Genomic DNA, 71,414 nt, shown 5'->3' on the forward strand with positions numbered 1-71,414 from the left:
TCTTTCCATATCATATCACCAGGTTAACCAGGTTAATCCAGGTGACAGCTATGATCCCTTATTGATGTCACTTGTTAAATCCACTTCAAATCTGTGTAGATGAAGGGGAGGAGACAGGGTAAAAGAAGGATTTTACAATTGAGACATGGATTGTGTATGTGTAGTGTATGGGCAAGACAAAAGATTTAAGTGCCTCTGAACGGGGTATGGTAGTAGGTGCAGGGCACACCGGGTTTGAGTGTCAAGAACTGCAACACTGCTGGTTTTTCATCCTCAACAGTTTCCCATGTGTTTCAATAATGGTCCACCGCCCAAAGGAAATCCAGCCAACTTGACACAACTGTGGGAAGCATTGGAGGCAACATGGGCCAGCATCCCTGTGGGATGCTTTCGACACCTTGTAGAATCCATGCCCCAACTAATTGAGGCTGCTCTGAAAGCAAAAGGGGTGCAACTCAATATTAGGAAAGTGGTCCTCATGTTTTCTATAGTCAGTGTATAATATGCCTACCAAAGGAGGTTGGTGACACCTTAATTGGCGGGGGGGGGGGGGGGGGGGGGGGGGGGGAATCAGTGGAATGGTATCAAATAGCTGATGCCATTCCAAACAGCTGATTCCATTCCAAACAGCTGATTCCATTCCAAACAGATGATGCCATTCCAAATAGCTGATGCCATTCTAAATAGCTGATTCCATTCCAAACAGATGATGCCATTCCAAACAGATGACTCCATTCCAAACAGATGATGCCATTCCAAACAGCTGATTCCATTCCAAACAGATGATGCCATTCCAAACAGCTGATTCCATTCCAAACAGATGATGCCATTCCAAACAGCTGATTCCATTCCAAACAGATGATGCCATTCCAAACAGCTGATTCCATTCCAAACAGATGATGCCATTCCAAACAGCTGATTCCATTCCAAACAGATGATGCCATTCCAAATAGCTGATTCCATTCCAAACAGATGATGCCATTCCAAATAGCTGATGCCATTCCAAATAGCTGATTCCATTCCAAACAGATGATGCCATTCCAAACAGATGATTCCATTCCAAACAGATGATTCCATTCCAAACAGATGATGCCATTCCAAATAGCTGATGCCATTCCAAACAGATGATGCCATTCCAAACAGATGATGCCATTCCAAACAGCTGATTCCATTCCAAACAGATGATGCCATTCCAAACAGATGATGCCATTCCAAACAGATGATGCCATTCCAAACAGCTGATTCCATTCCAAACAGATGATGCCATTCCAAATAGCTGATGCCATTCTAAATAGCTGATTCCATTCCAAACAGATGATGCCATTCCAAACAGATGATTCCATTCCAAACAGATGATGCCATTCCAAACAGCTGATTCCATTCCAAACAGATGATGCCATTCCAAACAGCTGATTCCATTCCAAACAGATGATGCCATTCCAAACAGCTGATTCCATTCCAAACAGATGATGCCATTCCAAACAGCTGATTCCATTCCAAACAGATGATGCCATTCCAAATAGCTGATTCCATTCCAAACAGATGATGCCATTCCAAATAGCTGATGCCATTCCAAATAGCTGATGCCATTCCAAACAGATGATGCCATTCCAAATAGCTGATGCCATTCCAAATAGCTGATTCCATTCCAAACAGATGATGCCATTCTAAATAGCTGATTACATTCCAAACAGATGATGCCATTCCAAATAGCTGATGCCATTCCAAACAGATGATGCCATTCCAAACAGATGATGCCATTCCAAACAGCTGATTCCATTCCAAACAGATGATGCCATTCCAAACAGATGATGCCATTCCAAACAGATGATGCCATTCCAAACAGCTGATTCCATTCCAAACAGATGATGCCATTCCAAATAGCTGATGCCATTCTAAATAGCTGATTCCATTCCAAACAGATGATGCCATTCCAAACAGATGATTCCATTCCAAACAGATGATGCCATTCCAAACAGCTGATTCCATTCCAAACAGATGATGCCATTCCAAACAGCTGATTCCATTCCAAACAGATGATGCCATTCCAAACAGCTGATTCCATTCCAAACAGATGATGCCATTCCAAACAGCTGATTCCATTCCAAACAGATGATGCCATTCCAAATAGCTGATTCCATTCCAAACAGATGATGCCATTCCAAATAGCTGATGCCATTCCAAATAGCTGATGCCATTCCAAACAGATGATGCCATTCCAAATAGATGATGCCATTCCAAATAGCTGATTCCATTCCAAACAGATGATGCCATTCCAAATAGCTGATGCCATTCCAAATAGCTGATTCCATTCCAAACAGATGATGCCATTCTAAATAACTGATTCCATTCCAAACAGATGATGCCATTCCAAACAGATGATGCCATTCCAAACAGATGATGTCATTCCAAACAGCTGATGCCATTCCAAACAGCTGATTCCATTCCAAACAGATGATGCCATTCCAAATAGCTGATGCCATTCTAAATAGCTGATTCCATTCCAAACAGATGATGCCATTCCAAACAGCTGATTCCATTCCAAACAGATGATGCCATTCCAAACAGCTGATTCCATTCCAAACAGATGATGCCATTCCAAACAGCTGATGCCATTCCAAACAGATGATGCCATTCCAAATAGATGATGCCATTCCAAATAGCTGATTCCATTCCAAACAGATGATGCCATTCCAAATAGCTGATGCCATTCCAAATAGCTGATTCCATTCCAAACAGATGATGCCATTCTAAATAGCTGATTCCATTCCAAATAGCTGATTCCATTCCAAACTGATGATGCCATTCCAAATAGCTGATGCCATTCCAAACAGCTGATGCCATTCCAAATAGCTGATTCCATTCCAAACAGATGATAGCATTCCAAATAGCTGATGCCATTCCAAATAGCTGATTCCATTCCAAACTGATGATGCCATTCCAAATAGCTGATGCCATTCCAAACAGCTGATGCCATTCCATTCGCTCTGTTCTAGACATTATTATGAGCCATCCTGGTCTCCACCCTCTCCAGGTAGTAGAAGAAGGCCAGCTTGGCTACGTTGTTCTGGCTTTCAGCAAGCTGGCAGACCCCAACTATGGTGGGCCCTCTCTGTCCTCCTCTGCAGAGGGACCTCTGGTGCCTGTCTCTCATGGCTGCTGGGCGTCTTGTCTGAGCTGAAGAGAGGAAATACAGACAGTCAGACATGCATGCAGGCTATGTTACTCCTGGCAAGAGATGTTGATATACATTTGGATAATGGAGAAAATGAGAATTGATTTATTCCATCTGTCACCTGTTCCATTGCATCTTTGTTTGTAAAACTGAAGTGGCTTAATTGATTTATCGACTGTAGCCCAGAAGCCCACTATCTGCAGACCATAAACTACAAATCCCATAATGCTTCAAATAAATTCTGACCCCGTCCTAGGCAGACAGAAATGGTTCACATGCTGCAAGTGAACACAAATCTTAAGTGTTCTTTTTCATTTTTTAAACTGCTATAATAAATGTAAAATATTATATTTTTATAAAGTGTCGGTGTTATGGTCACGTGGTGAGGTCAAGTTTAGCGGGAAAGAAAACATGGCGAGCGAAGTAGAAGGTAGCGTTGCGGAGCCAGTACAATGTCCCGTTTGTTTTAAGGATTTCGCGGCGTCAGAAATCAATGCCCATCTGGACAGATGTTTGTTAAACAATGACAGTTGTCCGACATCAACCAGTAAAGAAATGAACGGACCACCTCTCAAGAAACCTCGCATTTCTAGCGAAGCGTCTAGTCCAACAGTCAATACGACAGAGTCGTCAGAGGCGAGGAAAAGTACCACGCCGCCCTCTCCGATTTTCAGGATGTTTCAGACCAACATAAATAAGGGTCCAGTTCAAAGTGAACGAAATACATTTTTATCGAATAAACCGATTGCCAGCACTGCTGTCAGCAAAGGAACGAAACGTCATTCACCGGACGAGATGGGGACAGGTAAGGCGATGGGACAGTTTTGCATCGAGCCCCCTGCATCGAACACACTGATAAAGACCCCGCGTGATACAACACCTGTGCGCGCACTGCTGAATATCGATAAGCCACTGGCGGATAAACTGCGACCAACAACGCTAGAGGAATATTTCGGCCAAAACAAAGTAGTAGGAGAACACACCCTTCTCAGGTCGCTGTTGGATTCTCAGGAGATACCGTCATTGATCCTATGGGGACCACCTGGATGTGGGAAGGTATGGTGTTCTACTTTGTAAACATATACATATAATCTAGATTGTATTTCCATGTTCTAAACGAAAGTAACACGTGAGTGATGATGAAGTTTGTGACTGACAATCAGAAGTTGTCATATGCTGAGGCAGTGAAGAAAGTAAAGGAAGATGGGTCAAGGGGGAGAGATCCTGAGAGGTGTGGTGTGAGTAGTCGATCTGTACCAGTACGGAGGGATAAACCAAGTGATATGTTTCAAGTAAGACTGTAATTCTGGCATTTATAACAATGGTTATCAACTGTCCTGCAGGGATGGAACATAAATTGCAGAAAATAGAGGTTGTGGTGGCAGCTGCAGAGAGGTATTTGGGTGTGCGAGGTTTGATGTCAGAAGAGGTACAGAGTGTGTTATGTGGTGGTGGCTCATACTTTCAGGCTGTTGGCCTGAAGTAGGACTAAATAGATTTAACCCTTGTGTGGTGTTCATGTTTTTGTTATTCACCCAATGTTCGCGGGTCTGATGGACCCAAAACATTATTCGGTTTTTAAACAATACAGCCATAACAATTTATGTAAAATTACTTAATACTTAGATGTTGACTTGCATCAATTACAAGCAATACACCGTCATTGTAAATTAGAATTTGTTCTTAATTGACTTGCCTAGTTAAAGGTTAAATGTAAAAAATATTGACAGCATAGTTAATATTTGCCATTTACCTCTGCTAGGTAAAATGTATCAATTAAAGCGCTATCATTATTTTAAAAATAAAATGTGATTTTTTTAAAAACAAATTAAGGCTGGTCTACACACCACATGAGGGACAGAGTTTTGCTGTGTGTGTGTGTTGCAAATGTATTTCTTGCACTTGATGCATGTGTACTGTGTCTTCCTGTCCTTGGGTCCACGCACATCACAGCGCTTCTTCATGTTGCTACCGGCTGCAATCTAGAATGATGAAAACACTTTCAATTTTACTAACATCGAATTTTACTAACATCTCACTCACATATATAGTTACAGCAGGCCAAGGTAGAAGAGTCAAATCACATCAAATCAAATTTTATTTGTCACATACACATGGTTAGCAGATGTTAATGCAAATGTAGCAAAATGCTTGTGCTTCTAGTTCTGACCATGCAGGAATATCTAACCTCTAACAATTTCACAACAACTACCTTATACACACACAAGTGTAAAGGAATGTATGAGAATATGTACATAAAAATATATTTGATTGCGTGATGGCCGAACGGCATAGGCAAGATGCAGTAGATGGTATAGAGTACAGTATATACATATGAGATGAGTAATGTAGGGTATGTAAGCATTATATAAAGTGGCATTGTTTAAAGTGGCTAGTGATACATTTATTACATCAATTTTTCCATTATTAAAGTGGCTAGAGTTGAGTCAGTATGTTGGCAGCAGCCACTCAATGTTAGTGATGGCTGTTTAACAGTCTGATGGCCTTGAGATAGATTCTGTTTTTCAGTCTCTTGGTCCCCGCTTTGATGCACCTGTACTGACCTCGCCTTCTGGATGATAGTGGGGTGAACAGGCAGTGGCTTGGGTGGTTGTTGTCCTTGATCTTTTTGGCCTTCCTGTGACATTGGGTGGTGTAGGTGTCTTGGAGGGTAGGTAGTTTGCCCCCGGTGATGCGTTGTGTAGACCTCACTACCCTCTAGAGAGCCTTGCGGTTATGGGCGGAGCAGTTGCTGTACCAGGCGGTGATACAGCCTGACAGGATTCTCTCGATTGTGCATCTGTAAAAGTTTGTGAGTGTTTTTGGTGACAAGCCAAATTTCTTCAGCCTCCTGAAGTTGAAGAGGCGCCTCTGTGCCTTCTTCACCACGCTGTCTGTGTGGGTGGACCATTTCAGTTTGTCTGTGATGTGTACGCTGAGGAACTTATAACTTTCCACCTTCTCCACTACTGTCCCGTCAATGTGGATAGGGGGCTGCTCCCTCTGCTGTTTCCTGAAGTCCACGATCATCTCCTTAGTTTTGTTGACGTTGAGTGTGAGGTTATTTTCCTGACACCACACTCCGAGGGCCCTCGCCTCCTTCCTGTAGGCCGTTTCGTCGTTGTTGGTAATCAAGCCTACCACTAGTGTCGGCTGCAAACTTGATTGAGTTGGAGGCGTGCATGGCCACGCAGTCATGGGTGAACAGGGAGTACAGGAGAGGGCTGAGAACGCACCCTTGTGGGGCCCCAGTGTTGAGGATCAGCGGGGTGGAGATGTTGTTACCTACCCTCACCACCAGTTGCACAGGGCGGGGTCGAGACCCAGGGTCTCGAGCTTAATGACAATTTTGTAGGGTACTATGGTGTTAAATGCTGAGCTGTAATCGATGAACAGCATTTTTACTAGAGGTCGACCAATTATGATTTTTCAACGCCGATACCGATTATTGGAGGACCAAAAAAAAACGATACCGATTAATCAGCCGTTTTTGATTTTTTTTTAAAATGTGTAATAATGACAATTACAACAATACTGAATGAACACTTATTTTAACTTAATATAATACATCAATAAAATCAATTTAGCTTCAAATAAATAATGAAACATGTTCAATTTGGTTTAAATAATTCAAAAACAAAGTGTTGGAGAAGAAAGTAAAATTGCAATATGTGCCATGTAAAAAAGCTAACGTTTAAGTTCCTTGCTCAGAACATGAGAACATATGAAAGCTGGTGTTTCCTTTTAACATGAGTCTTCAATATTCCCATGTAAGAAGTTTTAGGTTGTAGTTATTGTAGAAATTATAGGACTATGTCTCTATACCATTTGTATTTCATATACCTTTGACTATTGGATGTTCTTATAGGCACTTTAGTATTGCCAGTGTAACAGTATAGCTTCCGTCCTTCTCCTCGCCCCTACCTGGGCTCGAACAAGGAACACATCGACAACAGCCACCCTCGAAGTGTCGTTACCCTTCGCTCCACAAAAGCTGCGGCTCTTGCAGAGCAAGTGGAACAACTACTTCAAGGTCTCAGAGTGAGTGACATCAAATCAAATGTATTTATATAGCCCTTCTTACATCAGCTGATATATCAAAGTGCTGTATAGAAACCCAGCCTAAAACCCCAAACAGCAAGCAATGCAGGTGTAGAAGCACGGTGGCTAGGAAAAACTCCCTAGAAAGGCCAAAACCTAGGAAGAAACCTAGAGAGGAACCAGGCTATGAGGGGTGGCCAGTCCTTTTCTGGCTGTGCCGGGTGGAGATTATAACAGAACATGGCCAAAATGTTCATAAATGACCAGCATGGTCAAATAATAATAATCACAGTAGTTGTCGAGGGTGCAGAAATACTCTAGATATCGACTCTTTTCTCTGTATATAACAATGATGTTGCTCTTGCTGCGGGCGATTCGCTGATCCACCTCTACGCAGACGACACCATTCTGTATACTTTTGGCCCTTCCTTGGACACTGTACTATCTAACCTCCAAACGAGCTTCAACACTCCTTCCGTGGCCTCCAACTGCTCTTAAACGCTAGTAAAACCAAATGCATGCATCACCACCCTGGATGGTTCCGACCTAGAATATGTGGACATCTATAAGTACCTAGGTGTCTGGCTAGACTGTAAACTCTCCTTCCAGACTCATATCAAACATCTCCAATCTAAAATCAAATCTAGAGTCGGCTTTCTATTCCGCAACAAAAGCCTCCTTCACTCACGCTGCCAAACTTACCCTAGTAAAACTGACTATCCTACCGATCCTCGACTTCGGCGATGTCATCTACAAAATAGGTTCCAATACTCTACTCAGCAAACTGGATGCAGTTTATCACAGTGCCATCCGTTTTGTTACTAAAGCACCTTATACCACCCACCACTGCGACCTGTATGCTCTAGTCGGCTGGTCCTCGCTACATATTCGTCGCCAGACCCACTGGCTCCAGGTCATCTACAAGTAAAGGTAGGTAAAGCTCTGCCTTATCTCAGTTCACTGGTCACGATGGCAACACCCACCCGTAGCACGCGCTCCGGCAGGTGTATCTCACTGATCATCCCTAAAGCCAACACCTAATTTGGCCGCCTTTCCTTCCAGTTCTCTGCTGCCTGTGACTGGAACGATTTGCAAAAAAATATATATATATATAACAGACTGACCCTAGCCCCCCGACGCATAAATACTGGAAGTCCCTGTTGGAAGTCCTGATGAACCATGTCCAGATAAAATGTCCGGAGTGAAAAAGTTGAATGGAAAAAAAGTTGAGTGAGGGAAAAATTATAAATATAAACGTTAATTAAAAAGTAAAAACCGTAAAGTTGTCAGGTAGCAAAGGTTGGCAACAGACCGCACAGCAGCACGTAAACAAGTCTGCAAGTTGTGACCGGAAATGACGCTATGACGCTCCCTGTCTAGAGCCACCTGTTTCCATCACCGATTGAAACGCTATCAGCGCGCACCCCACTAACTAGCTAGCCATTTCACATCAGTTACACCAGCCTAATCTTGGGAGTTGATAGGCTTGAAGTCATAAACAGCTCAATGCTTGAAGCACAGCAAAGAGCTGCTGGCAAACGCACCAAAGTGCTGTTTGACTGAATACTTTCGAGCCTGCTGCTGCCTACCACCGTTCAGTCAGACTGCTATATCAAATCATAGACTTAATTATAACATAATAACACACAGAAATACGAGACTTAGGTCATTAGTATGGTCAAATCCGGAAACTATAATTTCGAAAACAAAACGTTTATTCTTTCAGTGAAATACGGAACCGTTCTGTATTTTATCTAATGGGTGGCATGCCTAAATCTAAATATTGCTGTAACATTGTACAACCTTCAATGTTAATTCTGGCAAATTAATCACGGTCTTTGTTAGGAATAAATTGTCTTCACACAGTTAGCAATGAGCCAGGTGGCCCAAACTGCTGCATATACTGCTTGCACGGAACGCAAGAGAAGTGACAATTTCCCAAGTTAAAATAAATTAATGTTAGCAGGCAATATTAACTAAATATGCAGGTTTAAAAATATATACACTTGTGTATTGATTTTAAGAAAGGCATTGATGTTTATGGTTAGGTACACATTGGTGCAAAGACAGTGCTTTGTTCATGAATGCGCTTGTTAAATGATCATCCGTTTGGCGAAGTAGGCCTCGATTCGATGAGAAATTAACAGGCACCGCATCGATTATATGCAACGCAGGACACGCTTGATAAACTATCATCAACCATGTGTAGTTAACTAGTGATTATGTTAAGATTGATTGTTTTTTATAAGATAAGTTTAATGCTAGCTAGCATCTTACCTTGAGTTCTTGCTGCACTCGCGTAACAGGTAGTCAGCCTGCCACACAGGCTCCTCGTGGAGTGCAATGTAAGGCAGGTGGTTAGAGCGTTGGACTAGTAACTGGAAGGTTGCAAGATCAAATCCCCGAGCTGACAAGGAACAAATCTGTCGTTCTGCCCCTGAACAGGCAGTTAACCCACCATTCCTAGGCCGCCATTGAAAATAAGAATTTGTTCTTAACTTGAAGAATACCCGTAGGCGGCTACATTGCGCAAGTTGTCACCTGATGCTCCCAGAGAGATTCTCGCGTAAAATACAGAGGTAGCCATTACTCCAATCGGTCCTACTGAAAAACTAATTGTCCCGATGGATATATTATCGAATAGATATTTGAAAAACACCTTGAGGATTGATTATAAACAACATATGCCATGTTTCTGTCGATATTATGGAGCTAATTTGGAATATTTTTCGCAGTTTTCGTGACTGCAATTTCCGGGCGATTTCTCAGCCAAACGGGAAGAACAAACGGAGCTATTTCGCCTACAAAAATAATATTTTTGGAAAAAAGGAACATTTGCAATCTAACTGGGAGTCTCGTGAGTGAAAACATCCGAAGCTCATCAAAGGTAAACGATTTAATTTGATTGCTTTTCTGATTTCCGTGACCAAGTTACCTGCTGCTAGTTGGACAAAATGCTATGCTAGGCTAGCTATGCTAGGCTATCGTCTAGCTTTGGCTGTAAAGCATATTTTGAAAATCTGAGATGACAGAGTGATTATCAAAAGGCTAAGCTGTGTCTCAATATATTTCACTTGTGATTTTCATGAATAGGAATATTTTTTAGTAATATTTATGTCCGTTGCGTAATGCTAATTAGTGTCAGATGATGACAACGGTCCCGTTCACGGGATGGGGTGTCACTAGAGGTTAAAATAAGTGTTAATTCAGTATTGTTGTAATTGTCATTATTACAAATACATTTTTTTATATCGGCCGATTCATCGGTATCGGCTTTTTTGGTCCTCCAATAATCGGTATCGGCGTTGAAAAATCATAATCGGTCGACCTCTAATCTATATCCACAGTAAAACGAGTCCTATATCGACATAACCTGAAAGGCCGCTCAGCAAGGAAGAAGCCACTGCGCCAAAACCGCCATAAAAAAGCCTACTGTTTGCAGCTGCACATGGGGACAAATATTATACTTTTTGGAGAAATGTCCTCTGGTCTGATGAAACAAAAATAGAACTGTTTGGCTATAATGTCCATTGTTATGTTTGGAGGAAAACGGGGGAGACTTGCAAGCCAAAGAACACCATCCCAACCGTGAAGCATGGGGGTGGCAGCATCATGTTATGGGGGTGGCAGCATCATGTTGTGGGGGTGCTTTGCTGCAGGAGGGACTGGTGCACTTCACAAAATAGATGGCATCATGAGGAAAGAAAATTATGTGGATATATTGAAGCAACATCTCAAGACATCAGTCAAGAAGTTAAAGCTTGGTCGCAAATGGGTCTTCCAAATGGACTATGACCCCAAGCATATTTCCAAAGTTGTGGCAAAGTTGTTGGCTTAAGGACAACAAAGTCAAGGTATTGGAGTGGCCATCACAACGCCCTGACCTCAATCCTATAGAAAACTTGTGAGCAGAACTTAAAAAGCATGTGAGAGCAAGGAGGCCAACAAACCTGACTCAACCTGACTCACCAGCTCTGTCACGAGGAATTGGCCAAAATTCACCCAACTTGGAAGGCTACCCAAAATGTTTTACCCAAGTTAAACAATTTAAAGTCAATGCTAACAAATACTAATTGATTGTATGTAAACTTCTGACCCACTGGGAATGTGGGGGTGGCTTATTGTCAGTCTCATCCTCTTCATCCAACTCCCTGTCAGACTCCGAATTGACAGGGACAAAATTCATGATTTTCCAAAGTGGAAGATGCTTCTTTCACACTAGCTTCTCTCTGCTAAAAAAATTCTAAGGCCCTCTGAGCAGAGATACTTTTTGCCATACTGATTGATTGTGTTAAGTAGCCACATATGCAAAGCTATTTATTTGTTGTGTCCCTCCCCCAATTTGCACCTGGTTGGGGTAGAGTGTGGGGAAATAATATTTATAAATTAAAATAATATATTGTAATAACATTGCATGTTCTCACAAGACATTGTGTAGTTTCACACACTACAAAGGGTAAAGAGTGAGAAAAGAGGGCGACAGGCAGGGAAACAGACAGGTTCTTGGTGCTATGTTGAAACAGCAGGCCCAGGGAGGAGGAAAACAGATTGAAGGCACACAGCAAACATTTTTGTTTAATTTTTACTTTTATTACCGTCAGGTCCAGTGGACCTGAACACCACATATGTAATATAAATGTGTAGGGGAGTGCACAGTGTGAAAATGTATTATTTTACATGTTCTTCACAGAAATTTAGCCAAGGTCAATGAGTCTCAGTTTGAAAAAAGTATTAATTGTATCATTTTTCTTTTAGTAAACATTGAAAATGGGCCCACAGACCCAAACACCACACAGGGGTTAAATAGTGGAGTATGATATATATATATATTCTTTTTTTTGTGAGTGCTGTGTTAGATGGTAGGGTATTTAAAAAATATGCTTTTTTTCAGCAAAGTATTATGGAGTTGTATTCCAGTCTGGTAGGTGACGGGAATGCAACATTTATTGGATGCCAACCGCAGGTGGAACTGACAACAGCAGCAACAGCAACTTCCCATATCAGCATCAGCGCTGTTTTTTTTTTTTTAGACCAGACCAATTAGTGTTACTCAGTTGCAGCTTGTTAGAAAAATAATCTATAAAGCAGACAAATATTGATTTCAACCAACCATCCCCCTGAGGTCGTCGTTGCTCAAGAACACGAGACCCCTGTGGGCAGGGAAGACCTTGCAGCAGCCTTGGAATGTAACAATAGGGCATATGCCCAGTGCCTACATAACGTTAAGCCTAAAGATAAGGCCATTTCTGCAGTTTTTTGATGATGATTGACTGAGTTCATGTGATTATTGCAATGCCCACGGATGGCAGTCACATAATTGGAACTGCTTGAAATTCTCCCATTAGGCCTAGATACTGTATAGTGACTGGCTGGAGTCTTGCGTTATCTGCACTGTTAACGCCATAATAGGCCAGCTACCTCTGACTTGACTGGCCACCAAAACAGCATGCCTCTTAACACTTTCCCTTTCTCGCTGACTCTCTTTGTCAGCCCCCTGGTGTCATGGGTCAGTTTTCATGAGATTTATGGAGCTGGACTCCAGGATTTACAGTGGAGGCTAGATTTATGAATCTGTCTTCAGGGTGTTCTAGGCAGGGACCAGGGGACTTGGTTCCATCTGTGGATTATAGGGACTGGAAAATGCATTATAGGCCTATAAAATACAGATGGAAATGCTGTGACAGTGGCACGCAGCAGGATCAGTAGATGCATGATTTTAGGTGCCTGCCTGCATTCCCAAGGATTTAATGAAGAAAAATAAGTTTCACATAGGGCCCCACACATAAGAGGGAATCATGTTATGTACAGTGCCTTGCAAAAGTATTCGGCCCCCTTGAACTTTGAAGTTTAAAGCCGGATTTGGATACAAAAAGATTTCCCAAGCTTTAAACATCCCAAGGAGCACTGTGCAAGCGATAATATTGAAATGGAAGGAGTATCAGACCACTGCAAATCTACCAAGACCTGGCCGTCCCTCTAAACTTTCAGCTCATACAAGGAGAAGACTGATCAGAGATGCAGCCAAGAGGCCCATGATCACTCTGGATGAACTGCAGAGATCTACAGCTGAGGTGGGAGACTCTGTCCATAGGACAACAATCAGTCGTATATTGCACAAAGCTGGCCTTTATGGAAGAGTGGCAAGAAGAAAGCCATTTCTTAAAGATATCCATAAAAAGTGTCGTTTAAAGTTTGCCACAAGCCACCTGGGAGACACACCAAACATGTGGAAGAAGGTGCTCTGGTCAGATGAAACCAAAATTGAACTTTTTGGCAACAATGCAAAACGTAATGTTTGGCGTAAAAGCAACACAGCTGAACACACCATCCCCACTGTCAAACATGGTGGTGGCAGCATCATGGTTTGGGCCTGCTTTTCTTCAGCAGGGACAGGGAAGATGGTTAAAATTGATGGGAAGATGGATGGAGCCAAATATAGGACCATTCTGGAAGAAAACCTGATGGAGTCTGCAAAAGACCTGAGACTGGGACGGAGATTTGTCTTCCAACAAGACAATGATCCAAAACATAAAGCAAAATCTACAATGGAATGGTTCAAAAATAAACATATCCAGGTGTTAGAATGGCCAAGTCAAAGTCCAGACCTGAATCCAATCGAGAATCTGTGGAAAGAACTGAAAACTGCTGTTCACAAATGCTCTCCATCCAACCTCACTGAGCTCGAGCTGTTTTGCAAGGAGGAATGGGAACAAATTTCAGTCTCTCGATGTGCAAAACTGATAGAGACATACCCCAAGCGACTTACAGCTGTAATCGCAGCAAAAGGTGGTGCTACAAAGTATTTTTTCAGTTTTTGATTTGTTAAAAAAGTTTGAAATATCCAATAAATGTCGTTCCACTTCATGATTGTGTCCCACTTGTTGTTGATTCTTCACAAAAAAATACAGTTTTATATATTTATGTTTGAAGCCTGAAATGTGGCAAAAGGTCGCAAAGTTCAAGGGGGCCGAATACTTTCGCAAGGCACTGTATCTATCTTCATCATTAGTAGTAATCATATTTTGAACGAGAAGTATTCACAGGTACTCGCTTTCTTCAGATGGATAAGAATTCTAAGAATTAGATATGGTGTCACTATGAACTCTTACGTTTATGTATCTCTGTCCTTCCTTCCAGACCACCCTGGCCCACATCATAGCCAGCGGCAATAAGAAGAGGGGCACGGCCCGCTTCGTTTCTCTCTCTGCCACCAGCACATCCACCAATGAGGTGCGAGAGGTCATTAAGCAGGCCCAGAATGAGTTAAAACTGATGAAGAGGAAGACCATCCTCTTTATAGATGAGATCCATCGCTTCAACAAGTCACAACAGGTAATAACAACCAAAGTGCTCCAGCCAATGAGAAGAATTGGGCTCAGGTTTCAGCCAATAATAATGACAAAAGGTAAAGGGTATCACTCCAAGATGCAAATTCCAAAGATGACATTTATTTTTATGAAAATGTGTAGGTCTAATTTCACTCATCTTATGTCTTATCACATTTTTCATAATGAGTAGTGTACTCCATGGAGTTGTAGGCCAAATTATTTAGTTGCCCTTGCCTAGCTACAGCCACACATTTGTCAGAAATCTCTGTACACTTATGATTGGCTATCATGCTAGTCTGTCTGCGCGGTCTCAACCACACAAGTATAGGAATGTCCATCTCATGATCCCAAAATAAAGACTTAATTCCCTCAAACAATACCCATTATCCACCCTCTTTGTATCTACCACAGATTCTTGGAAAGATTCATAGATTTTTAGAGTAGCATCTCAATCAGATTCCCTGAAGCCATTTGAGAGATTGTTTGCATAATTCTACTATTAGAATATGGTATCACATCACCTAACTAGCCAAGATAACACCTCAGATTTATGTTGAATGTTAGTGGCCATTCTTTTCTTTCACAACTCCACACCATTGTGTAACAGTACCCACACACCATTGTAGTAACAATGGTGTGTACTTAATCTGCCTCTGTGGTCCGCATCCCTGACACAAATCGACTAAAACATATTTACTTCTAAATGTAACATAATGGACTAGTGCTGAATGATTAACTGAAATTTCTGTTATTTTTTTTGTTTTTTTGACAACTAATTTAGTTCAAATATATGAATTCTATTTCGTTCTGTTTTTCAAGAGATAAATCAGATCCAGCCTGAACTGTCCGATGTAGTTGTAGTTTCCAACAGGCCAATATTCTACATAGTTTAGCACAGAAAACATGGTTTTTAACTACAATGAGCATAATGCATTGAGCCAACTACTTGTATGTGGCAGACACAGAGACGGAGAGAAGAGACATAAGAGCGCTCGATCAAGAGCGATCAAGAGTAGTTGCTTCGCAATCTCTACTTCTCAATACATGATCTAAGTGATTTATATTTGGAATTTAGCAGTCAAAAGTATACCTTTAGTAAGAACTACTGAGATAGTGATTTTGTCAGACAGCGTAGGCATCAGCTCTATAGAGATGAGATGATGACTTGGAATGAAATAAAGTCATCAAATGTATTATACTATTTTATTAAAGTAATGTGAGTAAATGATGGTTAGTAAGTGATAAGCAGTAAGAGCAGTGACTACCATCATGGGGCTTTTATTAATTATCTTATTCTTATTCTGTGTTACAGCATTCAACCCACATAATGCATGGTTGCACGGTTAATGCACGGTTAATGTCTTTAAAAAAAGTTATAATCGAACCGAAACCGAACCAACCTCATAAAGAACTAATCGCTCAGCACTATAATGGACAGATGGGTTTTGATAGAAAACCCGATCTGAAATAATTGCTTCGTACAGCATGCCACAATTGTTTTAATATACCTACAAAGCTTAACAAACTATAGTAACAATAACATAGTAAACAAGTATCACTCTGAAAATAGCAATAAATATCCTTATCAGTTACTGTCTTCATTTTGTGTAGTATAATATGAAGGACTCACTGTGGCACAGGACGACCCTTTTATAGGGGAGGCAGGGTAGCCTAGTGGTTAGAGCGTTGGACTAGTAACCGGAAGGTTGCAAGTGCAAATCCCTGAGCTGACAAGGTACAAATCTGTCGCTCTGCCCCTGATCAGACAGCTAACCCACTGTTCCTAGGCCGTCATTGAAAATAAGAATATGTTCTTAACTGACTTGCCTGGTTAAATAAAGGTAAAATAAAAATAAAATAAATATTGTGTCTGTGTAAATTCTGATAACAATTAACAGGCAGTTAGAGCCAGGGCCAACTCTCTACACTGTGCTCGGGCTAAAGCGGTGCTAAGAGGGAAAACATAGCCATCATAGCGCATGCGTGAGATAGATTTGTATTTTAATCATGTACCCTATATTGCTTTTACACAGCTACCCTATTAAACCAATGTACAGTGAGGTATAGTGCCAATGGTATTTCATGCATAGGTAATCAAAGCCCTGTGACTCACCCTTGATATTGAACCTCTTTTGGGATGCTCAACACCTTCTTCTCTTTTCTTCCCATGTCTCTCTTCACTCTCTTTCTATGTCTCTTGTATGTAGGATACCTTCCTCCCTCATGTGGAGTGTGGGACAGTGACTCTGATCGGGGCAACCACGGAGAACCCTTCGTTCCAGGTGAACGCGGCTCTGCTTAGCAGGTGCAGGGTCCTGGTTCTGGACAAGCTGTCTGTGGAGGCAATGGGGTCGATCCTGCTCAGGGCCGTCGCTATGCTGGGGATCAGTGTACTGGGAGAAGATCTCAACGACCGCATAGATCAAGACGAGTTAGACCCAACCAAGCTCAGATCAGAGTAAGTAGCTCATACCCCCTCCTCTCGGAATGAGCGCCTTGTTATCACGGAACTTGCCATGTAGACACGTCATCCTTAAGTCTGAGATTCCTGAACCCTGATTGGTCGAGGGGGACGTCCTCTCTCTACTCTGTGCCCACCTTAAAATGTTTTCCTTTAGGTCATTTATGGCCTGGCAGGCCTGACTATAGGCAGACAGCCCTGGCAGTTGTGTTCTCTCTCTTTCTCTTTTTCTCTCTCCTTTCTCTCCTCTCTCTCTCTCACTCACTCGCTCGCTCTCCTTTCTCTCTCTTTCTCTGAGAAAATATCCTTTCTATTTTATTCAGCTTTGTTCAATTATATTCTTCATATTATAAAATAATATACTATAATGCCATGGAATTCTAAGCAAATCTTGTCTGCTAAATGAACTAGTAACCTCCTTTATCTATTTCTCTCTCTGTTGACAGATGGAGGGGAGTGTGTCGGTATAGCCTAGCCTGTTTAAGTGAGACAGCTGTTAACTGCTGGCAGCAGATGAGGGCTAAGTTTTAACAGTGTACCAGATTCATGGCAGAAAGCCTTCATGGTCAACATGGGTGTAATTGAGTGGTGGTGGTGATTGAGCTAACATTAGATGTTATATTTGTGTTTAAAGATCTTGGTACAGGTGCAAACCATGGAGTGAAATGCTCTTTGGTTGTGTAAAGATCTTTACGCTCAGGTAGACCAACCCTTTCTATTACATCACATCTTTACATCCTATCTTGTTCTGTCAAATTTATCAAACTATACATTTGTTCCAAGGAACATTTTAAACCAGACATTTTCCACACTGCATCAGCAAAAAATGGTCTCAGCCCTGGCTTTCCTCTCTCACCCCTATCAAATTAAAAAGGGGCTATCGTCTTGTCTGGAGTCCAAGCCAAGGGAGGAGACAGGCATGTTTGGCTGTATGTTTCACAGGAAGGTCCCACTGGGACAGCTAGATGAGACTAGTTTAGTATGTGCCCTCCCTTATCACCCTCCTCACATCATTTAATTGTATGCCAAAAGTCATGAATAGAATTGAAAGGTTGGTAGGATATCCAATGAGCTGTTGGTGTCACATAGCTATGGCATGCGGTTCAGATGTCACACTTAGTGGCTTAAATGTCAACATTTAAACAGTATATTTTATTCATCTACCCACAGGTATTTACTATATAGATCTATTGTTTCATTTAGGCTCATGGATCAGAATCAGCACACTGGTACCTAGGGCTGTGGCGGTCACAAAATGTTGTCAGTTTGTGATTGTCAAGCAAATAACTGCCAGGTACCAGTATGGATCAGCACACTGGTACCTAGGGCTGTGGCGGTCACAAAATGTTGTCAGTTTGTGATTGTCAAGCAAATAACTGCCAGGTACCAGTATGGATTCCACATGTAGCCTACAAGCCGCTGATGCAGAACTTTGAAACATCTACATTTTTAAAAGTCTAATAAATCCATGCCTACACCTTCACAATATAACATTTTTTTATTTTATTTTAGACAGGTCTAAAGAAACATGTAGTCTATTTCAGAAGAACAGAATAGGATACTCAGAGATGTCCTTATGTTAGGTCCTGATCTGGCTATGCCATATGGCTGTGGGCTACACTAGTTCATTTAGCAGACAATATTTGCTTTGAATTTCGTGGCATTATTTTAGATTTTATAGTATGAAGAATGCAATTGAACAAAGCTGTATAAAATAGAAACGATTTGAGGGAGTGCACACATGCGGCTATTCTGTGTTGTGGTTATCAAAGAAATAGGTTCTCCTATATGCTTAATTTAGAGGTATTAATGTAACTTTAGTTGTTCTACAAACATTGGGTTATATTTTTAGATTTGCAATACATTCTAAGACTGCATGATGTGACTAATGATGATATGAAAAAAGTTGCTTGAAAGGCATGAGCTCTGCTTAGTTTTTTGCACCGGCTGTACACACTTCAACAGTCTCTCATTCACAATTTGACAAGCACTTGATAATGCCTCAAATGTCCTGGCGGCATCCCCTTTGTGTGGATGTAATGCCCCCTAAAAAATCCCATGGCTGTTGTGCCTTTGGGCTAAATATAATACTTATAATTCCCTTCTCCCTGAGTGCTGCGCCCTCCGAAGCGCCTCACTCACATGGCTCTCCATCACCTGATCGGGTCTTTCCCACAAGCTAAAAGTGAAGACCGACACATCGGGACGCAACTGCGCATGTCCTTATCCAATTCCGAGGTGTCCACATTTACTGTCCACATTTACTTTTCGTCAGCCAACAAGATGAGTAGGCCTAACGAACAGAAAAAGCACTAGCCTATGTCAATCTACTATCCCCCATAGTCCCAAAGTTGATATATTCTGTGCAATAAATAATTATTCCAAACATAGTCTGGGACAGTTGTGGGACGTGATTGATCCCAAATGAATACAACCATTAGCATAAAAAAAAAATCATTTTTACGCAATGAGGCTGATGCCACAGATCAGAACATTTAGCTTAAAATGTTGATAAACTATTAGGCTATTTCTTCACATTCTAATTGCAGCAATGTGCACACGGCAGTAGGCTGTAAGAGCGAATGTTCTATTAGCGGGAAAACACCATTATCAACAGTGACCGCAAATGCAATTATGCATGTTTCTTGCCTCACGCTAGGCATCATTCAAAAGTGATAATATATCATTCACAAGTGATCGGCTAATATTGTCACCCATCAGACAATTCTTTATTGAATCTTGTCTTTACATAAACCAAATAATATGTGTGTGATATTTGTTTTGATTTAGAATGGACCATTATCATGTCTCGAGATAGATGTATGCACTTAATGATACGGTCACCGTAACGGTAACCCTACCGGTACCTCAAATGATTAGAAAGATGAACTTCATAAATCAACTTGATAGATGATTACACATGTCGACTAGAATATATGCCAAATTAAATGGACAAATTTAGTTATGATTAGGTTTCTGGAGGCCACTCAATAAACTGAAATTCTAGTCAAGAATGATGCGTTTTTCAGGTGGCAAGTCCCTGGCATGGTGGGTTAGGTTTGAGTTATGTGGATCAGTATTAAGGGGGTCGGTATCGGTAACAAGAGACGTTTACATGTCCTGACCCACTTGGAGCTGGTGGAGGGTGTTTGCATCGCCCCGGGGACCAGGGGCCAAGTTCCACTCTCCCCGTTAGTTCTCATGTTGTCACAGGACTGTCGGCTCAACACTGTCCTGACTGTCTAACCTGACACCCAGACCAGAAGAACACTCAGGCTAACTTCTCTCCAGCTCCTGCAATGATATTATCACCCAGGCCAAGTCCAATAAAGATGCTCCCCTGCTGACTCCATAATGTGGTTTTTGGTAAGGGGTTGTTTATTTGTCACCTTAGTGGCCAATAGGGCTGTGAATTGCCAGAGCTCTCACATTACGATATTATCACAATACTTAGGTGCCGAAGCAATATGTATTACGATTCTATATGTATTGCGATTCAGTAATGTAATTTTATTTTGGTGCCGGGTTCAGCCAACTAGCGCAAAAATAATATTGTGATATTGTCAAAACAATACGATATACAGTGCCTTGCGAAAGTATTCGGCCCCCTTGAACTTTGCGACCTTTTGCCACATTTCAGGTTTCAAACATAAAGATATAAAACTATTTTTTTGTGAAGAATCAACAACAAGTGGGACATAATCATGAAGTGGAACGACATTTATTGGATATTTCAAACTTTTTTAACAAAACAAAAACTGAAAAATTGGGCGTGCAAAATTATTCAGGCCCCTTAAGTTAATACTTTGTAGCGCCACCTTTTGCTGCGATTACAGCTGTAAGTCGCTTGGGGTATGTCTCTATCAGTTTTGCACATCGAGAGACTGAAATTTTTTCCCATTCCTCCTTGCAAAACAGCTCGAGCTCAGTGAGGTTGGATGGAGAGCATTTGTGAACAGCAGTTTTCAGTTCTTTCCACAGATTCTCGATTGGATTCAGGTCTGGACTTTGACTTGGCCATTCTAACACCTGGATATGTTTATTTTTGAACCATTCCATTGTAGATTTTGCTTTATGTTTTGGATCATTGTCTTGTTGGAAGACAAATCTCCGTCCCAGTCTCAGGTCTTTTGCAGACTCCATCAGGTTTTCTTCCAGAATGGTCCTATATTTGGCTCCATCCATCTTCCCATCAATTTTAACCATCTTCCCTGTCCCTGCTGAAGAAAAGCAGGCCCAAACCATGATGCTGCCACCACCATGTTTGACAGTGGGGAAGGTGTGTTCAGCTGTGTTGCTTTTACGCCAAACATAACGTTTTGCATTGTTGCCAAAAAGTTCAATTTTGGTTTCATCTGACCAGAGCACCTTCTTCCACATGTTTGGTGTGTCTCCCAGGTAGCTTGTGGCAAACTTTAAACAACACTTTTTATGGATATCTTTAAGAAATGGCTTTCTTCTTGCCACTCTTCCATAAAGGCCAGATTTGTGCAATAAACGACTGATTGTTGTCCTATGGACAGAGTCTCCCACCTCAGCTGTAGATCTCTGCAGTTCATCCAGAGTGATCATGGGCCTCTTGGCTGCATCTCTGATCAGTCTTCTCCTTGTATGAGCTGAAAGTTTAGAGGGACGGCCAGGTCTTGGTAGATTTGCAGTGGTCTGATACTCCTTCCATTTCAATATTATCGCTTGCACAGTGCTCCTTGGGATGTTTAAAACTTGGGAAATCTTTTTGTATCCATATCCGGCTTTAAACTTCTTCACAACAGTATCTCGGACCTGCCTGGTGTGTTCCTTGTTCTTCATGATGCTCTCTGCGCTTTTAACGGACCTCTGAGACTATCACAGTGCAGGTGCATTTATACGGAGACTTGATTACACACAGGTGGATTGTATTTATCATCATTAGTCATTTAGGTCAACATTGGATCATTCAGAGATCCTCACTGAACTTCTGGAGAGAGTTTGCTGCACTGAAAGTAAAGGGGCTGAATAATTTTGCACGCCCAATTTTTCAGTTTTTGTTTTGTTTAAAAAGTTTTAAATATCCAATAAATCTCGTTCCACTTCATGATTGTGTCCCACTTGTTGTTGATTCTTCACAAAAAAATACAGTTTTATATCTTTATGTTTGAAGCCTGAAATGTGGCAAAAGGTTGCAAAGTTCAAGGGGGCCGAATACTTTCGCAAGGCACTGTATCTGCCTGATATGTAACTATCACATTTTTCTTTGGTTCATTTTTTTGGTTCCATCACTAGTGGCCAAGTCGATCAAGTCTCTGTTGTGTACTTGTTTTAGAGATGGGATTATTTGAGAACGACACATGGTATTAGATCAGACGCTGGTACAAGGACACTGCCCATCATGCCTTGGCTAAATTGAAGAGTGCCCCTCGTGTGGGTCTGATTTATGTCACCATACATGGAGGGGGGGCCTGCCCCTGTGAGAGGGTCTCGAAGTGTGGCGTCGTACCGGTTGCTTTTCATCAGGGTCAACCATTTGGATCTGGGGATGAACGATTAGGTAGTTGGCTGGGAGATCTGGAGGATCATCCAAAAACCATAGCACCCTGTTTGCAGGAGTCAAATTCTGAGCAGCAAGGTCTCTATTTGATGTTGGATGAAAACGCTTCTATGTGCAGTATAGCAAAAAGACACAGTTGTCACTTTTCTCTGTGCCATTTAGGCCTAATATAATCGGAGCTAAACATTTCTTATTTGTTATTATTGAATGCGTTTCTGTTTTCATGTTTTGTAGACCAAAGGTCTATATTGAGCAGAAGGCTCTGGACACCATAGGACACCTGTGTGACGGCGACGCCCGGGCGGGGCTCAACGGACTCCAGCTGGCTGTCCAGGCCCGGGTGGGTGCAGCCCGCCCTGGCCAATCAGGATCTGGCAGTACCTCACGTGACATTGTGGTGCAGGAGGAGCATGTGAAGGAGGGCCTTCAGAGGTCCCATATCCTCTACGACAAAGCAGGTGAGTCCAATGGTTCAATAGAAAAGAGTATAGAAGTCGCACACCTATCATACTAACATGTGCATGGAGAAAAACTGTACACTAAATTGAATCTCCAGCCTACTGATGATCTTGATGCTCCTCAATGGTTCAACCATAACATTAGAGTACATTATTTTCAATTGATTCAGCTGTAGTCAGTGGACATTTGACATTTTTCTAGGATGTTCTTTTACACTGCCCCTCACTGGACTGACAGACATTTAAAAATTTAGATGACAAATGATGTTACTTGTCATGATTCAATTTGATAATTACAGAGTGGTGACATCCTGTCTGGTTGGCTCCACAGCAGCAGCCCAGAGATAATAACCCAAGCAGCCTGTCTGTCAGCTCATGGGAATGGACCTGTGAATAGTTTAGGTGTATTTCAGAGGTCTCTTGTGAAATGGTGAATGTGCTGGTCCTATTGGTAGAGCTAACTTCCCCTTTGCTCTGAGTCTGAGATATGCAGCCAGATCCAGCCAAAGAACACTTTGCCCTCTAATACGTACAGTAGACGCTTTCAATATGCCCTACATTAGCTGACTCAGGCCAGACGGCTAGCGCTAATTAGGTTAAAACCCTCAGACAGTGACTGTACAAGTGATGTCACTGTGGTGCCAGCCTGCCAAGTGCTATTGTGGCTCACTGCCCTTGATTGATGCTTTAGAAGCATGGACTGGTTGTTGTCAGTGTCATCTTACTGGAATCAATGAATATCCAGAATATGTTAGTCAGAGGACACTTAGGAGATTGATAGACTCCTTGGTGTGGTCGTAGAGTATGTAGTACCCGTCATAACTCTTATATTATGTGCATTAGTTTCTGAAAAGTGAAGGTGAAGGGACTTGATCCCAGTCTATTTTAACCTCTGGTTCTCAGCTTTACTTTTTCTGTCAACCTCAGTGGAGGATGGGTAGAGGAGTCTTCTCAACATTTCTGGTATTTTCCCTCTCAACACTTCCCTGTCAAACTTCTCAGGATTTTACTAGTAAATGGATCAACCACTTCAAACATGCCATAGAGTGTATGGCTCTTTTGCAAATGAGAGGATAAATGGGTTTTTGGGGGGATCCTGGGGACCCTTTGACTCTGACTGCTGCTGCCAACACACCACCAGGGACAGAGGGCTGTCTGCCATGGGCTTGAAAAGTTTGTGCCAGCTGGCGTGGCAATTTATTATGAGACCCCCTGAGCTCCATCATCCTCCATGGCCTGGTTGATTTACAGGACGCCTGCCTTGTTTCCATGTGTCCTATTTTGGGTGCTGAAGGAGGCCTCCAGGTGGATGAAGCCTTATCCAAAATAGCTGTGTCAACACACTAATGCCTCGGGAGGTGGGCTAATGCCTCGGGAGGTGGGATGGGATATGGAGGGTTGAGGTGGGGGAGTTATCCATCGTGGAGAGACGTGAAAGAGGGACCACCTGAGTGACAAATGAGACACAGGTTCGAATTAGGACGGCTGTCTCATAATGGGACATTGCCCATTGCCCACTGGAAGCAAGGGATAGACCCTCACTAGCCAGGTCCCAGACCTGTTTAGTGCTGTCTTGTCATCTCATATGGTCATTGTCACGCCTTACAATGATGCTAAGACGGGTCAAACAGACAGGACCAGGCTAGAACATCACCGCAATGGTGGGTTAATTGGTCTGGTGAGACTGAGGCCTCCAGAGAGAATCCAGAACCTAATTAAGCATATGGGGTTAAAGGAGCTAGCCAAATTTAAAATCTAACTGGAATTTCCTCTGAAGATGCCCCAGAAATGATTAATGTACATCAACTATACAGCAGGAACACAAATATAGACTAGACCCAACCCAGCAGCCTCTTAACTGTTATGTCAACTAGCTAGACATCCAGGATAGATGGTTTTGCCAGCTATAGGCCTAACTCTACATTTACTCTATTTAATGTTTTGTCATTAAAAAAACAGTGATGAAATTCATTCACATCATTGCATGTAGACTAATCTCAGTTACCCGGAAGTAAAATTATTTTGCGAAAGTTTGTCATTTCCTGTTTTACATCTGGAAGGGAATGCCGATAACAATTGTGATTACCTTTTGTGTAAAGGAAGGAAGCAAAGTCTCCTCACTCGCAAACGAAAACCATTATCCTCACACAGGCTTGACAACCCACGCACCAGTTTAAGCTCACCGCCTTTGCCCAATCCTGATTTCTCCAAATAATCCATGCCAAAAACCCCAAACCAGGAACTACTGCTGCTTGTGGTCGCATTCTACGTGAGCCTTGACAGATTCCCGTTGTTTCATGTTCATGAGAATCTGTCCACAAGAGATGACATGTAGACCTCCATCACTATTTTGTTGTGTGAACTGAACCTGATGCTGCTCTATTAAGTTTTGTTAGTGTGAATGATATTTTGATGAAGCAATTTTTTTATCTATGAAACTAAAAACAAATGACTTGTGTCAAGCAGGCATTGGTCGGGATTTGTTTCTAAGCCCTCTACAGTTAACCAGTAACTTTTGTGTATTATTCTTTGCCTTGGAAAGCCGCCAGTGAAGCTCTGGCCAATTTAGGCCTCATGTCACTCTGAGTAGCAACTATCTCTGATTGATGGATGGAATGTGGGTGTGGACTGGAGGTAGATGGATGGATCACTAGGGATCAGAAGAAGAAAATACTTTCTTTTTTTTCTCTTACAAATAGGCTACTTTGAGCATTTGATTGAATTTTGACAGGAGAGCCAGATGGGGCAAGGGTTTGTACTTTTAGGACTATTTCATTGTTTACATTGTGCCCCGAAAAATCATAATAGTATTTGAACCCAGGTCTGCCAGTCCAGGGAGAAACATTATAAGAAACATACTGCCTTATGTGTAACTAAAACAAGACAATCATTTGTATTATTTATATATTTTTGGATCCCTTATTTTTCTTCATCCCCACCCCACCTTAACCCCTCCCCTCCCCTCATTTTGTCCACTACATTATAGGTACACTACATGACCAAAAGTATGTGGACACCAACTCCTCGAAACGTCTCATTCCAAAAATCATGGGCATTAATATGAGGGTGCCAAGTTGAAAGTCACTGAGTTCTTCAGTAATTCTACAGCCATTCTACTGCCAATTTTTGTCTATGGGGATTGCATGTGTGTGTGCTTGATTTTATACACCTGTCAGCAACGGGTGTGGCTGAAATAGCTGAATCCACTAATTTGAAGGGGCGTCCACATACTTTTGTATATAGTGTATTTCTATGCATTTCTATTTCTCTCTAGATCTTATGGTCATTTTCCCACCCATCCAACCCTACTTTGTTGTTTGTTACATAAAGGTGAGGAGCACTATAACTGCATCTCAGCGCTGCACAAATCAATGAGGGGCTCCCACGAGAACGCTTCCCTCTACTGGCTGGGCCGCATGCTGGAGGGAGGAGAGGACCCCTTGTACGTGGCTCGCAGACTAGTCCGCTTCTCTAGTGAAGACGTGGGTGTGTGATGCGTCTCTGTTTACATCAAACCATTGTTTTAATCAGTTATTGACCCAATTACATGAACCATTGCATTGGCGCAACCTCAGAAAACACTGTAAGGAGGAGAATGTGCTTTTTATAAAAACATGTTGGTCAAGCACTAATTACCTGTACCAAACTATTATGTCAACAACCATGATCTAGCGTCTTTGGTATCATCCCAGACTAATCTTATTTTTGCCCTGACATTTGTATGCAGAGTCTATTTTCTGTTGGTCTGCACCTGTCAGAGCCATGGAAGGAGTCTTCCCTTACAACTCAAAGGCCTAGACAAGGTTTTGGTGTGTTCTGACTGGATGTCCTGTCCCTTTTGTTCAGGTATGGCAGATCCCTCTGCCCTTCCTCAGGCTGTATCTGCCTTCCAGGCCTGCCACTTCATCGGGATGCCAGAGTGTGAGGTGAGACTTAAATCTTGTCACCAAGGGCAACCAAGAGTTGTCCTTACATCTGCCTCTGTTAAATATCAGCTCTTTGTTATGTTGTGGATACAATAAAGAGAGACATTGGATTTTACCTGAGGAACTCCTTATTTTCTGACCATGGTATTCGGTATGCCTTTTGATATTTGGCCATATCAAAATGCTAATAAAGGTAATTCTCCCTCTACTCCCTTTCCTCCCCTCGCTCCTTCCTTCCCTCCCACCCTCAGGTGATCTTGGCTCAGTGTGTGGTGTACCTGGCCAGGGCTCCTAAGTCGGTAGAAATCTACAAGGCGTACGGTAACGTGAAGGCCAGTCTGAGGAACCATAAGGGCCCCCTACCCTCTGTTCCCCTGCACCTTCGCAACGCCCCCACCAAGCTCATGAAGGACCTGGGCTACGCTGAGGGCTACAAGTACAACCCTGCCTTCAGTGCCCCTGTGGAGCAGGACTACCTGCCTGAGGAGCTCCGAGGAATGGACTTCTTCACCTGGAACCCCTCTGACCTATAACCTTTGAGGTTGACCCATGACCTCTGGCATCTGAGGTGAAGGTTACTGTGAGGGTTATAATGCTAAAGATCAATTTTTGTGCTATGAGGACCTCTGAAAATGCTGCTGGATCTAACACAAATAGAACACTTAAGTATAAGACCAATTTTGAGTTCAATGATATCACTTTGTTAAATAAATGTAATCTTGTATTGTAGATTGTTACCATTATGTTGATATATTTTGTTCAATAGACTTATAAATAAACAGAGGGACAGTAATTATCACCTTTTCTATTATAATACATTTTATCATCTAGGACTTACACTGAGTGTACACAAAATGAGGAACACCTTCCTAATATTGAGTTGCACCTTTTTGCCCTCAGAACAGCCTCAATGCATCAGGGCATGGACTCTACAAGGTGTTGAAAGCATTCCACAGGGATGCTGGCCCTGTGATGCTTCCCATAGTTGTGTCAAGTTGTCTGGATTTCCTTTGGGTGCTGGACCATTCTTGATACACACAGGAAACTGTTGAGCGTGAATAACACCGCAGCGTTGCAGTTCTTGACAGACTCAAACTGGTGCTCCTGGCACCTACTACCATACCCCGTTCAAAGACACACTCGTTTCTTGCCCAAATGTCCCTCTGAATAGCGTACCCAATCTATCAGTCTCAATTGTCTCGAGGCTTAAAAATCTTTATTTAACTTGTTTCCTCATCTTCATCTACACTGATTGAAGTGGATTTAACAAGTGACATAACTAAGGGATTATAGCTTTCACCTGGTCTCACCTGGTCAGTCTGTCATGGAAAGAGCATGTTCCTAATGTTTTGTACACTCAGTGTATATGGGAGGTTTATTCCGTTTTGAGCCATTGTCTGTAAATGAAAGATAAATTACATTAAAGGTAATCTCATGCAGTACCACTTGTTTTACACCAACTCACTTAACCATCCATGTGTTGCACCAGTTCTGCTGCACCATGGCCATTATTTCAACTATGTGATCTTATTCAGCAGCTACACAGCCTAGGCCTGAGGTGAGTCCTAACTCACCTGACTGATCCAGGGAATTAAAGAACCACCGTGGGTGAAGACAGTAGGTTTTTGAGTGGTTTTGCAGCCTTTACCATTCACAAAGCTGGTAACCCCCCTGGATGTACCACCTACCATCTCTACCCTGACAGTTCAGGTGCCCACCTGAGTAACCCTGGGGAGACACGAAGACCAGGGTGGAGGAGATGGAAAGATGCAAGTAGCCACATTGAAAATAATCTGAAGTATGTCTGATGCTACTGCATACATGAATCACACAAACATGTACTGTACATTGGTTAATAGTTGAGATAATAACATCTAGAATGTTTGACTAAAACAATTTCAAACTTTGCTTACATTTGTATATGATCGCGTGTGTCTCTTATGTTAACACTGTCTGCCATTCCTTATTCAGCTGCATGTCTATGAAAGTGACTCAGGTTAGTCACTCTTCCCAATGACACAGTGGTGATATCTCTAAAAAAAAGTTTACAGACCTATTTTTATTAGAAACAGTTTGCACTATACTGTATGTCTGAGTAAATCATGAGGTCCTTGTGTGGCTCTTTCTTACCCACAGAAGACGATTATAATTTCAGTCAGGATGGCAGATCATCTTTTCCACTATGATGGACTGCTCATAGCCTTCCTCTGTCTTCATGTCATGCTCTACCAGGATCAGTCTGTACATGCTCTACCAGGATCAGTCTGTACATGCTCTACCAGGATCAGTCTGTACATGTGCAACCTGGATCAGAACAGATGAGAAAGACATCCAGAAATCATATTGTATTTTGAATTAAAGTGAATGTTTCTACACTGAACATAAATGTAAAGTGTTGGTCCCATATTTCTTGAGCTGAAATGAAAGATCCCAGAAAAGTTCCATATGTACAAAAAGCTTATTTCTATAAAATGTGCCTACATCCCTGTTAGTGAGCATTTCTCCTTTGCCAAGATAAACCATCCAGGTGTGGCATATCAAGAAGTTGATTGAACAACACGATCAGTACACAGGTGCACCTGGTGCTGGGGACAATAAAAGGCCACTCTAAAATGTGCAGTTTTGTCACACAACACAATGCCACAGATGTTTTGAGGGAGTGTGCAATTGGCATGCTAAATGCAGGAATGTCCATCAGAGCTGTTGCCAGATAAATGAATGTACATTTTTCTACTATAAGCTGCCCTCCAGTGTCGTTTTAGAGAATTTGGCAGTACGTCCAATCAGCCTCATAACCGCAGACCATGTGTAACCACGTCAGGCCAGGACCTCCACATCCCACTTCTTCACCTGCGGAATCGTCTGAGACCAGCCACCCGGACAGCTGATGAACCTGGGGGTTTTCACAACCAAACAATTTCTGCACAAACCTCCAGAAACCGTCTCAGGGAAGCTCATCTGCCTGCTCGTCATCCTCAACAGGGTCTTGACCTAACTGCATTTTGACGTCGTAGCTGACTTCTGTGGGCAAATGCTCACCTTCGATGGCTGCTGGAGAAGTGTGCTCTTCACGGATGAATCCCCATTTCAACTGTACCGGGCAGACAGCGTGTATGGCGTTGTGTGGGCGAGTGGTTTGATGATGTCAATGTTGTGAACAGTGTCCCATCGTGGCCGTGGGGTTATGTTATGGGCAGGCATAAGCTACAGACAATGAACACAATTACATTTTATCGATGGCAATTTGAATGCACAGGGATACCGTGACGAGATCCTGAGGCCCATTGTTGTGCCATTCATCCACCGCCGTCACCTCATGTTTCAGCATGATAATGCAGAGGCCCGTGTCGCAAGGATCTGTTCACAATTCCTGGAAGCTGAACATGTCCCAGTTCTCCCATGCCCTGCATATTCACCAGACATGTCACCGATTGAGCATGTTTGGGATGCTCTGGATCGACTTGTACGGCAGCGTGTTCCAGTTCCTGCCAATATCCAGCAACTTTGTACCGACATTGAAGAGGAGTGGGACAACATTCCACAGTCCACAGTCAATAGCCTGATCAACTCTATGCGAAGGAGATGTCGCACTGTATGAGGCAATAGTAACACCAGATACTGACTGGTTTCTTGATCCAGGACCCTACCTTTTTTTTAAATGTATCTGCGACCAACAGATGCATATCTGTATTCCCAGTCATGTGAAAACCATAGATAGGACCTAATGAATTTATTTCAATTGACTGATTTCCTTATATACAGTGCCTTGCGAAAGTATTCGGCCCTCTTGAACTTTGCGACCTTTTGCCATATTTCAGGCTTCAAACATAAAGATATAAAACTGTATTTTTTTGTGAAGAATCAACAACAAGTGGGACACAATCATGAAGTGGAACGACATTTATTGGATATTTCAAGAGACTGGACATTGGAGAGTAGTATACTCGGGAGCGGTGAGCGATGTGCCCGTCTACGGAGCCTGACCAGAAGACCGATCCATCTGCCCCTTCTGCAGCGCCTACTGGGATCCGATCCATTGTCCTGGGTGGTGGTCCAAACAGAGGATCCGCTTCGGGAAAGTCGTAAAGTTGGTTAGTTGACCTTCCTCTTATATCCAGTAGCTCTTCCCGGCTGTATGTAATAAGACTTAAGATTTCCTGGGGTAACAGTGTAAGAAATAATACATAAAAAAACAATATACTGCATAGTTTTCTAAGAACGTGACCATCTCTGTCGGCACCAGAGATGACTGATGATTGGCTGGGAGCAATTGATGATAAAAAGATTGTGGGGGCGGTTTTGTTAGACTTCAGTGCGGCTTTTAAAATCGTTCATAGTCTGCTGCTGAAATAACATATGAGCTATGTCTTTACTCCCCCTGTTATATTGTGGATAAGAGTTAGTTGTCTAACAGAAAACAGAGGGTGTTCTTTAATGGAAGCCTCTCCAACATAATCCAGGTAGAATCAGGAATTCCCCAGGGCAGCTGTCTAGGCCTTTTCAATCTTTACTAGCGACATGCCAACGGCTTTGGGTAAAGCCAGAGTTTCTATGTATGCAGACGACTCAACGCTATACACGTCAGCTACTACAGCGACTGAAATGACTGCAACATTTAGCAAACAGCTCCAGTTAGTTTCAGAATGGGTGGCAAGGAATAAGTTAGTCCAACATATTTCAAAACTAAAAGTATTGTATTTGGGACAAATCATTCACTGTACCCTAAACCTCAACTTAATCTTGCAATGAATATTGTGGAAATTGAGCAAGTTGAGGTGACTAAACTGCTTGAAGTAACCCTGGATTGTAAACGGTCATAGTCAAAACTTGTTAATACAACAGTAGCTAAAATGTTCTGTTCTGTCCATAATAAAGCATTGCCCTGCCTTTTTAACAATACTATCAACAAGGCAGGTCCTACTGATATAGAATTTTGTAATAAATGTTCATAAATCAATCAATTATCCTTATAGGTCTGCAACCCAGAGTGTGTAAAGTTCTGATTTAAATGAAACAGACAGAATTCCCAGCTCACAATTAGTCAAATCCAAGTTTATTCGCGAGAGTTCTGCTGTGCATATACAAAGACGTTCCTTTTATACATTCTTCCTTATCTACACACACACTTGCATACTAACATTAGGATTCTATCTTTTTCTCCTGAAGTCTCACCACAGTTTATTACCACTCAGCTGACAGTTCCAGTCCCCCCCCCCCCCAGATAAGGGAAACCTGGAGGGGCTCTCCCTGTCCTATCTCCCCAGAGTTATAGCCGTGTCGGTTCAAACATAGGTTAAGGAACCTCTTTGTTTTCTTTCGGCACACACATACATTTCTCTGTCCCCAGTCCAACCTAGTTGGACATATGTTTATCAGCTTTAATTACTCCTTGTCTATGCGACATAACCTCTAATCCCTAATGGTTAAGTTTCCGGGTAGAATTATTTAATAATTTATCTTCATCCTTTATAAATTATTTTAACACCTACAGGCCCTAGTTTTGTCGCACCTGGACTACTGTTCAGTTGTCTGGTCAAGTGCCACAAAGAGGGACTTAGGAAAATTACAATGGTCTCAGAACAGGGCAGCACGGCTGGCCCTTGAATGTGCACGTAGAGGTAACATTAATAATATCCATGTAAATCTCTCATGGCTCAAAGTGGAGGAGAGATTGACTTCATCACTACTTGTTTTTGTAAGAAGTGTTGACAAGCTGAATGCATCTGTTTAAACTACTAGCACACAGCCCGGACAGCCATTGATACCCCACAAGACATGCCACCAGAGGTCTCTTAAACAATCCCCAAGTCCAGAACAGACTATGGAAGGTGCACAGTGCTACATAGAGCCATGACGACATGGAACTCTATTCCACATCAGGTAACTGATTCAATCAGATTTAAACAGACAAAAATACACCTTATGGTGCAGCGGGTACTGAGGGTTGACACACACAGGTACCGACACACGCATATGCACACAAAGGCTAGCACATGCACTCTACACGCACGTACATTGTAATATTGTTGTATGGTGATATTACACATTTTGTATTGTAGATATGTAGTGGTGTAATAATGTTATATGATGTAATGTTTTATATTTTGTTTTATGTGTGATGTAAGTGCCTTAATGTGTTTGGACCCCAGGAAGAGTAGCTGCTGCGAGCTGCTGCTGCTGCCAAATACAAACATCATTTTTAATACCAAGATAATCTACAAACCAGATGGTTACTGGGTCCAAACATGTTAATAAACCAGGATGGAATGGAAACTATGAATCATGCCTATCACCACCTGCTGTGCTCTCATCGGAGAAGTTACAAATCGAAAAACAGGCAGGTCACTAACCAGCCTTTCAGATCATTAAGGTACTTATAGGTCAGAAGGTCAATATCTGTTATAATTAGTTAATGACTGGGGACAGTCTGTTTACAGTGCCATCCTTTTTATTGTAAAACAGTTGTAATCATTTCTAAATACCACAATCAATTAAAGTTTATCATTATGTGGTAATGTTATTACTAAGACAGACTGGAATTCCCAGTCTTACCTGCCATGAGTAGCAGGTCAAATAAAATACAATTGTAACGGCAGATCTCCTCTTCATCTGAAGAGGAGTAAGGATCGGACCAAGATGCAGCGTTGTAAGTGTCCATAATGTTTTTAATAAAGACAAATGAACACTCGAACAAAAAACCGATAACGTGAAATCTACAAAAAACCAAAACAGTACCATGTGGAGACAAACACCCACAAACCAACAGTGAAACCCAGGCTACCTAAGTATGATTCTCAATCAGAGACAACTAACGACACCTGCCTCTGATTGAGAACCATACTAGGCTGAAACAGAAACCAAACATAGAAAAACAAACATAGACTGCCCACCCCAACTCACGCCCTGACCATACTAAATAAAGACAAAACAAAGGAAATAAAGGTCAGAACGTGACCAAATTTGTATTGGTCACATACAAATGGTTAGCAGATGTTATTGTGAGTGTAACGAAATGCTTGTGCTTCTAGTTCCGACAGTACAGGAATATCTAACAAGTAATCTAAGAATTCCACAACAACTACCTAATACACACAAATCTAAGTAAAGGGATGGAATAAGAATATGTACATATAAATACAAGGATGGGCCATGACCGACAGGATGCAATAGGTGGTATAAAATACAGTATATACATCTGAGATGAGTAGTGGAAGATATGTAAACATCATTATTAAAGTGGAATTAATATAGTGACTAGTGATCCAATGATTTCAAGTCTGTATGTAGGCAGCAGCCTCTTTGTATTAGTGATGGCTGTTAATACAGTCTGATGGCCTTGAGATAGAAGCTGTTTTTCAGTCTCTCGGTCCCAGCTTTCATGCACCTGTACTGACCTCGCCTTCTGGATGATAGCAGGGTGAACAAGCAGTGGCTCGGGTGGTTGTTGTCCTTGATTATCTTTTTGGCCTTCCTGTGACATTGGGTGCTGTAGGTATCTTGGAGGGCAGGTAGTTTGCCCCCGGTGAAGCAGTGTGCAGACCGCTCCACCCTCTGGAAAGCCCTGTGGTTGTGGGCGGTGCAGTTGCTGTAACAGGCGGTGATACAGCCCGGCAGGTTGCTCTCAATTGTGCATCTGTAGAAGTTTGTGGGGTTTTGGTGACTAGCCAAATTTCTTCAGCCTCCTGAGGTTTCAGTTTCAGTTACAATACAGACTGGCAGTAAGTGGTCTTTCAAAAAGAGCATCACACAAATAGATTTTGCTTTAGGTAATGAGACACTCCACTATTCCGTATTTTATGAGCTAAAAATCCATGTTTTGTAAATCACATAGGATTCTAACATTTCAGTTAGTCTTTTTTTCACTTTTTAAAAAATGTGTATTTTTATTTTACCTTTATTTAACTAGGCAAGTCAGTTAAGAACAAATTCTTATTTTCAATGACGGCCTAGAAACAGTGGGTTAACTGCCTTGTTCAGGGGCAGAACGACAGATTTTTACCTTGTCAGCTCGCGGATTCTGTTACATTTTCTGTTACATCTTTTTGAATGAACAGTTTAAAAATATAGTTCTAATGCCTAATCACCTGCAGTGATTTCTACTACCAAAACAAGAGTCAGTTCCATCAGTCAAGGGTATAATGTCTGAGCTCATAGACCATTATATACCCACAACAACCTCTAATCACCAGACCTTTTTATTTATATTTAACCTTTATTTAACTAGGCAAGTCAGTTAAGAACACATTCTTATTTACAATGATGGCCTAGGAACAGTGGGTTGTCTGGGAACTGCCTTGTTCAGGGGCAGAATGACAGATTTTTACCTTGGCAGCTCAGGAATTCAATCTAGCAACCTTTCGGTTACTGGCCCAATGCGCTAACCACTAGGCTACCTGCCACCCCTGGCTGGGATGAGACCATCCACTCTCCAGCTGCTTGTCAGTTTCTGACAGGTGGCATCACATTGAAGACTGATTGGCATCTAACAGTAATTTTCTAACTGTAATAATAATTGCCATGTGGGCATTTAAGACAATGGTCATTTAAGGTCCATTGGCTTTGCCTTATGGGCAATTTTAAGGGGGTCTTCTAAGAACTTGTCTGGCTAAATAAATAAATGAGTTAATGAATGAATAGAAACTAACTGTACTTTCTTAATGATCATTTTTTGTTTGTAAAATGCCACTTTACAGCAGTAACGTATTGTGGAGTGGCACCTTTCCACTCCACGCCAGATGGTGGCAGTGTATGCACGTGTCATTACCTATTTCGTGCTGTCACTAAGGAAGTGCGAAACAGCCGGCGTTTGTATTTCAAACATGGCGCTGCCCGGTTCAGTACTCGTGCGACTCAGAGCGTTGTGTAACCTTGGGAAATCTTTGGATACAGGGAACACAATTGGACACAATTACAATCGGGTCCGGTGGTACAAGACAAAAGCCAAGAGCAATCAGGACACTGCAGCGTCAGCGGGCCAGACAAGACGGGGTGAGTGAGAAATGCTGTTGAATTGAGTTGACTGGTGCTAGGTCCAAGCCGGAGAAAAGCACCTTGAGACAAACGTTCAGAAGTAATCGTCATTAAAAGTTAGCTAGCTTACTGACCGAAAAGTTGCTTACATTGCCATTAGCTAGTTATCTACATGTCTCTATTTCAAGTTGTATGACAATGATATCTTGCTAAGTTGTCAAGATAGCTAGCTGAGTAATTGACCTCCGTCTTTCATCATTCATATCAGGTAGTGAGCTGCTGAAAGAGTTCCCTGAACCGAAGAGCCTGCTGTTTACCACCATATCCCGGTCGCTTGGGGTGTCTGACCTCTCCCAACACATCCAGTACCATTGCACAGAGGATGGGGGTCTCAAGGTCAGAGAGACAAGGCATTAGGTGGACTATTGCAACCACAGGAGGCTGGTGAGGGGAGGACGGCTCATAATAATGGCTGGAATGGAACATGGAAATTCTGAGTGCCGCAGCGGTCTAAGGCACTGCGTCTCAATGTTAAAGGCGTCACTACAGACATCCTGTTTCGAATCCAGGCTGTATCACAACCGGCTATGATTGGGAGTCCCATAGGGTGGCACACAATTGGCCCAGTGTTGTCCGGGTTTGGCCTGTGTAGGCCATCATTGTAAATAAGAATTTGTTCTTAACTGACTTGCCCAGTTAAATAAAGGTTACATTTAAAAATATATATCTTTTTAAGTGTTTGATGTGATTGATACCGTTCCAGCTGTTACCATGAGCGTGTCCTCCTCAATTAAGGTGCCACCAGCCACCTGTGATTGCAACACATCTTGTTTGACAGATGATGCCTTTTCCCAAACAAAGTCCATTGTCTAAGAATTGTTTCACTGTTGCTATACGTGTCTGTTTTCAGAGAGCCACTGTCACACTCCTCTGGCCCAGCAAGATGGAGGTGGAGGGCTTTGCTCGCAAGAAGATTGATGCTGAACGATACGCTGCTGCTGCTGCCTGTCACAAGCTGAGGGTAAGAGAAAAGCCCTACCCTTAAATAATTACAGCAGGACCTGTCTCACTTTGTACCAGGAGTATTGTGCATTGCTTTCGTCAGTGTCTCTCACTTCTTTCTCTCCCTCTCATCGCTGCAGGAGATGGGTGTGCTGGGTCCAGACAATCAGGTGGCCAGGAGGAGTGTGGGACGAGGGCGAAGACCGCCACTGTCAGCCTTACAGGACCTGGAGGAGTGTCGGTGGACAGATGTCCATGTGCCTAGAAGAGACCTCCAGAATGGATCCTTGGAACCTCACATACAATCAAGGTATCCTCCTGTTACTATGGATCCTACTCATTACCAATGTATTATGGCTTATACTTTGCTGATTTTGCAGGGGACCTGATTCACTTTTTAGTTGATGGTTTGGTTTATTGTGCTGCACATGTCAGTGTATACAGGGCACCTGAGGAGAATTCTGAGCTCTCCCAGGCTCTTTCCATGTTCGTAAATCCTAAAGCTCTGCTGACCAGGGTCATCCAGGTGGCCACGTCCTCCAACAGATTCAGGGTCAGTAACTGTCTCTGTCTCCTATAGGTCCAACATGCGCCATAATGCAGCCTGTCATAACACTTGTTATAAGCTATCATACAACCTGTCTAAAGCTATGTCCCTCATCTCTGAACTGTCACTCACTCTCCCGTTCTCCTCTACAGGAACTGGTACAGTACAAGACGGTGGGCGGTAAGATGAAGAGATGTGAGCTGACCATGCGATGGCCAGAGGAGATTACGTTTGTGGCCTCGGCTCTTCGCAGAGTCGAGGCAGAGAGGAGAGCTGCTGCACTGGCCTGTCTCAAACTGAAGGTGAGGACCACAGATGAAAGAGCACAGAGAATTAATCATGCATTTGTTTATAATATGTCTGTTAGATTCTGTTTTCAAACATGCATTCCCATACCAGGGTTGTGTTCATTAACGCATGGAAGGGAACGTTTATGTTAAAACATATTTTGCAAAGGAATACAACTATAGGTGTCTTATTGCATCCATTTTGTTCCGTTTGGTGCTCAATGCTCAACTTTGTCTATACTCTCTCCAGGAAATGGAGCTGCTAGATGAGGACAACCAACCTCTGACCCATGCTAAGTACCACAAGGAGGAGATGCGTGAGGCGGGGCAGAGAGACAGAGAGCCCTGCCATCTGGAGATACCCGAGTACTTGGAGCATAGCACCAGAGAATACCTCACACAGGTTGGTTATCCTGCATCATCAACACTGGAAAATCAGGCTGTGTAGCTAACGACATTGGCCAGGAATTTACTTCATTGCCTCTGTTTGTGCTCATGTCTTGAATTGTCCAGTATCCAGTGGCGACAGAGATGCAGAAGCTGTGGGAGGAGGAGGAGGAGAGAAGCCAGCAAAGGTTGAACCAGCAGGACGAAGAGGAGGAAGAGGACCTTGTCACAGACGCCATCACAGGCAGGCCATACCGGCCCCTCTCTACCCAGGAGGCCGAGCAGCTGAGCTCCGACCTACAGGAGGAGTGGGAGAGGGCAGGGCCTGGCCTGGGGGTGGAGCTCCCAGTCGACTCCCACCGGGAACGCGTTGTGTCAGCGGTGGAGTCCTCCAGGGTCATTGTGGTTGCTGGGGAGACGGGATGTGGCAAGACAACGCGTATCCCGCTCTTCCTTCTGGAGGGGCGTGTGCGGATCGGGGAGGGAGCGGAGTGTAACATCTTGGTCACCCAGCCTCGGAGGATTAGCGCTGTGTCAGTGGCTCACCGTGTTGCCCACGAGATGGGCCCCGCCCTCAAACGCTCTGTAGGGTATCAGGTGAGTTACAGGGAGCATGCTGTTTATAATTAGATCAAATGCTGTTGTCACCAGAATCACAGACTAACTAACCATTAGGGCCGGTACAATACCATTATTGCAATACTCGTTAGTATCCTGGCAAGGAAACAAAACATGAATTGGATTTAACCTCTAGGAAAATGGCCCTGATGTTGGAAACACGACATTATGTTGTCATTCAGTCACATGTATTTATTTTCCAAGCTGTAGCACACAAAATTTTACAGACAGCAAGATTTTAAAAGACCGAAGAGTTCGGTCTGCTTCGTGTTTATGTTTTTGCCATCAACATTTTTTTTGCGATACTGGTATCGTCCCGCCCTACTAACATTTGAGCTGTCACTCCCTCTACTGTAGGTCAACTTCTCTCGTTCATTGGACATTTGCGCTGTCACTCACTCTCCCATGACCCCCCCACCCTCTAGGTGCGTCTGGAGAGCCGTCCCCCGGAGCACAGCGGTGGGGCCCTTCTCTTCATGACGGTGGGGGTGTTACTGAGGAAGCTGCAGGGTAACGCCTCCCTGAGGGGGGTTAGCCATGTGGTGGTGGATGAGGTCCACGAGAGGGACGTCAATACGGACCTGCTGCTGGCCCTGCTGCGACCCGCCCTAAGGGACAACCCCAACCTCCGCGTCGTGCTGATGAGCGCCACAGGGGATAACCAGAGGCTGGCCCAGTACTTCGGGGACTGCCCTGTGGTCAGTGTTCCCGGGTTCATGCACCCTGTCAGGGATCGGTACCTGGAGGAGGTCCTTAGGGAGATGGGGAGACCACCGCCACCCCCGGCAAGGACAGACCTGCAGGGACGGGTGAGTAAGGTGATAACTGCTGAGGGGTGGACGTTAGTAGTTTTCAATAATTGACGGCGCTTGTACATTCCTGCCTGTTTTCTTTCATATGTACACTACCGTTCAAAAATTTGGGGTCACTTAGAAATGTCCTTTTTTTTGTCCATTGAAATAACATCAAATTGATCATAAATACAATGTAGACATTGTTAGTGTTGTAAATAACTATTGTAGCTGGAAACGGCAGATTTTTTTTATGGGATATCTACATAGGTGTACAGAAGCCCGTTATCAGCAACCATCACTCCTGTGTTCCAATGGCACGTTGTGTTAGCTAATCCAAGTTTATTATTTTAAAAGGCTAATTGATCATTAGAAAACCATTTTGCAATTATGTTAGCACAGCTGAAAACTGTTGTCCTGATTTTAAAGACGCAATAAAACTGGCCTCCTTTAGAGTAGTTGAGTATCTGGAGCATCACATGTGGGTTCTATTACAGGCTCAAAATGGCCAGAAACAAAGAACTTCCTTCTGAAACTCTTCAATCTATTCCATGCGAGAAATTGCCAGGAAACTGAAGAAGCTGGCTCTAACCAGAATAGAAAGTGGGAGTCCCCGGTGCACAACTGAGTAAGAGGACACAAGTCCTCACAAGTCCTCAACTGGCAGCTTCATTAAATAGTACCCACCAAACACCAGTCTCAAAGTGAAGAGGCGATTCTGGGATGCTGGCCTTCTAGGCAGAGTTCCTCTGTCCAGTGTCTGTTCTTTTGCCCATCTTAATCTTTTATTTTTATTGGCCAGTCTGAGATATGGCTTTTTCTTTGCAACTCTGTCTAGAAGGCCAGCATCCCGGAGTCACCTTTTCACTGTTGACGTTGAGACTGGTGTTTTGCGGGTACTATTTAATTAAGCTGCCAGCTGAGGACTTGAGGTGTCTGTTTCTCAAATTAGACACTAATATACTTGTCCTCTTACTCAGTTGTACCCCGGGGCCTCCCACTCCACTTTCTATTCTGGTTAGAGCCAGTTTGCGCTGTTCTGTGAAGGGAGTAGTACACAGCATTGTACGAGATCTTCAGTTTCTTTGCAATTTCTCGCATGGAATAGATTGACGAGTTTCAGAAGAAAGTTCTTTGTTTCTGGCCGTTTTGAGCCTGTAATCGAACCCACAAATGCTGATGCTCCAGATACTCAACTAGTCTAAAGGAGGCTAGTTTTATTGCTTCGTTAAATCAGAACAACAGTTGTCAGCTGTGCTAACATAATTGCAAAAAGGTTTTCTGATGATCAATTAGCCTTTTAAAATGATACACTTGGATTAACTAACACATCATGCCATTGGAACACAGGAGTGATGGTTGCTGATAATGGGCGTCTGTACGCGTCTGTACGCGTCTGTATGTAGATTTTCCATAAAAAATCTGCCATTTCCTTTCAATAACGAGGACATTTCTAAGTGACCCCAAACTTTTGAATGGTGGTGTATATGTTTGTTCATAAATTGACTGTGTTTCTATGTTTTTTAGGAGAAGGATGATGCCACGCCAGACCTGGACTTAGTAGCTAATGTGATAGAGCACATCCACAGACAGGGAGAGCCAGGTAACCAACAGTTCAACACTCCCCTAGTTTTACTCTTTGTTCCCCTTGTCTCTCCATGTCTGTTAAGCTAAGGTCTGATCTAACTGATGGTTGATTAATTCATTGATGATTTCTCTTACAGGTGCAGTGCTGTGTTTCCTACCAGGTTGGCAGGACATTAAGGCTGTCCAGAAGAGACTAGAGGAGAAGCCAACCTTCCAGTCTGGCTCTCAAATGATCCTACCATGTAAGGACTGGATAAGGGGTCTGTCTTTGGTTTCTGTCCTGCTGCCCATTCACAACATGCTACCTGTATTATTCCTGGTCAGATCACAATGTGACATAGTAAGGAAAGAATTCTGAACCTAATTAAAATGTAGTGCACAAGGAACGGTCTTGAGACTGGATCATAATAAATTAATGTCTCTGCTCCTCCTCTGTCTGTCCAGTACACTCAAGTATGTCAGTGTTAGCAATTTGTTAGTCTTCAATAAACAAACTCCCAAGCAAATCAGGGGGAGAAAAATAGGTTTATTTAGAGAGGATAAATCAAGATGTAATGCTGGGAGGTAGATGTTCAGTCTCCCCTGTTCTCAGCTTTTCCCCACTGAACGAAGGAACAGGATGCCATTTACCCCCCCCCCCCCACCCTAGCCTGGGGTTGACCAATCAGAAGTCCTTGCAGTACAACTTGGCCAATGGCCAAATAACAAGTATCCTGCCCCCGACTCAATGTAGAGGACATAGTACACGCAGCTCTGAGTTCAGGAGTGACATTCCAGAGATTCTAAACCGCTGTTGAACTGAGACCCAACTCCTATTTACAAATCCCTATTAACCATTAGTACTATATTTAGTTTGGTACTCTCGTCCTCGCATCCTCTCAATCTCTGTTTATTTATCTTCAAAATATTCTTATATTAGTGACCCCATGTTCTCTCTGTCCAGTACACTCAAGTATGTCGGTGGGTGACCAGCAGACCGTGTTCCAGCGCCCTCCTGAGGGCCGGAGGAAGATCGTCCTGGCCACCAACATCGCTGAGACCTCTATCACCATCGACGACATTGTTCATGTAGTAAACGCGGGCTCTCAGAAGGAGCAGAACTATGACACACGGACCAAGGTAGGTGACGGTCACTTCTGTCACAGTGAATAGATAATATAGCCATTAATGCAGAAACGGTATCTTAAAGCACCTCAATAGAGGACAATAAATGGTGCTCTCCTAAAAAAATCCCTGTTCCCAATTTTTTAAGATTGTGTATGGAAAACATTCCTAGTACTTACAGGAGCCGTCAAGCTGGGGTTCGCAAATCCAACTGGTGATGGACTATAATATACTAGTGTGGTGTTGCAAACCTCTGTCTTGCTGGTCCCCAGGTGTCATGTCTAGACACAGTCTGGATCTCGCGCTCCAACGTCACTCAGCGTAGAGGGAGGGCGGGGCGATGCCAGCCCGGACATGCCTACCACCTGTTCCCACGGCAACGCCTGGAATCAATGACGACCTTCCCTGTGCCTGAGATCCTACGCACCCCTCTGGAGAGCCTGGTGGTACAGGCCAAGATCCACAGCCCCCACTGCAAGGTGAAGGGATTTGACAGAGGAACGATGTAGTGGTGTAAGAGCCAGTCAATGTAATTGTGAGGTCTCTGCATGTAGTCACACATTGATGTTCCCTTGGTGGGTCTCTCCAGGCAGTGGATTTCTTATCGCAGGTGTTGGACAGCCCAGAGCGAGAGGCTGTGACCGATGCTGTTCGCAACCTGCAAGAGATTGGTGAGACTCTCTAATGATCTGTCCTCACATGATGAAAAACATTTTCATCCAGATTGTTTGAGTTGGGATTTAGCAAATCATTCAAAAGGCCAAGTATAAGTGTGTGTGTTACTGGTGTTTTTACTGGTGTTTTGTTCTTAGTACTCCTCTCCCCTCCCTCTCCCTAGGTGTTCTGGACAAGACAGAGGCCCTGACTCCCCTGGGGGAGAGAGTAGCCTGTCTGTCCTGTGACCCGCGCCTGGGGAAGGTGCTGGTGCTTGCTGCTCTGTTCCGCTGTGTCCTGCCCCTGCTGTCAGTCACAGCCTGTCTCACCAGAGACCCTTTCCACAACAGCATGCAGAACAGAGCCCTGGTCTCTAAGGTCAGACACTGACTTAGTCCACGTCTACTTGGGCAGTTTTAATTATAGATCCATAACAACCTGCAAAGTTCACATTTCTATTGCAGTGTAAATGTCTGCTGGTCATTTCAGCATTTACCTGTTATTTATGATCTAAGTTAGTCTTTTATTTTGAATTACACTAGTTGATTTTCTGTCACATTTTATCAATATTTTCTTCCCCTCCATCTTTCTCCCTCTCTCTTTCTACTTCCTTCCCTCCAGGCTAAGGAAGACCTGGGAGGTTCAAGCTACAGTGATTACCTGGTGTTCAGTCGAGCCGTGTTGGGCTGGAGGAGTGTTCAGCAAGAGAGGGACAGAGAGACCAGACAGGACTACTTGAACAGATACACACTGTCTGGAGCCGGCCTGCGCTTCATCAATGGTGAGAGAGACGGAGACATTGGGTAAACTCCTGGTTGTCGGGTTTTTCCTTACCTTGTGACCTGACCAGGTAAAACTCCGTGCCCTCGTCATTGGTTCAGTCAGTTCTCCGGCTGACCCAGGTTGTTGAGTGTCTCCCATAGATATTCATATTCCATATATTTTCATACGTTTTTATTAATCATTGATGTCTTGTGTGATCCAGGTCTGACTTCCCAGTTCAGTGAGAACCTCCTTGAGGCTGGGCTGGTGGAGCGTTCAGCTGACTGCCAGAGATCCTCCTCCCTCTACAACCAACACAGCCACCAGGACGAGCTGGTCAAGGCTGTGCTGCTGGCCGGACTCTACCCCAACCTCATACAGGTACACATCTAAATCTCAAACAGAAGAATGACTGTCTGCGGGTTCCTATAGCTTAAACTATGCACTCAGTATCCTGACTCACTTGTTATGTTTCTGTGCCTCAGGTGAAAAGGGGAGCAGTGACCAAAGGTCGCTTCCGCCCCAACAGCCTGTCCTTCCGTACGCAGAGTGGGCCAGTGCTCCTACACCGCTCCTCCGTCAACAGGTGTGTGTTAAGCGCTGCATGGTCAATCTGACGTCTGCAGTGGCCGTGCAACGTTTACGGTGTTACGGCCTCTGCAGAAGTCAGGGCGTTCACACTTCTTGCACTTTGTGGAGCAGAGCTGTTGTGAAGGAAGTTGTCAAGGATGTGAGTTTGTGTTTATACAGGACCTCCCGCCCCCACCTACCGTCAACCAAACATGTTAATGCGGAGCTATATCAAATCAAGTTTTATTGGTCACATTCACGTGGTTAGCAGATGTTAATGCGAGTGTAGCGAAATGCTTGTGCTTCTAGTTCCGACAATGCAGAAATAACCAATGAGTAATTTAACTTAACAATTTCACAACAGCTACCTTATACACACAAGTGTAAAGTGATGAAGAACATGTTCATAAAGATATATGAATGAGTGATGGTACAGAACGGCATAGGCAAGATGCAGTAGATGGTATCGAGTACAGTATATACATATGAGATGAGTAATGTAGGGTATGTAAACATTATATTAAGTGGCATTGTTTAAAGTGACTAGTGATACATTTTTTCCATGTATGGCAGAAGCCACTCAATGTTAGTGGTGGCTGTTTAACAGTCTGATGGCCTTGAGATAGAAGCTGTTTTTCAGTCTCTCGGTCCCAGCTTTGATGCGCCTGTTCTGACCTCGCCTTCTGGATGATAGTGGGGTGAACAGGCAGTGGCTCGGGTGGTTGTTGTCCTTGATGATCTTTATGGCCTTCCTGTGACATCGGGTGGTGTAGGTGTCCTGGTGTTCTGGAGGGCAGGTAGTTACGGAGCCCTCTGCATTGTTATAAAATTTGAGTGGCACACGGCGATGCAGTACGGAGCTCATTTTGACCTCTGCATGCCTCCGGAGCCTCCGCAATTGCATCACACCCTCCATATGGAGTCTCCTACCACATTTTCGCATCAAGCATAAATTGGCTCTTTGTGTGTGTTTTACGATTAGAGGTCGACCGATTAATCGGAATGGCCGATTAATTAGGGACGATTTCAAGTTTTCATAACAATCAGAAATCTGTATTTTTTTTGGGGCGCCAATTTGCTGATTTTCTTTTTACCTTTTTTTTAACTAGGCAAGTCAGTTAAGAACACATTCTTATTTTCAATGACGGTATAGGAACGGTGGGTTAACTGCCTCGTTCAGGGGGAGAAAGACAGATTTCCACCTTGTCAGCTCGGGGGATCCAATCTTGCAACCTTACAGTTAACTAGTCCAACGCAATAACGGCCTGCCTCTCTCGTTGCACTCCACAAGGAGATGCAAATGCAGTATGCCAAGGTAAGTTGCTAGCTAGCATTAAACTTATCTTATAAAAAAACAATCAATCATAATCACTAGTTAACTACACATGGTTGATGATATTACTAGATATTATCTAGCGTGTCCTGTGTTGCATATAATCTGACTGAACATACAAGTATCTAAGTATCTGACTGAGCGGTGGAAGGCAGAGGCAGACGCGTAAACATTCATTCAAACAGCACTTTAGTGTGTTTTGCCAGCAGCTCTTCGTTGTCCATCAAGCATTGCGCTGTTTATGACTTCAAGCCTATCAACTCCCAGATGAGGCTGGTGTAACCGAAGTGAAATGGCTAGCTAGTTAGCGCGCGCTCTGAGCCTTCTAGTAGTTGTTCCCCTTGCTCTGCATGGGTAACGCTGCTTCGATGGTGGCTGTTGTCGTTGTGTTGCTGGTTCGAGCCCAGGTAGGAGCGAGGAGAGGGATGGAAGCTATACTGTTGCACTGGCAATACTAAAGTGCCTATAAGAACATCTAATAGTCAAAGGTTAATGAAATACAAATGGTGTAGAGGGAAATAGTCCTATAATTCCTATTAATAAATACAACAAACTTCTTACCTGGGAATATTGAAGACTCATGTTAAAAGGAACCACCAGCTTTCATATGTTCTCATGTTCTGAGCAAGGAACTGAAACGTTAGCTTTCTTACATGGCACATATTGCACTTTTACTTTTAAAAACACTTTGTTTTTGCATTATTTAAACCAAATTCAAATCAAATGTATTTATATAGCCCTTCGTACATCAGCTGGTATCTCAAAGAGCTGTACAGAAACCCAGCCTAAAAACCCAAACAGCAAGCAATGCAGGTGTTGAAGATGTTTCAGCGATGAACATGTTTCACTATTTACTTGAGGCTACATTGATTTTATTGATGTATTATATTAAAATAAGTGTTCATTCAGTATTGTTGTAATTGTCATTATTACAAATACATTTTAAAAAATCTGCCGATTTAATCGGTATCGGCTTTTTTGGTCCTCCAATTATCGGTATTGGCGTTGAAAAATCATAGTCGGTCGACCTCTAGTTACGGTGTGATTGATCTGTGTCTGGGCACGTACTTTTGGTCATGTAGTGTATGTGGACACCTACTCATCGCACATATCATTCCAAAATCATGGGCATTAATATGGAGTTGGTCCACCCTTTGCTGCTATAACAGCCTCCACTCTTCTGGGAAGGCTTTCCACTAGATGTTGGAACATTTCTGCGGGGATTTGCTTCCATTCAGTCTCAAGACCATTAGTGAGGTCAGCACTGATGTTTTGTGATTAGGCCTGGCTCGCAGTCGGTATTCCAATTCATCCCAAAAGGTGTTCGTTGAGGCCGGGGCTCTGTGCAGGCCAGTCAAGTTCTTCCACACCAATCTCGACAAACCATTTCTGTATGGAGCTCGCTTTGTGCACAGGGGCATTGTCATGCTAAAACAGGAAAGGGCCTTCCCCAAACTGTTGCCACAAAATTGGATTCACAGAGTCGCCTAGAATGTCATTGTATGCTGTAACGTTAAGTTTTCCCTTCACTGGAACTAAGAGGCCAAGCCCGAACCATAACAGCACCAGACCATTATTCCTCCTCCACCAAACTTTACAGTTGGCACTATGCATTCGGGTAGGTAGTGTTCTCCTGGCATCCCCCAAACCCAGTCGTCCGTTGGACTGCCAGATGCTGAAGCGTGATTCATTACTCCAGAGAATGCGTGTCCAATGGTGGCGAGCTTTACACCACTCCAGCCGACTCTTGGCATTGCTCATAGTGATCTTAGCCTTGTGTGCGGCTGCTCGGCCATGGAAACCCATTTCACGAAGCTCCCAACGAACAGTTATTGTACTGACGTTGCATCCGGAGGCAGTTTGGAACTCGGTAGTGAGTGTTGCAACCCGAGGACAGACCATTTTTACGCACTTCAGCACTCGGCAGTCCGGTTCTGTTAGCTTGTGTGGCCTACCACATTGCGGCTGAGCCGTTGTTGCTCCTAGACATTTCCACTTCACAATAACAGCAGTTACAGTTGAGCGGGGCTGATCTAGAAGGGCAGACATTTGACCAACGGACTTGTTGTAAAGGTGCCATCCTACCAGTGCCAATGCAATTATACTGCCAATTGCATGGCTGTGTGCTCGATTTTATACACCTGTCAGCAATGGGTGTGGCTGAAATAGCCGAATCCACTCATTTGAAGGGTGTCCACATACTTTTGTATGTATTGTGGGTGTTCTCATATATTCGCCTATATTTTATGGTGTGTGTGTGTGTGTGCTTATTAAGAACCCATTCTTGTCTTATTCCAGGGGAAAGGAGCAGTTTCCCAGTCGCTGGCTGACCTTCTTCAGTGCAATCAAGTCCAACGGTAATGTCTTCATCAGAGACTCCTCAGCAGCCCACCCCCTCGCCCTACTTCTGCTCACCGACTGTGACATCACTGAGAGAGGTATAATTCAATTCAGCACCATTTTATGAATCCTAGAGTGGCATTAAACTGTTGGTGAATGGTGATATCTCTACAGTACCAACTACTGCACGTAGACTTGCGCTGACGCTACAGATATGTCGTTGAGGGCCTCACTAGCTTTATCGATACCAATGACTATTGAGTGGAATTGTTATAAAGGATAAGGGATATTTCCTTGTTTCCTCTCTTTAACACTTTCCTGCCTCTCTCAGTGAATGGTGACCGTGTGGAGGTGGCGTTCCCGGGGCGGTCGCTGGTACGCTGTGAGCTGTCTGTCCAGACATGGGAGCTGCTGTGGGAGCTACGCTCCTCCATCCAGACCATGCTGTACCGCAACCTCCACCCACACAGCTCAGCCAATTACATCACACAGGATGGCAAGCTCATCTCGCTATTGGTGGAGCTGCTGAACAATACTGAGTCCAATACAGACCCCCAGCCAAACGGTGGCCACAGTGACTCTGAGGTAGACTGATTCACTCGCATTGGAATAAAGGAATGTCAAAGCACTGTGGATGGAGTACTGCTTTGTGACCTGAAAAAACACTGGATGGAGTACTGCTTTGTGACCTGAAAAAACTCTGGCCGTAGCAAGAGTCCATAGATTTTTCTGGTCAGGAAAAAAGTACCAATGCAAAATGCTCGAGGCACGGTCTGCTGACAAATCTGAGAAGACATGTAATATCGGTTAACTGTACAATACTATCCATAGTTCACTACCCATTCTAAATGTCCTCCTCACCTGAGATACACGGAGAAATAATGAGAATTTTTGGAAATATAGATGAATGGGAACACTGAGTTTACAATGGAGTTCAGGAAAATACATCATGCCCTGAAGGTTTGACTCTTAAACTATATTTCAAGAGCCCCATTTAAATAGGAGTGAACTCATGGTACTGTAAATACTACTGTGATTGCTCTCTATATGGGAGGAAATCCATTTGTTTGACTAGATTATGGACTCAAGTATATTTGTTTTTTGAAAAGCAGAAGTTGAATGAATCTGACTGTTAATGAGTGTCTAGTGACCTGTGCACTACAGTGAGACGGTGTCAAGATGACAGCGAGACGGTGTCAAGATGACAGCGAGACGGTGTCAAGATGACAAAATAATGATTACATGAATGTATTGTTAACCATTATTTTTTATTTAAATATGGTCTGTTGAAATATAAAGATGTTAAACAATGTTACTGGTTGCAATTTTCTTCTCTGTACTGTGATTGTGTCTGAAGTTAAATGTATTATTCATCTTTGGGCTGTAAGGTGAAGCCAGTTTTCAGGAGAACTCCTTGAGGAAGTGCAGGTGGAAGTTCTTCAGGCGTTTCAGTACCTCTTCCATGGTCTCCACTGGGGTCATGACACACAGTCTACAGAGAGAGATGAGAACAAATCAGTGGGGAAGTAGAACCATTTAAATAGAATGATGAGGCTAATGCTATGCTTCCCTGTTCATTTGCATAGGATGTGTAGTGGATATGGAGCCATTGACTACTGGAGTGTTTTATGGTGACATTTCTATGTCCAGAAGCTGTTGACAGAGAGAGGATTGTACCTGATGTGGTGGGTGCCTTCCTTCTGTCCATACTCACACCCCGGTCCCACACACACTCCTGCCTCCTCTAGTAACCGTTTACAGTACCACAGGTCAGGCTGCAACCCCACCACCTGCAATGGAAAATAGAAAACTCACATATATAAGAGATCAAATCATTAACTCCAGAGTATTTAGAATTAATCACATGTTGAATCACATGGTTTTTCCTCCAAAAGGTGAATGTCTCTTGAAATGCCCATATGACAAACAGCAGTAGTCATTCTAGTGCTCTACCTGACCATACAGTGTACTATTTGCCCCATGACTAACCTTGGCCTTCTCAATGGCTGCTTGGGGTAGATACAGCCGGGGGAATACGAAAGCTCCTCCCATCATCGGCTGACAGCTGATCCCTGGGATATTGTTCAGAAACTCTGGGACCCAGTTCATGTTATGGACCAGCATGGCCCGGATAGACTGGGTCTCCTGGCGGAGATGGGAGAAAAGACGGAAAAGAAGGACACGGGTAGAGCATATTGTATGGGACACTGAGGTGCCGTTGTGAATAGGGAAAGGAATACATTTGTTTGATTTTGATGAACTATTTCTTATTTTAGAGACTTCAATGATTGTAGAGCACTATCATTAAACTACTTATGACTAAATGTTACATGACATATGCAATCTATTAAGCCTAACGTCATACTGTAGTTTGATCTATTTTGATGGGTCTCACCTGGGCGTAGACCGGGTATGAGGGGTCCCCTGGCCTGGGAGGGTTAGCCATGAGCTCCAGGGCTAGCTGACCAGTCACAGGGGCACAGATGTCAGTGGAAAAGATGGTGTAGGCGTACTTCATGACGGCGGGGTCAAGGTTCACCAGCTCCACGTACCCTCCGCGTAGCCCACACCTGTGCAGGGAGGAGAGACATACAGAGTAGTGGTCAAACACTGGCCTGCTGGTTTCAGTACAGGCGTTCACACCATAGGAAGCCTGAAGTGGATCTCTTAGGGAACTGCCAGCTATTTTATTTACTTTTGTCCCTATTGAGTTTGTGTTGGCAGCTCATACATTGTCTAAGGCACTAATCCATGTTTGCGCTAACGCTCATGCTGAAGGAATTTGACCATTCTAAAGAAGTAGTAGGCTAGTAGCTAATTACTTAATTAAGTAGCTAATGGGGTAATACGATCCAGATCATTTTAGAGTACAGTAGGCTATAGTATGTATGTATTGAAGACCACTCCTCTGTTGATGTGACTAATTGCTCTAATTGGGCCATGCCCCACCCCTTCCCACTACAGCTGTTCTCACTGCCAAATCACCACTCCTCAGGATTTTTTTCACTCCTAACCTTACCATTTAACCACCTTTTCCCCTTCTGAAAACAGCAAATCCTTTCATGGTGATGCCAGTGGGTGGCATATTCTGTTTGCCTTCCTTTTTTGCATGAAATAATCAACCACCACAACCATACCTAACAGCCTTACAAGCCAATAAAATCCTCACCCCTCTGCTGTGTGTGTCAGATAATCAGATAATTGAATCCTTCCTCGTCTCATTCATCCAGCAGCATTCTAATAGATGCATCATGGTGGCATTCTGAACTTTAGACCAGTCAATTACAAAACCTCCTAATACAGTTCACCTTCAGTTGAATGCATGAATCCGTTAGTCTATTGCCTTAGAAGACAGACAGTGCTGCTGTACAGTACTCACTCGCCCATGAAGCCTTTGGATGCTGAGTGGAAAGAGGCCAGCTCCACTGTGTGAGAGAGAGGAGGCCCCATTTCAGACAGAACCTTCTTATAGGAGACAAACTCACTGCCCTCCCCAAACACACTTTCCTGATACACCTGTGGATCGAATGAAACAGCGAGGGGTGCGTGGAAGACAGAACAACAACTCACTACATAGTCAATATAGAGGGAAGTGAAATATTTGTCATTGAAAATAAGCAATTTGCCAGGAGAAAATATAGACAGGAAGTCACCTCATCAGCCATGAGGAAGAGCCTCTCCTCAGCAGCGAATCGGATCACCTTTTCAATACACTTCCTGCTCTGAACATGACCTAGCAACAACAAAACAAATGAGACTATCCATAAATACTGCTGAGGTAACTTGGCTGCAAAAAGGTTTACGTTACATTCTTCATAGGGACAAATAGTGTAGTACTACTGTATCAACCATCATGGAACCGGAACAACACGTTACCTGTAGGATTCCCCGGGTTGATGACATACAGGGCAACTGTGTTGCAGACATCCTTAGAGGCCTGTAGTGCTCTGCGTAGCTCCTCCACCTCCATTGCCCAACCCTGCTCCTCATCTAGGTAGTAGGGAGCAATGACTGCCCCGAGCCTTTGCAACATCATTTTGAAGGAAGAGTAGGTGGGCACAGCCGTCAGCACACCTGTCGGAAGTGAGGCCTGATTGTGGAAGTCAGCCAGCATCTTCAACACTTGCTAAAAACAGCAAATAGAGAGGGAAAGATGAATGAGAGACATGGTGATGATGATGATGGTGGTGAAGATGATTCTCACCATTATTGACCTTTGAGAGCCAGAGGTCATGAAGATATTCTCGGGGGACGATGGTACACCACCATCTCGTCGAGAGATGAAGTTGGACACACTGCACTGTATATAAGAGATACCACCAGTGGGTGTGTATGAGCCTGATAAGATAGAGAAGAAGAACAAACACAGGTAAACACACATCACATATACCAGCCAGGTTACCCGTGATACAAGTCAGTATTCAACGTCCATCCATGTCTGAGCATGTCGGGAGATGATGTGGAAATCGTCCAGTAGAGGCAACAGTGAGCACTTGCCTTCAAGTAGTTTTCATTTTGCTAAGGTGATGGCGGTGAGCAACTGCCTCTGGTGCCAAATTTTTTGTTTTAAGCCTATCCTAACCTTAACCATTCAGAGTTAATGCCTAACATTAAAAAGTCAGAGTTAATGCCTAAACTTAACCCTAAGAATTCACAGTTAATGCTTGTAGCAAATACTGGATTTAACAGCTAACAGGACCCAATTTCAGTCCACCTTACCTACACTCCCCCCATCACATGCTCCCAGCAGGCTTTGGACCCTCTGTCTAACGTCCCCTGGCAGTTTGTAACTGTGGATCAACTGAGGGTAGAGGCAGGCTGCAAGAACCTGGCGCGCGCACACACACACACGCACGCACGCACACACACACACACACACACACACACACACACACACAAACACATACATACTCATACACACACACAGGTTTAAAGCAAAACAGAAAATACACCATATTTAGACAGGCAGGGTTATCAGTGGACACTCAGACAGAAAGGTTGAATGTCGGGAGGACATTACCTGTCGGACGAAGGTCAAGGGTTGGACCCCTCCTCTGTGTTTGTCTCCCCAGCTGACATCTATCACATCCTTACAGGGCTTCCTCCCTCCCTATCAGAAACAGATGACATACTGCAGTGTGAGTCCATGTATATATATTAGTTGTATACTATATTGTGTTTCACGTGAATATGCAATGAACTGAATGCACAAGTCAACATATATCTAGCTATTCTATGTCTGAAATAGTAGGCATACATGTGACTTGAGAATCAAGGTCACTAACATCAGATCAGGGTCCGGTTTCCCAAAACCTAAGGCTAAGTTCATCTTTAGAACCTTCGTAGGAGCATTATAAAATATCCGAGCTGTTTCCTAAAACCATTGTTTCTAAAGTTGCACTGGAAGACGCTCGTTATTTACTGACTGACTGCCTCAAACCACTAGTAGAACAACTAAGTGCGTTGTCAGAGGCTTTTTTGCCCTTGCGCATCACTTTATACACAGACGATCTAAACTTAGAATCAAGATGTTTATCTGTCTCAGAACAAAGTTGACTACAAAAACAAAGTTCCCATTGTCTTGGGTAATTGTTACAAACAAACACAGGTTAAAAATATTATTCAAATGAAAACTCAATGGCCAGTTTATTAGATACACCCATCTAGGGTGTACACTGTGGGGGGGACGCTGCAAATAGTCTGAGTAGCCATTTGACTAGATGTTCAGTAGTCTTATGGCTTGGTGGTAGAAGCTGTTTTAAAGCCTCTTGGACCTAGACTGGGCGCTCTGGTACCAGTTGCCGTGCGGTAGCAGAGAGAATGGTCTATGACTAGAGTGGCTGGAGTCTTTGACAATTTTTAGGGCCTTCCTCTGACACCGCCTGGTATAGAGGTCCTGGATGGCAGGAAGCTTGGCCCAATGATGTACTGGGCCGTTCGCACTACCCTCTGTAGTGCTTTGCGGTCGCAGGCAGAGCATTTGCCATACCAGGCAGTGATGCAACCAGTCATGCTCTCGATAGTGCAGCTGTAGAACCTTTTGAGGATCTGAGGAACCATGCCAAATCTTTTCAGTCTCCTGAGGGGGAATAGGTTTTGTCGTGCCCGGTTCACAACTGTCATGGTGTGCTTGGACCATGTTAGTTTGTTGGTGATGTGGACACCAAGGAACTTGAAGCTCTCAACCTGCTCCACTGCAGCCCCTTCGATGAGGATGGTGGCATGCTCGGTCCTCTTTTTGCTGTAGTCCACAATCATCTCTATGTAGCAAGTCACGAACTTGTGACTCACTGTCTGAATGGGTTGATATACCTAATAAACTGACCACTGAGTGTGGGCATAGGCGTATACACTGCTCAAAAAAATAAAGGGAAGACTTAAACAACACAATGTAACTCCAAGTCAATCACACTTCTGTGAAATCAAACTGTCCACTTAGGAAGCAACACTGATTGACAATAAATTTCACATGCTGTTGTGCAAATGGAATAGACAACAGGTGGAAATTATAGGCAATTAGCAAGACACCCCCAATAAAGGAGTGGTTCTGCAGGTGATGACCACAGACCACTTATCAGTTCCTATGCTTCCTGGCTGATGTTTTGGTCACTTTTGAATGCTGGCGGTGCTTTCACTCTAGTGGTAGCATGAGACGGAGTCTACAACCCACACAAGTGGCTCAGGTAGTGCAGCTCATCCAGGATGGCACATCAATGCGAGCTGTGGCAAGAAGGTTTGCTGTGTCTGTCAGCGTAGTGTCCAGAGCATGGAGGCGCTACCAGGAGACAGGCCAGTACATCAGGAGATGTGGAGGAGGCCGTAGGAGGGCAACAACCCAGCAGCAGGACCGCTACCTCCGCCTTTGTGCAAGGAGGAGCAGGAGGCGCACTGCCAGAGCCCTGCAAAATGACCTCCAGCAGGCCACAAATGTGCATGTGTCTGCTCAAACGGTCAGAAACAGACTCCATGAGGGTGGTATGAGGGCCCGACGTCCACAGGTGTGGGTTGTGCTTACAGCCCAACTCCGTGCAGGACATTTGGCATTTGCCAGAGAACACCAAGATTGGCAAATTCGCCACTGGCGCCCTGTGCTCTTCACAGATGAAAGCAGGTTCACACTGAGCACATGTGACAGAGTCTGGAGACGCCGTGGAGAATGTTCTGCTGCCTGCAACATCCTCCAGCATGACCGGTTTGGCAGTGGGTCAGTCATGGTGTGGGGTGGCATTTCTTTGGGGGGCCGCACAGCCCTCCATGTGCTCGCCAGAGGTAGCCTGACTGCCATTAGGTACCGAGATGAGATCCTCAGACCCCTTGTGAGACCATATGCTGGTGCGGTTGGCCCTGGGTTCCTCCTAATGCAAGACAATGCTAGACCTCATGTGGCTGGAGTGTGTCAGCAGTTCCTGCAAGAGGAAGGCATTGATGCTATGGACTGGCCCGCCCGTTCCCCAGACCTGAATCCAATTGAGCACATCTGGGACATCATGTCTCGCTCCATCCACCAACGCCACGTTGCACCACAGACTGTCCAGGAGTTGGCAGATGCTTTAGTCCAGGTCTGGGAGGAGATCCCTCAGGAGACCATCCGCCACCTCATCAGGAGCATGCCCAGGCGTTGTAGGGAGGTCATACAGGCATGTGGAGGCCACACACACTACTGAGCCTCATTTTGACTTGTTTTAAGGACATTACATCAAAGTTGGATCAGCCTGTAGTGTGGTTTTCCACTTTAATTTTGAGTGTGACTCCAAATCCAGACCTCCATGGGTTGATAAAATTTGATTTCCATTGCTAATTTTTGTGTGGTTTTGTTGTCAGCACATTCAACTATGTAAAGAAAAAAGTATTTAATAAGAATATTTCATTCATTCAGATCTAGGATGTGTTATTACATATTGGTTTCCTTCCCCTATAAGCAGTCTTTGGACACGATTTGATAGCAATCAATGCTTTGGTTTTGTTTTAGCATTTGTGGCACAAATCCTGGTCTCAGTACCAATATTAGCATTTTTCACACATCATGTCCAAATCATTCGAAAGTATAATTGATTGTGAAGCTCAACTTGCAGATAATTTGAACATGATATGTGAAAAATGCTAATATTGGTACCATGACTTGAATGGGATTTGTACCACAAATGCCACAAAGTCATAGTACCAATAGCCTATTAGTATTTTCTGTGTGTCATGTTCAAATCCCTCTGGTGGCCCTTGGGGCTGATTTAGCAATAGACTAAGCCTCCTCTATTTGCAAACATATACAGTAGGTGGTCATAGCTCTCTAAGAGCTGACTCGTAGTCAGTATTGTGGAATAATTATAATGTTAAGGTAAGATTTGAATGGAGAAAGCTGATCCGAGAGCAGCGCTGACTTTCTTTTAAACTATCATAAGCCTACAGATACATGCTCCAACAACGCACTTAGTGAACGTTCTCTTAATATAAAAACGGGCAATCAACAGTTGCTACATTGCCTACATTTTTGGATGTATAAATAGAATATAACTTATAAATGCCTCATGAGCTTAGTTCAACTGTCGTACCCTATCAGAACCTAAAATATAAGCTTGTTTTACTCCAATGTTTGTAAACAAAGTAAATGTGAACAAACACTATAGAGTCCTGCATTGGGTCGGATTTTCATAGTTCTTCCCGCTGGCAGGTGGCAGGTGGAATTAGCTGGCAGGTGGAATGAAAGCATTATTTCAAACTTAGGGTCAGCTTGCGTTTCTGAACACTTATATTGCAGTTCGAAACGTTCAAATCATGAACGTGTTTTGTTTTACAAACCAAGGAGCTTGTTGTGTATAGGCCTAGGCTGTACACTGAGTGCACAAAACAGTAGGAACACCTGCTCATTCCATGACATTGACTGACCTGGTGAATCCAGGTGAAAGCTATGATCACTGTTTACAGTAATTAAATTCCTCTATGTTTTAATACCCAATTAAAATCAAACACTCTGTCAATTCATAAGAATTTGTAAGACCCTTATTTGTATAAAATGGACAGAGACCAGTCTTTGAAATCAACCAGATGCGTTTATTCTCGTGAGTACTGCCCATGATACATTTTATCACAGGTTATAAACTGAAAATGACATCAGCGTTTTCTAAACTGTTCCGTCTCTTCTTGACACTGGTACAAAGGCTGTACAGTTCTCAAGCCTTCCCACATCATCTAGAGCCAAGGTCAGCCTGTGTAGATAAGCATTCTAGCCAGTCTGGCGATATAGTTCATTCATTTCTACCAAGGAACAGACAGTCATTGTTCTAATTCTTGATTATATTTACACACATTATATTCAGTACTAGGATTAAAAAGAAAATTCATACATATACAGTAACATAATAGTATTCTGATTAGTCAGTCCTGATTGAAATGTATACATAATTAGTCATTATTGATACAAATTCCCTTAACAATCACTTATTGATGTTACCTGTTAAATCCACTTCAATCAGACCAGATAATCTTGTTTCTCATGGTCTGAGATTCCTTTAGGTGCCTTCCGGCAAACTCCAAGCGGGCTGTCACGTGCCTTTTACTGAGGAGTAGCTTCTGTCTGGCCATTCTACCATAAAGGCCTGATTGGTGGCGTGCTGCAGAGATGGTTGTCCTTCTGGAAGGTTCTTCCATCTCCACAGAGGAACTCTGGAGCTCTGCCAGAGTGACCATAGTGTTCTTGGTCACCACCCTGACCAAGGCCCTTCTCCCCCGATTGCTCAGTTTGGCCAGGCAGCCAACTCTAGGAAGAGTCTTGGTTGTTCCAAACTTCTCCCATTTAAGAATGATGGAGGCCACTGTGTTCTTGGGGACCTTCAATGCTGCAGAATTACTTTGGTACCCTTCCCAGATCTGTGCCTTGATACAATCCTGTCTCTGAGCTCTACGGATAATTCCTTAGACCTCGTGGCTTGGTTTTTGCTCTGACATGCACTGAGGGACTTTATATAGACAGGTCTGAATACTGATGTAAATGAGGTATTTCTGTTTTTTATTTGTACTAAATCATCAAAATGTATTTCGCTTTGTCTTTGTGGGGTATTGTGTGTAGATTGATGAGGGGAAAAAATAAGTCTGTAACGTAACAAAATGTGGAAAAGTCAAAGGGTCTGAATTCTTTCCAAAGGCACTATACATCAAACTTAGTAGGACACTACTACAATATATCAGTTCAATTGGTACAGCATTCTCACTAATGGGTGCAATGAAAGCATTATTTCAAACTTAGGGTCAGCTTGCGTTTCAGAACAATTATATTGCAGTTCGAAACATTCAAATCATGAACGTGTTTTGTTTTACAAACCAAGTAGCTTGTTGTGTATAGGCCTAGGCTGTACACTGAGTGCACAAAACATTAGGAACTTCTGTTGAATCTGACAATTAATCTTAATGGATGTACAGTCGTCTCAAATAAAACTGTGAAGTACCTCGGCGTTACTCTGGACCCTGATCTCTCTTTTTTCCATCTACGTAACACTGCAAAAATCAGAAACTTTCTGTCCAAAAATGATGCAGAAAAATGTATCCATGCTTTTGTCACTTCTAGGTTAGACTACTGCAATGCTCTACTTTCCAGCTACCCGGATAAAGCACTAAATAAACTTCAGTTAGTGCTAAATATGGCTGCTAGAATCCTGACTAGAACCAAAAAATGTGATCATATTACTCCAGTGCTAGCCTCCCTACACTGGCTTCCTGACAAGGCAAGGGCTGATTTCAAGATTTTACTGCTAACCTACAAAGCATTACATGGGCTTGCCCCTACCTATCTCTCTGATTTGGTCCTGCCCTACATACCTACACGTACGCTACGGTCACAAGACGCAGGCCTCCTAATTGTCCCTAGAATTTCTAAGCAAACAGCTGGAGGCATGGCTTTCTCCTATAGAGCTCCATTTTTATGGAATGGTCTGCCTACCCATGTGAGAGACGCAAACTCGGTCTCAACCTTTAAGTCTTTACTGAAGACTCATCTCTTCAGTGGGTCATATGATTGAGTGTAGTCTGGCCCAGGAGTGTGAAGGTGAACAGAAAGGCTCTGGAGCAACGAACCGCCCTTGCTGTCTCTGCCTGGCCGGTTCGCCTCTTTCCACTGGGATTCTCTGCCTCTAACCCTATTACAGGGGCTGAGTCACTGGCTTACTAGGGCTCTTTCATACCATCCCTAGGAGGGGTGCGTCACTTGAGTGGGTTGAGTCACTGATGTGATCGTCCTGTCTGGGTTGGCGCCCCCCCTTGGGTTGTGCCGTGGCGGAGATCTTTGTCTCAGGATGGTAAGTTGGTGGTTGAATATATCCCTCTAGTGGTGTGGGGGCTGTGCTTTGGCAAAGTGGCTGGGGTTATATCCTTCCTGTTTGGCCCTGTCCGGGGGTTTCATCGGATGGGGCCACTGTGTCTCCTGACCCCTCCTGTCTCAGCCTCCAGTATTTATGCTGCAGTAGTTTATGTGTCGGGGGCTAGGGTCAGTTTGTTATATCTGGAGTACTTCTCCTGTCCTATCCGGTGTCCTGTGTGAATTTAAGTATGCTCTCTCTAATTCTCTCTTTCTCTCTTTCTTTCTCTCTCTCGGAGGACCTGAGCCCTAGGACCATGCCTCAGGACTACCTGACATGATGACTCCTTGCTGTCCCCAGTCCACCTGGCCGTGCTGCTGCTCCAGTTTCAACTGTTCTGCCTGTGATTATTATTATTTGACCATGAAGGTCAAACATCTTTGAACATCTTGGCCATGTTCTGTTATAATCTCCACCCGGCACAGCCAGAAGAGGACTGGCCACCCCACATAGCCTGGTTCATCTCTATGTTTCTTCATAGGTTTTGGCCTTTCTAGGGAGTTTTTCTACACCTGCATTGCTTGCTGTTTGGGGTTTTTAGGGTGGTTTTCTGTACAACACTTTGAGATATCCGCGGATGTACGAAGGGCTATATAAATACATTTGATTTGATTTGATTTGCAACAAATATATGTTAATGTGTCACTGATTCTTTCTCCTTCCACAAAATGTTTCCACAATGCACTATAGTTTACAGAATGATGCAGTAAATATATAGCAAATAAACAATACAGTACTTTATTGTTAAGTTGTACTGTAATAATATTACACCAATTGCTAACAGTGAATATGTATTTATATATTACAGCATACCAATAAATATTTTGGGTTTTATATCACTTGTTCTTGTAGAGGCCTTAACAAAGGCTTCTAAACTGTCATGACTACTAGCAGGGCCGGATTAAGGGCAAAACAGAGCAAAAGGACCTTACTGTAGATTTACAGGACAAATATATATATGTATAAAAAAAATATGGTACTGTATATTCTGTGGGGTACAACATTCTCACTCATGGGTGCAACAAAATACAACGCATGCCTCAAAGATTCTTTGACCGCCCACAACATTTTCCCACAATGCACCATAATTCACAGTATGCTACAGTAAATTACTGGCAGCACATTAGCCAATAAGTTACTGTAGATTTACAGGACAAATCTTTTTTTTAAATGGCATGGTACTGTATATTCTGTCGGGTACCGTATTCTCACTAATGGGTTCAACAAAATACAAGGTATGCCTCAAAATATGATCATGAGCCAGAGATTATTTCGCCGCCCACAACATTTTTATTAATTTTTATTTTATTTAACTTTTATTTAACCAGGTAGGCCAGTTGAGAACAAGTTCTCATTTACAGCATTGCACCATAATTCATAGTATGCTGCTATAAATACACAGCAAAACAGGTGATACAGTACTTTTACAGCAGTGCAGTGCAACACCATTGAACCCCTATAATGCATTGCTTTTTACAGTACAGTACTGTAAAATAGAATTACAGTAGCTAACTGTGAAAGTTTTGCCATAAATGTACTGCAATCTGTTAACGTGTGTCGCTGGGATACTGTTAACTCTATTTACAGCATTCTATGTTCTATATAGGGCTAGGATAGGCCACTGTGATGTCTTACCTGTGTGACTTCAGTTCTAATCTGATTGGCTCGTCTCACCAGGGGCTCCAGCTCTGTCTGTTTGATGCTCCTCATCTTGCGGCAGATCTCTCTCAGGCAGAGGACTGACATTCTACTATCACACCTGCTGGTCCTCTCAGATAAATAGAATAGAATCTGATGAGATGCCTATTGACTTGTCCACTTCTATGGTTCCTTGATCTTTTCTCATGCTGATGGTGAGGAAGTGAGTAGGGGTAAAGCTCCCTCCCAAAGTTATTTTTTGTATAGGAACACGTAAACGGATCAGTTTTGCAAGTTGAGCCTGCTTTAAAGTTGCCCCAGGCAAATTCCAGTAGGCCTGGCCTAAAACAGATATTTCTGGTTCATCCACATTGCTAGTTTATTTTTGTGGAAAAATTGTGTTTATTATATTTCTTTCCACATAGAATTCAATAATTCAATTATACAAGTACAACAAACAAAGCAAACACCCCAAAAAACATACAGTACATCCCAATTGCACATCATACCATACAATAACACCTGCATTCATATGCCATCACGCCATTTTAGTTGTTACCTCAGATCACATATCCTACACATATCAATTAATAAATGTCTATAATGACTCTGTATATTCTAACCAGGGATCCTAATTCTTATGAAAAGACTATGGACTACCTTCTACTAGTGGCATTGACCTCATTAATCCATTGAGTGATATTGGAAGGATCCTCATGGTTCCACAGTTATACATTTTTTAGTCATAGTCATAGCTAAGCAAAAAAAAATCTTACATCTCTGTAGATCAGATCGATCTCCAAGGATTGTCATCGTGGGAGTAAAATGCAGGCCTACTTCCCTATGAAGGACCTCATGTCAAATTCTTTCCATCTCCAGCCTCCTTTATTAATGTTTAGGGCAGGCCCATGTCATGTGTAATGAAGTACCCGTCTCTGTTTTACAGCGAGGGCATTGTGGAGATAAGTCTTATTTAAAGACGCACCATTTCCATTAAAGTAGCTTGGGTAGACTGGAAGATAGTGTTGTTTAAGTTAGAGACATTATATTCCAGTTCACCCAAGGTACTTTTATGGAAATGGTGTCATTTAAGTTGGAGACATTACAGTGTCTTGCGGAAGTATTCGGCCCCCTTGAACTTTGCGACCTTTTGCCACATTTCAGGCTTCAAACATAAAGATATAAAACTGTATTTTTTTGTGAAGAATCAACAACAAGTGGGACACAATCATGAAGTGGAACGACATTTATTGGATATTTCAAACTTTTTTAACAAATCAAAAACTCAAAAATTGGGCGTGCAAAATTATTCAGCCCCTTTACTTTCAGTGCAGCAAACTCTCTCCAGAAGTTCAGTTTATTTATTTATTTTATTTTATTTTACCTTTATTTAACCAGGTAGGCAAGTTGAGAACAAGTTCTCATTTACAATTGCGACCTGGCCAAGATAAAGCAAAGCAGTTCGACAGATACAACAACACAGAGTTACACATGGAGTAAAACAAACATACAGTCAATAATAAAGTATAAACAAGTCTATATACAATGTGAGCAAATGAGGTGAGAAGGGAGGTAAAGGCAAAAAAAGGCCTTGGTGGCAAGGTAAATACAATATAGCAAGTAAAACACTGGAATGGTAGTTTTGCAATGGAAGAATGTGCAAAGTAGAAATAAAAATAATGGGGTGCAAAGGAGCAAAATAAATAAATAAATTAAATACAGTTGGGAAAGAGGTAGTTGATAGGGCTAAATTATATGTGGGCTATGTACAGGTGCAGTAATCTGTGAGCTGCTCTGACAGTTGGTGCTTAAAGCTAGTGAGGGAGATAAGAGTTTCCAGTTTCAGAGATTTTTGTAGTTCGTTCCAGTCATTGGCAGCAGAGAACTGGAAAGAGAGCCAAAGAAAGAATTGGTTTTGGGGGTGACTAGAGAGATATACCTGCTGGAGCGTGTGCTACAGGTGGGAGATGCTATGGTGACCAGCGAGCTGAGATAAGGGGGGACTTTACCTAGCAGGGTCTTGTAGATGACATGGAGCCAGTGGGTTTGGCGACGAGTATGAAGCGAGGGCCAGCCAACGAGAGCGTACAGTGAGGATCTCTGAATGATCCAATGTTGACCTAAATGACTAATGATGATAAATACAATACACCTGTGTGTAATCAAGTCTCCTTATAAATGCACCTGCACTGTGATAGTCTCAGAGGTCTGTTAAAAGCGCAGAGAGCATCATGAAGAACAAGGAACACACCAGGCAGGTCCGAGATACTGTTGTGAAGAAGTTTAAAGCCGGATTTGGATACAAAAAGATTTCCCAAGCTTTAAACATCCCAAGGAGCACTGTGCAAGCGATAATATTGAAATGGAAGGAGTATCAGACCACTGCAAATCTACCAAGACCTGGCCGTCCCTCTAAACTTTCAGCTCATACAAGGAGAAGACTGATCAGAGATGCAGCCAAGAGGCCCATGATCACTCTGGATGAACTGCAGAGATCTACAGCTGAGGTGGGAGACTCTGTCCATAGGACAACAATCAGTCAGTATATTGCACAAATCTGGCCTTTATGGAAGAGTGGCAAGAAGAAAGCCATTTCTTAAAGATATCCATAAAAAGTGTTGTTTAAAGTTTGCCACAAGCCACCTGGGAGACACACCAAACATGTGGAAGAAGGTGCTCTGGTCAGATGAAACCAAAATTGAACTTTTTGGCAACAATGCAAAACGTTATGTTTGGCGTAAAAGCAACACCGCTCATCACCCTGAACACACCATCTCCACTGTCAAACATGGTGGTGGCAGCATCATGGTTTGGGCCTGCTTTTCTTCAGCGGGGACAGGGAAGATGGTTAAAATTGATGGGAAGATGGATGGAGCCAAATACAGGACCATTCTGGAAGAACCTGATGGAGTCTGCAAAAGACCTGAGACTGGGACGGAGATTTGTCTTCCAACAAGTCAATGATCCAAAATATAAAGCAAAATCTACAATGGAATGGTTCAAAACTAAACATATCCGACTTACAGCTGTAATCGCAGCAAAAGGTGGCGCTACAAAGTATTAACTTAAGGGGGCTGAATAATTTTGCACGCCCAACTTTTTCAGTTTTTGATTTGTTAAAAAAGTTTGAAATATCCAATAAATGTCGTTACACTTCATGATTGTGTCCCACTTGTTGATTCTTCACAAAAAAATACAGTTTTATATCTTCATGTTTGAAGCCTGAAATGTGGCAAAACGTCGCAAAGTTCAAGGGGGCCGAATACTTTCGCAAGGCACTGTACTTATTGAACATGACATTAAAACTGTTATGTTATAGAATAACATGTCTTGGAGTAAGTATTTTTATCCTCACAAACTAGAGGGTGGCTAAATTCCCCTTGAAATGCCATTGGAGTAACTCAACACAGATTGCATCCAATGTTTTAAAAAGTCTTTATTTGTCATCATTTTTACATCTTTGTAATTTAGCAGATGCTCTAATGCAGAGCGACTTACAGTTAACGCATTCATTTTATGATAGCTAGGTGAGACAAACATATCAGTCATAGAAAGTATTGAATTGACATGGACTTTGGATGTTAGTGAATATGGCCAAAATCTATCCTTACCTTAAATGTCAACTTTTACTTATTCCCTTAGTTCCAATATCTCTGCCCCACAATGTCAGATCCTAACAAGGTAACGTTCTTATTGTTAAGAAGAGTGAGTATTTAGAGGGGATCTACACTGTCTGAGACAGGTAGTTTCATTCTCTAATGCCGAAGGTTGACAAAATAAGAAAAATATGTTTCTGTGGACATGCATGACTTGAATCATAATAATTATGTTAAAAGCCGCTCACGCCCATCTTTGTTCAATCCAAATGCAGAATTCTTCAACTCGGGTCATGTGTTGTCTTACTTTATTATTTAAATATGGTCTGTTGAAAGATAAAGATGTTAAACAATGTTACTGGTTGCAATTTTCTTCTCTGTACTGTGATCGTGTCTGAAGTTAAATGTATTATTAATCTTTGGGCTGTAAGGTGAAGCCAGTTTTCAGGAGAACTCCTTGAGGAAGTGCAGGTGGAAGTTCTTCAGGCGTTTCAGTACCTCTTCCATGGTCTCCACTGGGGTCATGACACACAGTCTACAGAGAGAGATGAGAACAAATCAGTGGGGAAGTAGAACCATTTAAATAGAATGATGAGGCTAATGCTATGCTTCCCTGTTCATTTGCATAGGATGAGTAGTGGATATGGAGCCATTGACTACTGGAGTGTTTTATGGTGACATTTCTATGTCCAGAAGCTGTTGACAGAGAGAGGATTGTACCTGATGTGGTGGGTGCCTTCCTTCTGTCCATACTCACACCCCGGTCGCACACACACTCCTGCCTCCTCTAGTAACCGTTTACAGTACCACAGGTCAGGCTGCAACCCCACCACCTGCAATGGAAAACAGAAAACTCACATATATAAGAGATCAAATCATTAACTCCAGAGTATTTAGAATTAATCATATGTTGAATCACATGTTTTTCCTCCAAAAGGTGAATGTCTCTTGAAATGCCCATATGACAAGCAGCAGTAGTCATTCTAGTGCTCTACCTGACCATACAGTGTACTATTTGCCCCATGACTAACTTTGGCCTTCTCAATGGCTGCTTGGGGTAGATACAGCCGGGGGAATACGAAAGCTCCTCCCATCATCGGCTGACAGCTGATCCCTGGGATATTGTTCAGAAACTCTGGGACCCAGTTCATGTTATGGACCAGCATGGCCCGGATAGACTGGGTCTCCTGGCGGAGATGGGAGAAAAGACGGAAAAGAAGGACACGGGGAGAGCATATTGTATGGGACACTGAGGTGCCGTTGTGAATAGGGAAAGGAATACATTTGTTTGATTTTGATGAACTATTTCTTATTTTAGAGACTTCAATGATTGTAGAGCACTATCATTAAACTACTTATGACTAAATGTTACATGACATATGCAATCTATTAAGCCTAACGTCATACTGTAGTTTGATCTATTTTGATGGGTCTCACCTGGGCGTAGACCGGGTATGAGGGGTCCCCTGGCCTGGGAGGGTTAGCCATGAGCTCCAGGGCTAGCTGACCAGTCACAGGGGCACAGATGTCAGTGGAAAAGATGGTGTAGGCGTACTTCATGACGGCGGGGTCAAGGTTCACCAGCTCCACGTACCCTCCGCGTAGCCCACACCTGTGCAGGGAGGAGAGACATACAGAGTAGTGGTCAAACACTGGCCTGCTGGTTTCAGTACAGGCGTTCACACCATAGGAAGCCTGAAGTGGATCTCTTAGGGAACTGCCAGCTATTTTATTTACTTTTGTCCCTATTGAGTTTGTGTTGGCAGCTCATACATTGTCTAAGGCACTAATCCATGTTTGCGCTAACGCTCATGCTGAAGGAATTTGACCATTCTAAAGAAGTAGTAGGCTAGTAGCTAATTACTTAATTAAGTAGTTAATGGGGTAATATGATCCAGATCATTGTAGAGTACAGTATGTATGTATTGAAGACCACTCCTCTGTTGATGTGACTAATTGCTCTAATTGGGCCATGCCCCACCCCTTCCCACTACAGCTGATCTCACTGCCAAATCACCACTCCTCAAATCACCACTCCTCCTAACCTTACCATTTAACCCCCTTCTACCCTTCTGAAAACAGCAAATCCTTTCATGGTGATGCCAGTGGGTGGCATATTCTGTTTGCCTTCCATTTGTGCATGAAATAATCAACCAACACAACCCTACCTAACAGCCTTTACAAGCCAATAAAATCCTCACCCCTCTGCTGTGTGTGTGAAATAAATCAGATAATTGAATCCTTCCTCATCTCATTCATCCAGTAGCATTCTAATAGATGTGTCATGGTGGCATTCTGAACTTTAGACCAGTCAATTACAAAACCTCCTAATACAGTTCACCTTCAGTTGAATGCATGAATCCGTTAGTCTATTGCCTTAGAAGACAGACAGTGCTGCTGTACAGTACTCACTCGCCCATGAAGCCTTTGGATGCTGAGTGGAAAGAGGCCAGCTCCACTGTGTGAGAGAGATGAGGCCCCATTTCAGACAGAACCTTCTTATAGGAGAAAAACTCACTGCCCTCCCCGAACACACTTTCCTGATACACCTGTGGATCGAATGAAACAGCGAGGGGTGCGTGGAAGACAGAACAACTCAATACATAGTCAATATAGAGGGAAGGGAAATATTTGTGATTGAAAATAAGCGATTTGCCAGGAGAAAGTATAGACAGGAAGTCACCTCATCAGCCATGAGGAAGAGCCTCTCCTCAGCAGCGAATCGGATCACCTTTTCAATACACTTCCTGCTCTGTACATGACCTAGCAACAACAAAACAAATGAGACTATCCATAAATACTGCTGAGGTAACTTGGCTGCAAAAAGGTTTACGTTACATTCTTCATAGGGACAAATAGTGTGGTACTACTGTATCAACCATCATGGAACCGGAACAACTCGTTACCTGTAGGATTCCCCGGGTTGATGACATACAGGGCAACTGTGTTGCAGACACCCTTAGAGGCCTGTAGTGCTCTGCGTAGCTCCTCCACCTCCATTGCCCAACCCTGCTCCTCATCTAGGTAGTAGGGAACAATGGCTGCACCAAGCCATTGCAACATCATTTTGAAGGAAGAGTAGGCGGGAACAGCGGTCAGCACACCTGTCGGGAGTGAGGCCTGATTGTGGTCCAACAGCTTCAGAACCAGCTAAACAAAAAAAACAGAACATAAAGAGTGAAAGATGAATGAGACAGACACAACGATTAAGATGATTATTATTATGACAATGGTTTTGATGATGATGGGGATGGTGAAGATGATTCTCACCATTAAAGACCTCTGGGAGCCAGATGTCATGAAGATATTCTCGGGGGACGATGGTACACCACCATCTCGTCGAGAGATGAAGTTGGACACACTGCACTGTATATAAGAGATACCACCAGAGAGCGTGTATGAGCCTGATAAGATAGAGAAGAAGAAAAAAGAGATGCATATCAAATATAAACACACATCACATGCACACTGAACAAAAATATAAATGCAACATCTAAAGTGTTGGTCCCATGTTTCATGAGCTGAAATAAAAGATCCCAGAAAATGTCCATATGCACAAATAGCTTATTTCTCTCAAATGTTGTGCACAAATTTGTTTACATCCCGGTTAGTGAGCATTTCTCCTTTCCCAAGATAATCCATCCAACTGACAGGTGTGGCATATCAAGAAGCTAATTAAACAGCATGATCATTACACAGATGCACCTTGTGCTGGGGACAATAAATGGCCACTCTAAAATGCCTCAGATGTCTCAATCTTTGAGGTAGCGTTCAATTGGCATGCTGACTGCAAGAATGCCCACCAGAGCCGTTGCTTGAGAATTGAATGTTCATTTGTCTACCAATGTTGTTGTAAATAATTTGGCAATAAGTCCAACCAGCCTCACAACCACAGACCAGGTGTAATCACACCACTCCACATCCGGCTTCTTCACCTGTGGGATTGTTTGAGACCAGCCACCCAGACAGCTAATAAAAATATGGGTTTTCACAACCAAATAATTTCTGCACAAACATTCAAAAACTGTCTCAGGGAAGCTCATCTGCATTCTCGTCGTCCTCAGCAGGGTTTGACCTGACTGCAGTTCGCTGTCGTAACCGACTTCAGTGGGCAAATTCTCACCTTCAATGGCCACTGGAACGCTGGAGAAGTGTGCTTTTCACGGATGATTCCCAATTTCAACTGTACCGGGAAGATGGCAGACAGCGTTTATGGCGGAGTGTGGGCGAGCGATTTGCTGATGTCAGTGTGGTGAACAGTGTGCCCCATGGGGCCGGTGGGGTTATGATATGGGCAGGCATAAGCTACGGACAATGAACACAATAGCATTTTATCTATGGCAATTTTAATGCACAGAGATACTGTGACGAGAACCTGAGGCCTATTGTCGTGCCCTTCATCTGCTGCTATCACCTCATGTTTCAGCCTGATACTACATGGCCCCATGTCGCAAGGATCTGTACACAATTTCTGAAAGCTGAAAATGTCTAAGTTCTTCCATGGCCTGCATACTCACCAGACATGCCACCCATTGAGCATGTTCGGGATGCTCTGGATTGACGTGTACGACAGCGTGTTCCAGTTCCGGCCAATATCCATTAACGTCACACAGCCATTGAAAAGGAGTGGGACAACATTCCACAGGCCACAATCAATAGCCTGATCAACTCTATGCAAAGGAGATATGTCGCGCTGCATAAGGAAAATAATGGTCACACCAGATACTGACTGGTTTTCTGATCCACGGCCTTCCTTTTTTTTTAAAGAATCTGTAATAGATGCATACAGTGGGGAAAAGTATTTGATACACTGCCAATTTTGCACATTTTCCTACTTACAAAGCATGTAGAGGTCTGTAATTTTTATCATAGGTACACTTCAACTGTGAGAGACGGAATCTAAAACAACAATCCAGAAAATCACATTGTATGATTTTTAAGTAATTCATTTGCATTTTATTGCATGACATAAGTATTTGATACATCAGAAAAGCAGAACTTAATATTTGGTACAGAAACCTCTGTTGGAAATGACAGAGATCATACGTTTCCTGTAGTTCTTGACCAGGTTTGCACACACTGCAGCAGGGATTTTGGCCCAATCCTCCATACAGACCTTCTCCAGATCCTTCAGGTTTCGGGGCTGTCGCTAGGCAATACGGACTTTCAACTCCCTCCAAAGATTTTCTATTGGGTTCAGGTCTGGAGACTGGCTAGGCCACTCCAGCACCTTGAGATGCTTCTTACGGAGCCACTCCTTAGTTGCCCTTGCTGTGTGTTTCGGGTCGTTGTCATGCTGGAAGACCCAGCCACGACCCATCTTCAATGCTCTTACTGAGGGAAGGAGGTTGTTGGCCAAGATCTCACGATACATGGCCCCATCCATCCTCCCCTCAATACGGTGCAGTTGTCCTGTGCCCTTTGCAGAAAAGCTTCCCCAAAGAATGATGTTTCCACCTCCATGCTTCACGGTTGGGATGGTGTTCTTGGGGTTGTACTCATCCTTCTTCTTCCTCCAAACACGGCGAGTGGAGACCACATGACCTTCTCCCATTCCTCCTCTGGATCATCCAGATGGTCATTGGCAAACTTCAGACGGGCCTGGACATGCGCTGGCTTGAGCAGGGGGACCTTGTGTGCACTGCAGGATTTTAATCCATGACGGCGTAGTGTGTTACTAATGGTTTTCTTTGAGACTGTGGTCCCAGCTCTCTTCAGGTCATTGACCAGGTCCTGCCGTGTAGTTCTGGGCTGATCCCTCACCTTCCTCATGATCATTTATGCCCCACGAGGTGAGATCTTGCATGGAGCCCCAGACCGAGGGTGATTGACCGTCATCTTGAACTTCTTCCATTTTCTAATAATTGCGCCAACAGTTGTTGCCTTCTCACCAAGCTGCTTGCCTATTGTCCTGTAGCCCATCCCAGCCTTGTGCAGGTCTACAGTTTTATCCCTGATGTCCTTACACAGCTCTCTGGTCTTGGCCATTGTGGAGAGGTTGGAGTCTGTTTGATTGAGTGTGTGGACAGGTGTCTTTTAAACAGGTAACAAGTTCAAACAGGTGCAGTTAATGGGGCGGCAGTGGTTAGAGCGTTGGATAGTAACCGGAAGGTTGCAAGTTCAAACCCCCGAGCTGACAAGGTACAAATCTGTCGTTCTGCCCCTGAACAGGCAGTTAACCCACTGTTCCTAGGCCGTCATTGAAAATAAGAATTTGTTCTTAACTGACTTGCCTATTTAAATAAAAATAAAATAAATAAAAAATACAGGTAATGAGTGGAGAACAGGAGGGCTTCTTAAAGAAAAACTAACAGGTCTGTGAGAGCTGGAATTCTTACTGGTTGGTAGGTGATCAAATACTTATGTCATGCAATAAAATGCAAATTAATTACTTAAAAATCATACAATGTGATTTTCTGGATTGTTGTTTTAGATTCCGTCTCTCACAGTTGAAGTGTACCTATGATAAAAATTACAGACCTCTACATGCTTTGTAAGTAGGAAAACCTGCAAAATCGGCAGTGTATCAAATACTTGTTCTCCCCACTGTATCTGTATTCCCAGTCATGTGAATTCGATAGATTAGATTATTTCATTATCAACTGTAACTCTGTAAAATCTTTGAAATTGTTACATGCTGAGTTTTATATTTTTATTTTTGTACATTGACAGTCATGATGATCGGCCACCTTAGTACATTCAAAAAACACAACACTTTCGAACTGTAGACATACTGTAATGTGTTTCCATAGGCCCAATTGCAGTCCTCCTTACCTACACTCCCCCCATCACATGCGCTCAGTAGGCTTTGGGCTCTCTGTTTAACGTCCACTGGCAGTTTATCACTTTCGACCAGCTCAGGGTATATGCAGGCTGCAAGAACCTGACACACACACACACAAAGGTGTAAAGAGAAAGAGTTAACAAATACAATTTAGATTTATTTAACTAAGCAAGTCAGTCAAGAACA

The 71,414-nt window shown here is 43.2% G+C and overlaps 4 protein-coding genes across 5 annotated transcripts in view; 2 read left to right on the forward strand and 2 right to left on the reverse strand.

Annotated features, from left to right (window-relative positions):
- The first annotated feature begins 3,417 nt into the window (after positions 1-3,417).
- On the forward strand, positions 3,418-27,703 carry wrnip1 (WRN helicase interacting protein 1). The gene is made up of 7 exons (XM_021613514.2): positions 3,418-4,231; positions 14,354-14,548; positions 16,752-17,002; positions 22,767-22,990; positions 26,321-26,476; positions 26,837-26,916; positions 27,168-27,703. The coding sequence occupies exons 1-7, from the start codon at positions 3,587-3,589 to the stop codon at positions 27,447-27,449; spliced, it is 1,833 nt and encodes a 610-aa protein (XP_021469189.2). The 5' UTR covers positions 3,418-3,586; the 3' UTR covers positions 27,450-27,703.
- An 8,004-nt stretch (positions 27,704-35,707) lies between these two features.
- dhx30 (DEAH (Asp-Glu-Ala-His) box helicase 30) lies at positions 35,708-49,183 on the forward strand. 2 transcript variants are annotated; one of them, XM_021613516.2, is made up of 20 exons: positions 35,708-35,904; positions 36,155-36,282; positions 36,797-36,907; positions 37,029-37,198; positions 37,324-37,441; positions 37,588-37,737; positions 37,973-38,125; positions 38,236-38,706; positions 39,153-39,536; positions 41,046-41,121; positions 41,243-41,347; positions 42,049-42,224; positions 42,482-42,688; positions 42,799-42,880; positions 43,048-43,241; positions 43,485-43,644; positions 43,849-44,006; positions 44,111-44,211; positions 47,827-47,966; positions 48,200-49,183. In XM_021613516.2, exons 1-20 carry the CDS (start codon positions 35,736-35,738, stop codon positions 48,460-48,462), a joined length of 3,516 nt encoding a protein of 1,171 aa, XP_021469191.2. In that variant the 5' UTR covers positions 35,708-35,735; the 3' UTR covers positions 48,463-49,183. The 2 variants fall into 2 exon arrangements, with proteins under 2 accessions (XP_021469191.2, XP_036841964.1); XM_036986069.1 differs by lacking the exon at positions 35,708-35,904 and having other exon boundaries at positions 36,194-36,303.
- LOC110530971 (alanine aminotransferase 2) lies at positions 49,101-61,080 on the reverse strand. The gene is made up of 11 exons (XM_036986070.1): positions 60,846-61,080; positions 52,889-52,978; positions 52,588-52,696; positions 52,073-52,206; positions 51,745-51,994; positions 51,522-51,601; positions 51,248-51,384; positions 50,264-50,438; positions 49,858-50,013; positions 49,546-49,658; positions 49,101-49,360 (listed from the first exon to the last, which is right to left on the reverse strand). The coding sequence occupies exons 1-11, from the start codon at positions 60,954-60,956 to the stop codon at positions 49,270-49,272; spliced, it is 1,446 nt and encodes a 481-aa protein (XP_036841965.1). The 5' UTR covers positions 60,957-61,080; the 3' UTR covers positions 49,101-49,269.
- A 3,186-nt stretch (positions 61,081-64,266) lies between these two features.
- LOC110530448 (alanine aminotransferase 2-like) overlaps positions 64,267-71,414 on the reverse strand; it is a 9,165-nt gene continuing 2,017 nt past the window's right edge. Inside the window, exons 3-11 of the mRNA XM_036986071.1 lie at positions 71,219-71,327; positions 67,715-67,848; positions 67,351-67,594; positions 67,128-67,207; positions 66,857-66,993; positions 65,882-66,056; positions 65,476-65,631; positions 65,165-65,277; positions 64,267-64,979 (exon numbers count right to left, since the gene is read on the reverse strand). Of these exons, the coding sequence (XP_036841966.1) occupies positions 64,889-64,979; positions 65,165-65,277; positions 65,476-65,631; positions 65,882-66,056; positions 66,857-66,993; positions 67,128-67,207; positions 67,351-67,594; positions 67,715-67,848; positions 71,219-71,327 (1,239 nt within the window). The 3' untranslated portion in view covers positions 64,267-64,888. The remainder of the gene's footprint in view (positions 64,980-65,164; positions 65,278-65,475; positions 65,632-65,881; positions 66,057-66,856; positions 66,994-67,127; positions 67,208-67,350; positions 67,595-67,714; positions 67,849-71,218; positions 71,328-71,414) is intronic.

Source organism: Oncorhynchus mykiss, chromosome 8 (assembly GCF_013265735.2).
Source record: "Oncorhynchus mykiss isolate Arlee chromosome 8, USDA_OmykA_1.1, whole genome shotgun sequence".
NCBI lineage: Eukaryota > Metazoa > Chordata > Actinopteri > Salmoniformes > Salmonidae > Oncorhynchus > Oncorhynchus mykiss.

Coding starts and splice junctions, on each gene's coding strand:
- dhx30 (XM_021613516.2), top strand. CDS start 35,736: ATGGCGCTGCCCGGTTCAGTACTCGTGCGACTCAGAGCGTTGTGTAAC. Junction 43,645..43,848: donor CGGCCTGCGCTTCATCAATG/GTGAGAGAGACG, acceptor TGTGTGATCCAG/GTCTGACTTCCCAGTTCAGT. Junction 44,212..47,826: donor CACCGCTCCTCCGTCAACAG/GTGTGTGTTAAG, acceptor GTCTTATTCCAG/GGGAAAGGAGCAGTTTCCCA.
- LOC110530971 (XM_036986070.1), bottom strand. CDS start 60,956: ATGTCAGTCCTCTGCCTGAGAGAGATCTGCCGCAAGATGAGGAGCATC. Junction 51,602..51,744: donor CAACCCGGGGAATCCTACAG/GTAACGTGTTGT, acceptor TGTTGTTGCTAG/GTCATGTTCAGAGCAGGAAG. Junction 50,439..51,247: donor TCCAAAGGCTTCATGGGCGA/GTGAGTACTGTA, acceptor CTCCCTGCACAG/GTGTGGGCTACGCGGAGGGT.
- wrnip1 (XM_021613514.2), top strand. CDS start 3,587: ATGGCGAGCGAAGTAGAAGGTAGCGTTGCGGAGCCAGTACAATGTCCC. Junction 22,991..26,320: donor TATCCTCTACGACAAAGCAG/GTGAGTCCAATG, acceptor TGTTACATAAAG/GTGAGGAGCACTATAACTGC. Junction 26,917..27,167: donor TCGGGATGCCAGAGTGTGAG/GTGAGACTTAAA, acceptor TCCCACCCTCAG/GTGATCTTGGCTCAGTGTGT.